The 67,223-nt window shown below is 41.9% G+C and overlaps 4 protein-coding genes across 4 annotated transcripts in view; all 4 read left to right on the top strand.

The window, feature by feature from the left end:
* LOC308095723 (chemerin-like receptor 1) overlaps positions 1 to 175 on the top strand; it is a gene marked incomplete at both ends in the record, with an annotated part of 1,056 nt that extends 881 nt beyond the window's left edge. The window contains one exon of the mRNA XM_080442762.1: positions 1 to 175. This exon is cut by the window's left edge and continues 881 nt beyond it. Within this exon, the coding sequence (XP_080298888.1) occupies positions 1 to 175 (175 nt within the window).
* A 7,210-nt stretch (positions 176 to 7,385) lies between these two features.
* Positions 7,386 to 8,513, top strand: LOC308095722 (chemerin-like receptor 1; the record flags this gene model as incomplete). The annotated part of the gene is made up of 1 exon (XM_080442761.1): positions 7,386 to 8,513. One exon carries the CDS (start codon positions 7,386 to 7,388, stop codon positions 8,511 to 8,513), a length of 1,128 nt encoding a protein of 375 aa, XP_080298887.1.
* A 3,714-nt stretch (positions 8,514 to 12,227) lies between these two features.
* Positions 12,228 to 42,729, top strand: LOC308095721 (palmitoyltransferase ZDHHC18-B-like; the record flags this gene model as incomplete). Its single annotated transcript, XM_080442760.1, has 10 exons — positions 12,228 to 12,362; positions 13,956 to 14,179; positions 17,648 to 17,808; positions 19,644 to 19,793; positions 21,432 to 21,569; positions 24,678 to 24,718; positions 26,383 to 26,496; positions 27,285 to 27,397; positions 35,073 to 35,175; positions 42,298 to 42,729. 10 exons carry the CDS (start codon positions 12,228 to 12,230, stop codon positions 42,727 to 42,729), a joined length of 1,611 nt encoding a protein of 536 aa, XP_080298886.1.
* Positions 22,982 to 23,758, top strand: LOC308094862 (copper chaperone for superoxide dismutase-like; the record flags this gene model as incomplete). The annotated part of the gene is made up of 1 exon (XM_080441685.1): positions 22,982 to 23,758. Exon 1 carries the CDS (start codon positions 22,994 to 22,996, stop codon positions 23,756 to 23,758), a length of 765 nt encoding a protein of 254 aa, XP_080297811.1. The 5' UTR covers positions 22,982 to 22,993.
* Positions 42,730 to 67,223: the final 24,494 nt, after the last annotated feature.

Here is a 67,223-nt window from a genome sequence, read left to right as displayed (position 1 = left end):
CTGCCTGAACCCGCTGTTGTACGTGTTCATGTCTCAGGATTTCAAGGAAAAAGTTTGCAAACTGTCTATCCTAAAAGTGCTGCAGAACGCTTTCACTGAAGATCCTCAGACCAACTCTTCCACAAACTCAGGGGTCACCAGTCAAGAGATTGCCTTGTCTGAGGCACAGGTATAGGGTTATCTTTGGATTTATTTTAATTAGGCTTTCTTTTTTTTCTCAGCACATTCTCAAAGATTGAAAGTTGGATTGAGAGTTTTCTTCTCTGCTTCCCTCTCCCTGTCCGAACTCCTTTTTCTTCTTCTCCCTTTCTGAAAAAACAACAAAATGATGGAGCTTACGCAAAAAATTATTCCCCCCACTTCTTTACACCTGTAAACCAGTGAAGTGACAATAAAGTTGATTATTTCTTGATTCAGCTGTGAGTTTGTAATTGAACACAGTCACAAAACACATTTGTGACCTCAGGTGGTTTTGGTGTCTAACCCTAGGTCGTAGAATGTGACTGAATCAGTGATTACCGTCAGTTAATTACTAATTGTTAAATCCAATATCGTATCTGCCCCAATGTGATGTCCCATTGTACTAAAGTACATTAAAAAAAGTGTTTGTATTGAAATTGAACACAGCAACCATTTAATTTAACCATTTGATGTAAAAACAGGTTAACATTTTTGAAAACATTTATATATACTGTACCTCATTTCACTGTATATGGAAATACAGTGACAAATACCACAAAGGTGTATGGACTATATTATTATTAATAGCCGATCTACAAGCTCACAACGCGTCACAAGAGTTATACAGACTTCAAGGTGGCGAGTCCGTCGGAACTACCCACTATCAACCAGTGGTGTAAAGTAACTAAGTACATTTACTCAAGTACGTAAGTACTCTTTTGAGGACTTTTTACTTTACTGGAGTATTTCTCCACTACTTCTCAGAGGAGTTACTAGTTACTTTGCAGATATAAATTATTACATTATAAAACATACATTAATCACTTTAGCCCTATTTTATACGTAGGCTATTTGAAAATAGCCAATCTACAAGCTCACAACGCGTCGCATCTTGACCCGTTGTGAGCTTGTAGATCTGCTATTTTCAAAATGTTAGTACTTTTAATTTTGGTACTTTAAGTACATTTTGATACCAATACTTTTGTACTTTTACTGAAGTAAATTTTGAATTCCAGTGTTGAACATCTGGAAATGTATTAGAACGTAATTTATGTTGAACAGCTCACTTTAGGATATAGGCTTTAAATTATGTTATCTTGATTTGCCTAAAGTAAGAATATGATATTGACTGGTTGAAATGACTGCTGAGGTGCACTCGAAGGCTTGCAGCAGGCAGAGGCCTGCATTTCCTTTATGTGCATTTCCTGTATATGAACTGCACTCACTGCGTATGTGACACATACAGCCTGCATCTATGGCTGATCAGTGAGGTCAAAGAGTACCCAAGATTTGATAGTTTTAACCAAATGTTACATGAACATACAGTATGCAAGTGTAAATCATCTGATGTTATTAATTATTTCATTTAATCATATATAATTGCTGATAATATGCAGTATAATTGCATTTATTGAATTATTCTCAGGTATAAGACACATTTTGGGGGAAATTAACCCCTCAGTATGCCCATATATGGCCATGCTGATAATGTTGTGCAAGGTGCAAAGTAAGCATTTTGTGTGTGTGTGGGTGGCTGTTGGCAAAGTCACACATACACACACATACAGACACACTGACTTCTGAGAATCACCTATAGCGTCTGACTTCTAAGACTAGGCATGCACGCCTATGTGCACGCAAATACACACACACTGACTTTCTTAACCTTTTTTAAGGTTCAAGTACTATATTCTGATAGTAATCATTTCTACAGAGCGTTTGTTCGGTCACAGGGGTCTCTCCAGCTCTTTAGTAAACAGAATATAGTACATTTTCAGGTAGGTGACACATTTTAAGCCAATCAGGAGAGAGCACTGAAAATGCATTTTCTGTTTAACTCATTCACTGCCAGGCTTATTTCAAGCTAGTTGATCCATATGCCAAAGGCATTTTGGGTCAAACGGAGAAAAAAAATTCTCCGTTTACATTTTAACATTGAAGTGGATGGAGAATTAACTTTTTGAAAATCGTTTTCTCCTAGTTCCTTTGAGATTCAAAAGAAAAAAAATATATATATATATATATTTTGAAAAACATTTTTTTTTTTAGGAGACGTCAAAAGACGTCATTGGCACTAATGGCACACTGAAAACGGCCGTCAAAAGACGTCATTAAGAGCTGGAGAGATATTGGAGACTCCTTATATGGACAGGACACTCTATAGTAACGAGCACTATCAGAACATAGACCCATTTTGCAATTATTTGAATAATTGCAAATCACTTACCCTACCTTTAAACAATTAATTAAATCAAAAAGGGCACATTTCTCTATTATGAGATTAAAACTATTTAGTGCTACTTTAAGGACATTTTTGGAATTACCAAATTTAGGCTAGCCTGTATTTCAGGCTGAATGAGATCTAAATGGAACCTCCTCTTTTTAATCTAAATTCTAAATTAGTTTAGGACAAGCCTAAATTAAGGCATTTGTAATCTGCCCCCAACCACTGTTACAATTGCCCCCGGTAACTCTCTGACTTATTGCATTAAAAGCAATATGTGAGTCTTGTCCTTACTAGTGAAAGCTTATAAATGGTATTAGTAATTAGGGCACTATGTTTCTTAAAACAAAAGATGACTAGTATATTTCAAGTATTCTGTGAATTGTGAAGGAAATGTAAAAAGTGTTACTTTTGTTCCCAATCTCCCCTACTTCTACATTGCAGCATTGATACTTTTACTTGAGTAAAACATTTAAGTACTTTTTCCACCACTGCTATCAACTAAATCAACTCACCCCTTCTCCCCATCATCTTCATTTCCTTGCCCCTTCACCTTATCTTCATCACATCACCCTTCCTTCATCGTAGGATTTAACATCAGCGCTTCTCTCAACCGCTCTGATCACTGTAAATCCACCTCTTTCCTAGGGAGCTGAAGGAAATATCTAGTCATTACCTAATGTAGGCTACTGTCTGTTTCCCAAACATCTCCTGGAATCCCTGTTACCGCTTACCCTGGTGTTTCAGATCTAGCCATGCTCCAACACAACTGATTTGTATTTTTACCAGCAGCGACACGTCGTGCGTAAATCTCATGGAGATATGGAAAGTGCACGCAGTGCCTCAGTTGGCATAGCGTCTCTCTCTCTTGCACAGTAAAATCCTGAGTTTATAAATTTGCAACTGTGAGAGCATTCAAATTTGACCACGGTTCCATTTGTAGACTCTCATTGTAAAATGTTACATCAGCTTGGCGTTGTGGCTTATATGTTGTTGTTTATCTTAAGCCTCAATTTTATTTTTATTTCAGTTAACAATTTTATTTTGTCAATTCTAGTTTTTGTTATTATGTTAGTTTTGGTGAACTACAATAACCCTGGTAATGCAGCACGGCTGTGAGAAGTCTGATGGGAACAGAAGACAGAAGTGTCTTACGAGGCACCGAATTCACACCTCCCACCAAACAACAACCTGACGTGCTCCTGACGCACCAGGATTGGTGCGTTACTTTCATGAGTCTGTGATGTGTTGTCTAGCCTATTTGAGTAATTTAAGCCAAGTTTATTGGGTTTGGCGAGTTTGTGTCACTGTCTGAGGTAAAGGATGGTGTGTTTGAGAGAATGGTCCTCAAACGATAGTGCTCAATAGTGGATTAAGTGTGTCATCTGTATGTGCTAAATTATTAGCCCAGGGCCCCGTGGGGATTTCCCCCGACCCTGTACACAGTGATCGACATGGTTTCCACTCATTCAAACCAACATCCCCAACATCCATTGTGTTGAAAGGTGCAGTCACTAGGTGTGATACATTAATTGTCGCCCATAGGTGCATCTATGAACATCAATGGAAATGTGGTGTAATTAACTAACTAACTAATGATTCATGAATGATTAGGTGGTTTGAAAATACTGTATGGTCATAGTTCCCAATAAGACTTACAACGGGCAGCTGAAAATGTCCACAATTGGTTCGATCGCTATTAACTGTGTTGTCATGGATACCGTACATTAGAGGTTAATATCTGACACCCTTTGTGTGTCAGATTGTTTGGTTAACTTAAACACCAGTATTTTAAGGACAAAATTGTTTCAGCATTGTCTATCTCAGGAGTTAACCTACTATAACTATGCAGTTACTTTGGGCTAAAGCAGGTTCTCACGAAAATGTATTTATTCAGAAAAATCAATTAATCGATGATCGATTGATAAGGTGAACCAACTATTTCCATCCCTACCATTGACAGATTTATTATTTACGACATTGACTGATTTTGCAGATATCATCATCATTACAAAGTATAGCTGTCCCACTTTCATGTCCCAATATACAGTGGAATCACCCTATAGGGTGTAAAAGGCTACAGCCCTTGTTGTGGTCAGGTCCCATCGCATCGTTGTGGCCAGGTTGTTTTTTCTCATCGCTAAACAGGACGTACGGCCTACTCTGTGACCACATCCTCTGCTCTAGTGCTGTTCTCTACACCCCTGCAGTTTCATATCTACCACCAACATGCACAACACTCAGCATTTTAGTCGACTGTCATTTCTGGAGTGGAAAGAATAATAAATAATTAAATGAACGTGATTCAAGAACTTAGCGGCTCAACAACACACTCACTCCCCGGAGTCTCTCCCGGGTAGCCTCGGAAACCCATGCTTTTTTTTTTGTTACAAAAGAAAAAAAGCCTGGGAGAGCCATGCAGGAACGATGGTCTTAGGACCTTGTTATATCCTAACCAATCAGAGTGCAGAGGGGCGTCACTCTAAATTTGGTGACGTCAGCGTGCTCCGTGCACAGGCCGGGGGGGGGGGGAGGGGGGGATGGGAGGGGAGGCGGGGACATAGATTGGTGAAGCAATAGAGCATCGCAGTTCCCGCCCACTTCCTGGTTTTTCCTGGTGCCGGAAGGAAAAACTTCCCATTGACATTTCCAAAAATATTTATATCAATTAATTTAAGCCCAGAATCAAGCCATCCAGGGTCCTGGTGAATCATGACCATAAAACGTTTTTTTTCTGTGATTTTTTTTATTTTATATTATATGATATACTATATTTAATAAATACCCTTTGTTTTGCCGTTTAAAAAAAATAAAAAATCACAGAATCAAACGTTTTATGGTCATGATTCACCAGGACCCTGGATGGCTTGATTCTAGGCTTAAATTAATTGATATAAATATTTTTGGAAATGTCAATGGGAAAAATGCATTGAGTATTTTGCGGTGGAACCCGGAAACTGCGATGCTCTATAGGAAGCCCCGCACGAATCCGGGCGGCTGGGTTTGGATCCGCCCTTCAAGACCATCGATTGGGCTCGTTCTCTCAGTCTACTCCCGGGTGACTGAACTTCTCACCTTATCCCTAAGGGAGACGCCAGCCACCCGCATGTATCCACAGTCTTATTGTTTTGGTCATGACCCACACACTGCACAAACATAAGTGAGAGTAGGGCCGAAGATTGCTCTGTGAAAATCTGCCAAAGGTAGCTTAAATACACCTGTGTATTAGATAAATTACTTCAAACACTACATAGGAGTGTATCTACGGGGGATATGCTGTATATCCCCGTAGATACAGTATTACATGAAAGAAAGATGATGTCCTGGTATAAGGCACTTTACTGTTTATGAATGACAGCAGTATAGGACAAAAAAAATAAGAAATAAAAACAACTCCAATATGTCTTATTTTGGGTCTTGGCCCAAATGCCTCCCTGCTTGGCACTCAGCATCAAGGGTTGGATTGGGGGTAAGTTCCTGCAACATACTAGTGCCATGTCCAGTAAGTGTACTTGTACATCATGTGACATACTAGCATCATGTCCAGTACATATACATATACAGTACATACATACAGTACATCAAGCCATAAATACATAGTTTCACAAGCCTGTGCAGTACAATGCTCTGTGGTTTGAAAAACAGACTGTAGGGGTCTGGTACCATAGATTATCATGCTGAGGTCCTTTAGTCATTATTATTATTATTATTATTAAATATCTTTTTATCATTAATTAGTTACGTATTGAGGGCTTCTGTCATTTAATTTCCCATGCTGAGTTGTCTTTCCAGCCGTCCCCTGCATACGGCTGACGTGACGTCAGACATTACATCAGACCTTCATAGAGATGTGAACTCCTCAGCATTCACTGACCACAGTTTGAAGAAGACACTTCTCTGGCTGACACCACTTCAACACATTGAAACAGGTATATTTTCTTATATATACATTTCTTATACATACATATATACATATATACATACATATATAATATATAATATGGAGGTAGAGTATTTAACACTTATTTTAACATAAATAATCACTTACACCCCCTTTAATTAAGAGTTGTAAATGTTGAAATGTTTCATCAACTGTATTTAGGTCATTATAAATGCTTATGTCTTACTGAGGGATACTGATACATGAAACTACAGGTAGTGTTATATTTTTTGGTTAAAACTAAATGTTTTTCTTGGTGAGAAAGTTAAAGCTCTATATAGGTCGGAGCGGCTTATTGTCGATATCGGCTGGGGACGCACAAGTTTATGCCCTTTTATTTTTTTCTATACTTTCTTGTTATTATTTTTGTTTTAGAACAAGCAGGTCATCTTGGGCAGTACAGTACAATAGGAGGAGTACGTTTCAGATGATTTTTAACACTCATTATGCTACGGGCTATTCAGTCCAAAAGAGAGGGATCCCATAATAAATCAATATTAGTCATTTACAAAGTTCTCAGTCCGTTTCTCCTCGGTGGCAAAGTGATACCTGTTGGCAGTTTGCCAAAAGGTATCCCATTGATTCACTCATAATCCCAACAGCACGATGAACAGGCCTCCAAATATAGCAAAAATAAATACAAAATACAGAGAAATTAAAGAAAATAAACTAGAAAAATAGCGGTGGCGCTATAAAAGGCAGATGTGAAAAATGCAGTCCAAATGTTTTTCCTTGGCCTCTAGGGAGTGCAAATAGTTTTACACAGATCGGTGCAGTTATAGGTATATAACTTAAAATAATAGATTTTTGGAAATCTAAAAATGATTAGGCTTTGGATCGGTGGAACCACAAAATGGCCACCACTGCTATGCCCTATAATGCACATTTGTGAGGATCAATTAAGATAGGTTGAAAATGGGTGTAGTCCTGCTCCTTTCACATAGTACAATATAATCACCTACTGCACCTTTAAAACAATTAAAAATGCTGTGATAAAACAAAGCGTGATAACTTTGTTTTGTTATTTCCATTTTTAGGACAATGGGGATTATGACCACAACTGCTGTCTATCACAATACAACCGTGGATCTGTCTGGTGGAAATGGCTCTTTCTGGGAGGACTATGAGGAGGATGATGACTATGAACTTGAACTCAACAACAAATCCCTCAAGATCGTGTCCCTTGTCATTTTCAGCCTGGTCTTTGTGCTCGGCGTGTTGGGGAACGGAGTTGTCATCTGGGTGACGGGCTTCAAAATGAAGAAAACCATCAACACTATTTGGTACCTCAACCTCGCTGTGGCCGACTTTCTCGTTGCAGCGTTCCTGCCCTTGAGAATCACAGAAACGGCTTTGGACTTCCACTGGCCTTTTGGTAAATTCATGTGCAAACTGAACTTAACCGTTGTCTACACAAACATGTACGCCAGCATCTTCATTCTGATGGTCATCAGTGTTGACAGATGTGTATGTGTGGTGTGGCCAGTGTGGACCAAGAACCACCGCAGCATCAGAAAGGCGTCTTGTGTGAGTCTGGGTGTCTGGGTTCTGGCCTTGGCTCTCAGCTCCCCTTACTTCATATTTAAGGACACACGGCCCTCCTCCCGTGATAAGGACATCATCTGGTGCTTTGACAACTTTGCCCTCACCGATGACTACAGTCCACCCGCGATGCAGCTGTGGAAGTTTCGCCGTGGCGTCATGATCATCACCGACTTTCTCATGGGATTCGTGTTCCCTTTCACCGTCATCGTCTCCTGCTATTCTGTCATCATCTACCGGCTCAGAAGGAAGCGCTTGCTGGCCAGCCAATCAGGTCGCCCTTTCAGAATCATTGCAGCTGTTATCGCTGTATTTTTCCTGTGCTGGGCCCCCTTTCAAATCATGGAACAGATTGCGTTGGTGAATCTCATGGTGGCAGAGCACAGTGAAACGGTGCAAAACATGATGGTCGTCGGGTTTACCATAGCTTTCTGCCTGGCATGTCTCAACAGCTGCCTGAATCCACTGTTGTACGTGTTCATGGGTCATGATTTCAAGGATGAAGTTCACAGGTCTATGCTAAAAGTGCTGGAGAATGCCTTCACTTCAGAGCTCTCAGAGCAACACTTCCACAAACCCATCACCAGTCCGAGCAAAGATAATTATTTTTCTGAGACACGGGTGTAGGCAATGGTGGACAAAGTACTCAATCACATTACTTGAGTCAAGTATAGACACATTGTGCTTTTTTCACTATATTTGATATAGGCTATATTTGAAGTTGAGTCAAAAGCAAAATATTTGTTTTTTAAATGAAGTGGAGTGAAAGTATCCCAAAATACAAATACTCAAGAAAGGTACAGATATATGAAAACAAATAAAATAAATGTATAGTACATACTCAGTAAATGTTATTAGCTACTGTCCATCACTGGGTATAGTGTTATCTTTGGATTTATTTTAATATTTACAATTGTAACTAGCTTTCCTCTCAGTAGATTCGTCTCCAAGAGCAAAAACAGTATTGTTTGGAGGTTTTCAAGTTCAAGTTTGTAATTGTAAACAAAAACAAAACATATTTAATTTTCTTTTTTTTTTGCCATTGATTTTGTATTTGGCAGGAATATGATGAAGATTCACACTATACATTTTGCTTTGTACTTGTAACTACAAAAATGTCTGTCATCATATTTATTATGCCTATATTCTATATATGGCAAAAGTGGTCTTGCCCTTTAAATAATTTCAAAATGATAAAAAAAATCGCTAAACATTTTTATATAAAAAAACCCCAAATCTACAGGATGTGTTTTGGACGCTTGTACATTGGTTATTTTTGAATAGCTGAAGTATAAAATAGGTTTAAAGTGGTTAAACTGATTTTGATGAGATGCCTACCTTTGATGCTTTCAAGGACCTAGGGACATGTGGGCACCTGGACGAGTGGGCACTTAGGGATGGAGATAACTGGGCACCTGGACGAGTGGGCACCTGGACAGGTGGGCACCGGGACAACTGGGCACCAAAACCATCTGGGCACTAGGGACATGTGGGCGCCTGGAACAATATTTCTACTAGAAATCACGTGCTTGCAATCACAGCGAGAGACTGGACTGTAATAGCAATGATTATGGCTTTTTTTACTTTGGCCTATCCATTTATTTTCTTAATTTTTGATTAGGTGGACAGGACGCCCATTTGGGTGGAATCTGGTAGAGCTAGAGCTTGTAGATCATTTATTTTAGACAAGCGACACCGTCGTACTGCAGATTATAAAATCGGTTTGGCTAGAAAATCTAGAATAAAAAATACCACAAGGATTCGACAGTGACGTCACAGTCATGCGTAGCCGCCTTGGCTAAACGCCATTGCGCTAAATTATCACTAAAGGCTACCCACACTTCCGATTGTTCGTGACGTCATTGTACCATCCTTGGTATTAACACCGGCTGGTCGGGGGAAGCTAGCCGTTTGTGTTCGCCAACAGCAGCGTTGCCAAGTAGACTTATTATAAGCGACTTTGGGCTTGTTTTTCTGGAAAGTTGCTTGTAAATATTGGTGGTTTCAGGTTGCAGTTTTTTGGCCTTGTTTCCAAAGTGTACTTGCTTATTTAGGCTTGCTTCCAATTGTTTGTATTATAATTTAAGTGGTTCTCACATATTTTCATAAATATGTTGTGCCCAAGGAGTATTTGTGTTGTTTACAATGTTTTCCCAAATATATTCCAAATATTCCCCTTTTTATTGCAAGAGTTGAAAAAATAGTAAATGTATTTTCAAATAGATTTAGAGTACTCATTTGACCTAGTTGATTCTTTTGGGCTTGTTTTCCTAGACCTGGTTGCTTGCTTGTTTCTCTCACAAAATATGGCAACACAGACCAACGTCTTTGTTCTATGCTAAACTAAACTACTGTCACTTAAATCTCCTTTGCTCTTGTTTTTTTTTCTCCCTGAACACCACAACTTTGAGCTGTATATATGTATGTATATATAAATAGATGTAGGCTATAGGTCGGTGTATAAAATATAAATAGATGTATTAGTCTTTCAGTTTGCAGCTGGATAATGTAACGACAAGCCTGCATCAAGACAGGTTTAATTAGAATCGAGATTAGACTTCCGGTAGCGCTTCAAAATAATAGCGATTAGTATATTCACTCAGTGGTGAATAATGCTGTTCCCGTGTCTTACACTGATTCTTCTGAATAACTATTTTCATTGAAGATTATGAGAAACGTATGCATTTAAACGTATGCATGGCTAATACTAGCCCTGAACCATCACTGTCATATCATGACTGTCATGAAACATGACTGTCATATCATGACAGTCATGACGAAACTTCAACCATTTTTTTGCACTTTGCCCATTTACAGATGTACTACATCTACATAAACGTTCAGATTTCAAATATAAAGTACTGACCCCATGGTTATACATGTTACAATCACTTCGGGTGGGTATAAGTACCCGTATCTTCCATTTTGTTCAATAAAAAGCATTTTAATCCGATTGGCGGCCATTTTCTCATAGAGTTATAATGTATCAGAGTGCAATACACTTCCCAACCAATAGGGTCGCGTGGTTGAAAGCGTCATGGAGAGGGGGGGGGGGGGGTGGACCTCCCAAAATCATGTGGGTCCCCACATGATTTTTGGGGGGTCCCCAGATGACAGTGAAGAGACAATTTAAGGACTTTAAATATCTTTTTAATATCTCCCCCCAAAAAAAGAAAGAAAAGAAAAAGACCATTACTGCATGGAAAGTTATCAACAAACTATACAATAAAAACTGCTCAAACATTGGCCAAATTGACAAATAATATAAGAAAGAGGCAAACAATTAAAACAAATATTATTCACAAATCTGTGGAACTAACTGTCAAACTAACTGTAATGCCTCCTACAATTCCAAGAGCTTGTGAGGGTGCTGTGCCCCCAGTTCAAATATGATTATTTTACATATTTTGAGAAACAGTGGTGGAAAGTAACTAAGTACATTTACTTAACTACAATTTGGAGGTAGTTGTACTTTACTTGAGTATTTCCAATTTCCAATACTTTTACTTTTACTCCACTACATCTTGGATCCAAATATTGTACTTTTACTCCACTACATTTATTTGAAAACTTTAGTTATAGTTACTTTGTAGATTTGTATTAATATTACAAAACATACTGTAACCAGCCCTACATACATTTTGGCTATTTGAAAATAGCCGATCTACAAGCTCACAATGCGTCGCGATGCGACGCATTGTGAGCTTGTAGATCTGCAAAAGATGTTCATACATTTGAAAACTTGAAATGGGACATTGTGCATAATGAGTACTTTTACTTTTGGTACTTCAAGTAAATTTTGATGCCAATACTTATTTGTACTTTTACTCAAGTACATTCTGAATTCCGGACTTTAACTTGTAACAGAGTCTTTCTATATTGCAGTATTGATACTTTTACTTAAGTAAAAAATGTGAGTAGGCTACTTTTTCCACCACTTTTGAGAAACACTAAATAAGTTATGATTTCGGTAAAGCGTAAATATTTATAAAACGTTAGCTTTTATTTTGAAATCAGAATTAATCCAGCTCCGACGGAACTGTAGTCTATTTAAAGCGTCGCTCTTGACGCAACCGGACAGACAGACATGCCTCCGTTCATCTGAAACACCGCGAGCCCGTCTGTCTGTCTCTCTCTCTCTCTCTCTCTCTCTCTCTCTCTCTCTCTCTCTCTCTCTCTCTCTCTCTCTCTCTCTCTCTCTCTCTCTCTCTCTCTCTCTCTCTCTGTCTGTCTGTCTGTCTGTCTGTTCTGCTGTGATGCTGTCTGCTGCTCTGCACATGACATGGTGCTCCAAGCCAGAGGAACAGCAACGAAAACGACAACAAACGGACGCCACAAAACATGAAAAACTGCGAATATCAGCAAATAGGACCGCAGGCAGTTTCACCTACACCCCCCACCGCCGCCCCGCCCCCACCTCCAGCACAGCATCAGCACCATAAGCAGAACCCTGGAGAAGATGCTGAGGCTGAGGAGGTAGGGATGCCTTTACATGCTTTTTCTCCAGTTGTGTGTGTTTTTTTATTATGCCCTTTTTTAGATTAAGACATTTTTTTTAATATGCTTTTTAAAAAAAAATTATGGTTTGATGTTTAATGTTGCACTGCAAATGGCTGAGGGGGAAACGGTAGGCTATATTCTTTATGTATGTATGTATAGGGAAATTGAGTTAAAGTGATTCTGATTCTGTCACGATCATGAAATTAAACTTGACGATTAATTGTAGGTGCGTTACGTGATATTTGTTTGTTAAAATAAGTGTTAAATAGATCTATAGCCTTTGATCAAGGCTATCATATGTATTTTATCTAGTCTGACTTTTACTTTCGTATCTAGATAGATGCAAATGTCAAAATCGATAACTATGATAGCTCTGGTCCATAGCGTTAGAGGGAGTTATCCTAACGCAATGGACCAGAGCTACGATCTATGATAGTCTTGATCCAAGGCTAAAATAGCTACTATTGTCACTGCTATTTATTATTGCCACTGCTATGATAGCCCCGTCTCTTCAATAAACAGAAAATACATTGTTCAGTTCGGGACATCAATTTCATCCAATCAGGAGAGAGAACTCATAGAGGACACAGGATAAACAAGTTAAATTGGAAGTGATGAAACAAAGAAGTGAGAAGACACAATTGTAACTGGAACACTTTCAAATTGAAGCTGATGAATCCTACTCTCTCCTGATTCACTGTCTGAAATTGACAACCTACCGTAAAATGTATTTTCTGTTTGATAAAGAGCTGGAGAGACATGGAGACTGAACAAACACTCTATAGCAATGATTACTATCACAATATAGAGATTAAACTTTTTGAGGAGGTAGGCCTGTGAATCATGACATTTAGAGGTTTAGAGGTTTTGTACAGGGCACATATGACACAAAGACACGACTGACATATTTAATAATTTCATACTGTCATAATACTTGGAAATAGTGGAAAACAAAATCTGGTACCGATCTACAAGCTTGTAGATCTGCTATTTTCACTATTTTAGAATGTTTTCATGTTGGAAAAAGTACTCACATTTCTTTATTAAGTAAACGTATTAATACTGCAATGTGGAAATACTCTGTAAAAGTTTTTAATTAAAAATTTACTTGAGTAAAAGTACAAAAGTATTGGTATCAAAATGTTACTTTAAGTAGGCCTACCAAAAGTAGAAAGTACTCATTATGCATAATGTCCTGTTTCACAAGTTATCAAATGTATACAAATCTTTTGAAAATAGCAGATCTACAAGCTCACAATGTGCATGTTTTGTAATAATAACTATAAAGTTAATAAAAATAACTAAAGTTGTCAAATCATTATAGTGTAGTAAAAGTGCAATATTTGCCTCTGAAATGTAGTTGAGTAGAAGTAAAAGTACAGAAAATTGGAAAATGCTCAAGTAAAGTAAAAAATACCTGAACATTGTACTGAAGTACAGTACTTGAGTAAATGTACTTAGTTACTTTCCACCACTGATTTCAATACAGCAGAAATATTGATATTGCACTTTTGAATACTTGAGTATTTACTTGAGTGTATATGTTGTCCACCACTGGTTGCGGATAAGGCTCTGAACCCTGAGAGGGACGCTGAGAGGAACCACCATCACCAAGACGACAACAACGTCGACACAAAGAGCGACAACAGAAGGCCCAGGAGGAAGTGGGAGGTTTTCCCGGGAAAGAACCGCTTCTACTGCGATGGACGCATCATCGTGGCGAGACAGAGCGGCGTCCTGCCCCTCACCCTGGGCCTGATTCTGGTCACGTGTGGACTGTTCTTTATTTTTGAGTAAGTTCACGTTTTTATGTTTATTTAAAAATAAATCATACAAATAAATACATATATATGTTTATATGTGTGTCCACAGTGGTGTGAAGTAACTAAGTACATTTACTCAAGTACTGTAGGCTACCTCAATTTTGAAGTATTTTCTTTTTTTTTACCTATTTCCAATTTTCAATACTTTTACTTCTACTCCACTACATTGAAGTGTTTAATGTATGTTTTGTAATAATAATCAAAATCTACAAAGTAACTAGTAAATGTTTTTTAAATAATTGTAGTGGAGTAAAAGTTACAATATTTGCCCCTGAGATGTAGTGGAGTAGAAGTAAAAGTATAGAAGAATTGAGATACTCCAGTATAGTAACACATTCCTTAAAATTGTACTTAAGTACAGTGCTTGAATAAATGTACTTAGTTACTTTACACCACTGAATTTAGTCCATTATAAAACGTTTTCCTGTGTCGATACGTTGATATATGAAATGCATTATTTACATTACAACACAATTATAATTATTATTATTCAATGAATCGAAAAAGGAATCAATAGAATAATAGCTAACAGGGGTGGTTGCAGCCCTGTTGTTGACTCAGTGGTGGGGTACAGTAGTCCAACAGCACCCTCTGCTGGTAGAAGTGGCATTATGGACGCCCGATGTACAATGTAGGCCCAGGGGTCTTCAACAGGGGGTCCTCAGAGTTACCACAGGGGGGCCGCCAATTCTTTGTGTGATATGATATTTTTTTACATTAACCACCAGCGTCCCTTTTCTGAGGAGAATTTTAGCCAAAAATAGCAGATCTACAAGCTCACAACGCCTCGCAGCGCGAGGCGTTGTGAGCTTGTAGATCTGCTATTTTTGGCAAAGATGTTTGGTGTGGAGGGGGAAAAAAGCAGCAAGTAAAAAAAAAAAGTTGAATCTGCAACACAATTTTATACAATATAGAGGGGGTCCCTGCTTCATCTCTCTGTCTCTGCTAGGGGGTCCTTGGCCTGAAAAACGTTGAAGACCCCTGATGTAGGTATTTAGCAGACACTCTTACCCAGAGCGACTTACAAGCTAGTGTGAGATCAGAATAAGCAGAGTAAGCATGAACTACACTACTACACGTTAACAAATAGTCACATAAGTTCAGTGGTGGAAAAAGTACTCAAATGTTTTACTTAAAGGGATACTTCACTTTCGGGCCGGGGACACATTTAAAAAAAATATTAAAAATAAATGAAAAAAGTTATGGAAAATTCATGGCCCCCTCACGCATTAGTAGGACACTCTAATGCGTGAGGGGGCCATGAATTTTCCATAACTTTTTTCATTTATTTTTAATATTTTTTTTAAATGTGTCCCCGGCCCTAAAGTGAAGTATCCCTTTAAGTAAAAGTATCAATACTGCAATGTAGAAGTAGGCTACTCTGTTACAAGTAAAAGTCCGGAATTCAAAATCTACTTGAGGGAAAGTATAACAGTATTGGTATCAAAATGTACCAAAAGTAAAAGTACTAAAATGTTTGAAAATAGCCGATCTACAAGCTCGCAATGCGTTGCGATGCGACACGCGTTGTGAGCTTGTAGATCGGCTATTTTCAAATAGCCTATGTATAACATAGAGCTGATGTGGTCAATGTATGTTTTATAATGTAATAATTTATATTTGCAAAGTAACTAGGACCTAAAGTTTTCAAATAATTGTAGTGGAGTAAAAGTACAATATTTGGTTCCTAGATGTAGTGGAGTAGAAGTAAACGTACTAAACATTGGAAATACTCCAGTAAAGTAAACATACCTCAAAATTGTACTTAAGTACAGTACTTAAAGGAGAATTTTGGACTAAAGTTTTCTTACCTTTTCTATGACGTTATGATATCTTAGGATGAATGGTACAGTAGAACATTTTCATAACTCCACCCCTGAGCCGCCACAGCTTAAAAGGTGCGCGGATAGGCCTTAGGTTAGATCACATATTTTAATAGCTTTTTCTTTAATTTTTTTTGGTGAGATCTGACGTTCATAGTGACAGAACACTGTCCCCAAAAAAACAAACAAAAAAAAAACAGTTTTCTCGCTAGACGAGATTGAAATCTCGAGATTTCAATCTCGTCTAGCGAGACTTCTGTTTTTTTTTTTCGTTTTTTTTTTGGTTGCATAGTGTTCTGTCACTATGAACGTCAGATCTCACCATTTTTCTTTTTTTTTTAAAGCTATCAAATTTCTACTGTACCATTCATCCTAAGATATCATAACGTCATAGAAAAGGTAAGAAAACTTTAGTCCAAAACTCTCCTTTAAGTAAAGCTACTTAGTTACTTTACACCACGGCATTAAGTAGAGTGCAGAGAGAACAGTGTAGTGCCTCAAAGAACCTAGGATACCAGGTAAACAATGAACCTACTGTATACAGTAGCATCTGTCTACACTGCATGTTATCTGAATAACATCATTTAAAACTATAGGATAGCAGGTAAACGATGAACCTAGCATCTGTCTAAACCACTGGTTCTCAAACGTTTTCATGTCAAGGACCCCTAAAATGATATGTATTTTAGCTGTGGACCCCCATCTCAAAGATATGTTGTGCCAGGGACCCCCAGAAGCAAAGATTTGAGTTCGCTTTAAAATATATACAAAGATTTGCACAGATATTTTGAAAGATTCTTCTAAAATATCTGCTATTTTTGAATAGCCAACGTATACAATATGGTTAAATCGGTTAAAATGATTGTGACACTAATTAACACATTTTGCTGGGGACCCCCTGGTACCCATAAATTATTTTTAGTTATTATATAATTATTCTGAATAATTATTATTATATAATTATAACTTTTGGTACTTTAAGTACATATTGATGCCAATACTTTTGTACTTTTAATACAAGTAAATTTAGAATTCTGGACTTTTACTTGTAACAGAGTATATTTCAATATTGCAGTATCGATACTTTTACTTAAGTAAATAATTTGAGTACTCTTTTCCACCCCTGGCTATATGAATATCATTCTGTATTGGCTCTATTCACAGCAGCCACATGATCACTTCCTTCACAGGTGTTACCAATGATACTAATGAAGGCTCTGTTCCATTTAGTGTACTCAGACTTTTTAATTTCCACGACCCTCATAACTCCCCCATAACTGAGAGTGTACAAATGGAACCAAATGGACCCTTTTGGTTCCATTTGTACACTCTCAGAGTGACACACCTGTTAAGAGGCCATTTGGAACCCCCTCAGAGTGTTTCCAGTGAGCCAACATGCACAATATCAGCACCCTGACTCTGTTTGACCAGAATGGAACAGAGCCTTCATTAGTATCATTGACAACACCTGTGAATTTCGTCACAATATGGCTTCTGTGCATAGAGCATATTGGGGTTGAGGGGAAAAAAAAGAATACAAAAAAAACATGACCAAAAGAAATGAATGGTTCTGTCTCCCTGTGGTCTCTCTGTGGTTGGACCGTCGTCGCGACAGCTGTCCCTTCCTGGTGCGTCACCTGACCAGATGCATCCCCGCCATTGGAGGAGTGCTCTGCGTGTTCGTCATCGTCACGCTGCTGCAGACCAGCCTGTCGGACCCCGGCATCCTGCCGCGCGCCACACCCGACGAGGCGGCGCACATCGAGAGGCAGATCGGTATGAAAGAGAGACCCCGGCAGATCACCAAACACACACACACTCCACAATCACACCTTCATCTTGGGGTTCCCAAACCTTTTAGCTGGAGACCCAAAAGAGAAATCTTCAAACTACTGAAAATAGCAGATGTATAACGCTGTTGTGAGCTTGTAGATCTGCTATTTTTACTACTTCTTAAAAGTGTTATTTTTCTTTCCTAATTTATAAAATTATTTTGAAAAATGTTTTAATTTGTTTTTAATTGAGAAAAAAATGTTGAATTATTTGGAGAAATATTTGAACATCTTTTGAAATATTAATAATTCAAAACAAAACATAGGATAAAATGGGTCCATGAGCCACAAATGGGTCCCGACCCACTGTTTGGGAAACGGTGCTCTAAAACATGGGTCTTCAACACCTTGGGGTACGGGACCCCTAGGTGGTCCTCAAAGTTATTACAGGGGGACCGCCACATCTTTGTGTGATAAGGAACTTTTTACGACTCGAACCCTAGAATCCCTATTCCCAGGGGAACATTAGCTGAAAATAGCAGATCTACAATCTCACAACGCCTCGCACTGCAAAGAGGTTTGGGGTATAGGGGGAAAAAAAGAGCAGACCAAGTGCAAAAAAAAAATGTAGAAGACATTTGTAGAATCCCCCAGAAGCAAAGATTTGAGTTACAAATGTTCACTTTAAAAATATATATATTCAAAGATTTGCACACATTTTTCATGATTAAAATAAATAAATAGCTGATCTACAAGCTCAAGCTCATGGGCTTGTAGATCTGCTATTTTTGAATAGCCAACGTATAAGATAATGGTTCAAATCAGATCAGATGCTTTCTTAATGGGTTAAGGATGCTTAGAAGCTTGTTGGCACTCGCGCCCAGCCACAAGTCGACTGCTACCGCTTTGATTGTGTGTCAATTACAGAGGAAGACTCCGTCACAACAGTTAGCACATGCTCTGTAATTCTCTTCTAAGTGTAATGTTCTCTCAAGTGGAAACCTTGTTTGTTCTAAATCGTTACTTTTCAGGAAATATAAAAAATAACCTGTTTTCTAATGGATGCAAAAAGTTATTATTTAGTTATAAGCTCTTGTTAGTACTTTTTATTGGATAAATGCGTATAAAACTCACAGACACACTTAATTATAAAAATAGCGACAAGAGCTCATGTACAGCTCACTATGTGTCACATCACATGTGAGCTTGTTGATCTGCTATTTTCGCTACTTTTGCGTGACACATTTGTATATGACGAAATAGGGCATTAATTTACGAAAATAAAAGTACGAAAAAAATACGGAGATACAAGGTTTCTGCCTGACAGTGATGAATTGTCAGTCAGCGTGTTACAGCTTCCTTCCAGAGAGGCTTGTGTTGGTTATTATTGGATTCCCTGACATCCTGGGAAATAGAAACAAAGTTCTCAAATATCCGACAGTGATACGCGTGTTTGCTGTGTGTTCTACACTGATGTGCGCAGTGGTTGAGTTTGTTTAATGAATGTGTGTTGGGGTGTTTAACACATCAAAGACTTTAAGCAGAGTCACTTAAGCCCTATTTTATACTTCGGCTATTCGGAAATAGTTAGACCACTACTACTCACGCACGCACTTCCTCTCTCTCTCTCTCTCTCTCTCTCTCTCTCTCTCTCTCTCTCTCTCCATGAGAAAACATAACGTTTACATTGTCAAAGCTAATCTAAAAAAACAACAACAAAATGTCAGAAATTGTGTACAATTAAAAGGTAATAAAGAATTGTGTAAACAGGTCTGTCTGTCTGTCTGTCTGTCTGTCTGTGTGTCTCTCTCTCTCTCTCTCTCTCTCTCTGTCACGCAGACAGCGTAGGTAACTCGTCGTACCGCCCCCCGCCGCGCACCAAGGAGGTTCTCATCAACCAGCAGGTGATCAAACTGAAGTACTGCTTCACCTGCAAGATGTTCCGTCCTCCACGCACCTCCCACTGCAGCCTGTGTGACAACTGTGTGGGTGAGTCACCACCTCTCACCAGGGCTGTGTATCTAGGCTCTATGCACAGCAGCCATATCGTTAGGAAACTGGGCCTCTTCCTTACTTCCTTCACAGGTGTTACCAATCATACTAATGAAGGCTCTGTTCCATTCTGGTCAAACAGAGTCACAGTGCTGGTATTGCGTGCATGTTGGCTCACTGGAAACGCTCTGCTACACCAGTGGGTCCAGGTACCCTCATGGTGCCTTGAGGGGGTTCAAAATGGCCACTTACAACTCGGAGAGTGTATAAATGGAACCATTTGGTCCATTTGTACATTCTCAGAGTTATGGGGGTGCTTGAAATTAAGACGTTTGAGAACCACTGTGCTACACTAAATGGAACAGAGCCTTCTGTTCCAATTAAAACAATTGGTAAGTCCTGTGAAGGAAGTAAAGATCAGGCCCATATTTCCAATATGGCTGCTCTGCATAGAGCCTATTGGCAAGAAGATACAATACACAGAGGCATCAAATCGTCACCCCTATAGCGTTCACATTTAACCTCAAATTCAGTTATTTAACGCATAATTGTGACTGGTCAAAGCGGTGGTGAGAAACCTTCTCTGCCCTACTGGGGCGAGGTGGAACACTGGCTATGTGGGTGAAAACAGTCTGTTAACAGAGGTTTTATTGTACTCTATTGGAACTGTTCACAGATGTCAGATGTCTGTATTCATAAATACTGCTGACAGAGCCTTGGACTGCATTTAAAGAGGACCTGTTAAGCTGCGTGGATTGGAGTGCATTGTGGACTGTTGTTACTGTTGTTAAAACTGTTACATCTTAGGTGTCAGGCTATGCTTCTCAACCTCGTTCAACTAAGGTTGAAAGAGGTTGTATGAACGGGTGATCATGTAGGTAGGCTAGTTAGTAACGTAAATAATGAGCTTTCTAATACTGTCATGTTCACTGTTACATCATGCCAGCATAATTAGTCACTTGCCTGCCGTTCTTCCATCACTTTCCAAAACGCTCTCTCCATGTCATTGACAGTGTCACTGTGCTTGTACTAGGTAAATTATATCCACCTCGGTTCCAAAGTCGGAGGCTTTTACTGATTGTAGCAACTCACTCATTGCAATGAATTGATGAACACTGTCATTTTGTGACAACTACAACTTACTGTACAATATACTGTATATTGCTCAGCTCTAGCTGTGAGTCCTGGTTCATTTGCCATAGGACACGTGTTTTTGTGTCTCCTTGCAGAGTGTTTTTTGACCATCACTGTCCCTGAGTGTAATGTGTGTTTTTGTGTGTCCTCTCAGAGTGTTTCGACCATCACTGTCCTTGGGTGTTACAGTATGTGTGTATTTATGTCTCATTGCAGAGCGTTTCGACCATCACTGTCCGTGGGTGTTATGTGTGTATTTGTGTCTCATTGCAGAGCGTTTCGACCATCACTGTCCGTGGGTGTTATGTGTGTTTTTGTGTCTCATTGCAGAGCGTTTCGACCATCACTGTCCGTGGGTGTTATGTGTGTTTTTGTGTCTCATTGCAGAGCGTTTCGACCATCACTGTCCGTGGGTGTTATGAGTGTTTTTGTGTCTCATTTCAGAGCGTTTCGACCATCACTGTCCGTGGGTGTTATGAGTGTTTTTGTGTCTCATTTCAGAGCGTTTCGACCATCACTGTCCGTGGGTGGGGAACTGCGTTGGGAAGCGTAACTATCGCTTCTTCTACACCTTCATCGTGTCGCTGTCCTTCCTCACCGCCTTCATCTTCGGCTGTGTGACGGCTCATATAGCGCTGAGTAAGTATACACACAACTATACTACCTATATTCACATGCTATGTGCATTTCACTCGCTTGAGTACTGTACTTTAGTACAGTTCTGGAGTATTTGGTCTATTTATTTTTTGCAAGCACATGACTTTATCTCAGCTACATTTCAAAAATAAATATTGTACTTTTAACACTACATTACTAGGAAGGGAGTCTTGGAACCCAAACATATAAAAGCATTATGCAAGGGATAATGCAGGTGATTATGCACCTCGGCTCCGCCTCGGTGCATAATCACCCTGTCGGGCTTCAAATATCAATAATGACCGCCTCCCCATGCATTATCCCGCTTATTACACGGCTACTTAATAAATACATAAATAAATTTACCCAAAAGTAACAACAAAACAGAGTATTTCCTTGCTTACGGCAATGAAAGTATTCCATAAGTATTGGGCTGGGCGGACAAGTTTGCCTCGGAAAACAAATGACAAAATAAAAAAAAACTCGCCCCAAAACACAGTCGCCCCCCATTCTATATACTGCCGATTTGCCTGTAATACCGCCGGATTTGCCCCGGGGCGACTGTGTTTTGGGGCGAGCGTTTTGTTTTGGGGCGAGCGTTTTGTTATTCCTCCGTTGTTGTGCCACGATAAACAAGGAAGTGCAGTGGATCAAATAGAATCAATTTTCGGTTATTGCATCGTCTATTTCTCACTTCAAATGTTTTCAAAAACATTCTTGAGAGCAATGTTTAGTTGTAAATGACATTGGTTGTTTGTTTACATGGCTGTCATGTTGGATAAAGCATAAAAACAAGCAGCGCAGGTTGACATGAGCAGGTGCTCTGAGTCTCTGATTACACAGCGGTCCGTTATTGAGCTCATCGGTCATTATCGAGAAATAATGACCGATGACTGACCAATCAGAATCGAGCATTCAACCAAGCCGTGTAATAATATGAATTAACCACTTAAGTCCTGTTTCAAATATAGTGAAGATAGCTGCGACGCAGCTTGTACTCTACTACTAATTTTGTCCCTATATGAAATCTGTGAAACATTTTAACAACAAAAATCTTGTATGGTGGTCTCTGGCACAAAATATCTTCAGATGGGGTCCGTGCCAAATACTGGGTCCATGGCATGTACATGTCACCACTGTCATAGACGACTGATGTCACAGGCTGCTCACATGAAGTCTGAGATCCACATGAAGCTACAGTATGCCGTTATGAAACCCTGCCTTATTCATTATAGTTTGTATGTATATTGTGTGTATGCAACTGTTTTCAAAAACAGTGAAAATAACGGATCTACAAGCTCACAGCCTATATTGCTACTTTTACGTAAGCCATATATGGACTTCTCAAACATGGCGTCACCACGTGGGGGACTTATCCAATAAATTGTGTCATCGTTGCACGAGCGGAGGGGACGAGCGTTTTGAACATGGAGACGAGCAGACCGGCCAAGCTGGAGTTCGGCGTGCAGATGACAGGTGAAAGCTGCGGAGACGGCGTGAGAGCCGCTCTGGAGGGAAAGCCGGGTGTGGAGTCGGTCAGCGTGGATGTCGGTAGGCAGGAGGTTCTGGTGGAGTCTTCTCTGAGCACGGCGGACGTCCTGGCTCTGATCGAAAGCACCGGGCGCAGGGCGGTGCTCAAAGGCATCGGAGGAGGAGGCGGCATCGAACTGGGCGCGGCCGCGGCCGTTGCCGTGATGTCCGGCCCGGCCGGTCGGGGGGTCCGGGGAGCGGTGCGCTTCGTCCAGCTGTCCCCGGACCGCTGCCTGGTGGACGGGACCATCGACGGCCTGGAGCCCGGGGCGCACGGCCTCCACGTGCACGCGCTGGGAGACCTGACGCGGGACGACTGCCTCGGCTGCGGAGAGCACTACAACCCGTTCGGGAGGCGTCACGGGGGTCCCAGGGACTCCGAGAGGCACGTGGGGGATCTGGGGAACATCGTCGCCGGGCCGGACGGCAGAGCTGCGTTCAGGCTGGAGGACGGTCAGATAAAGGTGTGGGACGTGGTCGGGCGTTCGCTGGTGGTGGACACCGGGGAGGACGACCTGGGTCGAGGAGGTCACGCCCTCTCCGAACAGACGGGTAACTCCGGGGCCAGACTGGCCTGTGGGATCATCGCTCGCTCGGCGGGGCTCTTCCAGAACCCCAAGCAGGTGTGTGCCTGCGACGGACGGACTCTGTGGGAGAGATGAAAAATAACCCATGAAGACCTGCGGCCAATTCTACAAAATGCCTTCTAAATCAGTAGTTCTCAAATGCTTTTTGTGCCAAGGATCCCCAAAATTATATGTATTTAGCCGCGAACCCCCCCCCCCCCCCCCCCGCATCTGAAAATGTTTTTTGCCAGGCAACCACCAGAAGAGATGATTTGTGTTACATTATTCCAAAAAATAATAAAATTTTTTCAAAAGAAATTCAAAAATAGCAGATGAGAAGCTCGCAGCGCGGCACAAAATGACGCGCTGTGAGCTTGTAGATCTGCTATTTTTGAGAACCACTGTTCTAAACCAGTTGTTCTAAATCCTGAGAGTTTCCTGAAAAAACTGTTATATATATATATATATATATATATATATGTCACAGGGAAATTGGCATTCCAGGGAAATTGACAGGGGAGCGCTAGTTTTATAGGCGCGGGGCGGTGCTGCGAGGCGGGGCTTTGATGCGAGGACGACGACCACAACAACAATATAGCAACCAGGAAGCTACGCTAGGGGAACGCTGAAAATAAAATGGATAATATGAGAGAAATACTCAAGTAAAGTACGAATACCTCAAAATTGTACTTGAGTAAATCCAATTTGTTACTTTACTCCACTAGTACAAGCCTCAGTGGCGCACTTCGATAATCATTGGACTCCCCACCCACTACCACTGGGAGCCGGGGTTTGATTCCCGCTTGGGACATTACTTTTTCAAACAACCGCGGACTACTTTTTTTTCGCTGATAAAGTATAGTTTTGGACCATGACGGAGGCGCGCCGACTTAGCAGACCTTGAGGCCGAGGAGTCAACCTCTTTGACCCTGTTTGTACCTTAACCTTGACTTTCATCTGTCATTTGTATGGAGAACTAATTAACTTGCTTTGTCTGTCTTCCTTCTTCCTTCAGGGGCTCAAGATGGAAAGGGTTTGGTGTTTGCGCTTCAGCAGAGTCCTGGCAGATATCCTTTTCGTGTGTGTGTGTGTGTGTGTGTGTGTGTGTGTGTGTGTGTGTGTGTGTGTGTGTGTGTGTGTGTGTGTGTGTGTGTGTGTGTGTGTGTGTGTGTGTGTGTGTGTGTGTGTGTGTGTGTGTGTGTGTGTGTGTGTGTGTCGGCCATTTTCTGCTAAATTTGAATACTTGGGAAAATATGGGACATTCCGCATAACAAGTACTTTTACTTTTGGTACTTTAAGTACATTTTGATGCCAATACTTTTGTAATTTAACTCAAGTAAATTGTGAATATCGTCAGTGTCCAGCCGGGACCAGCTAACTCCATTTTCATTATTTTATTTTATTTTCATAAATCAACGCTATTGAACCCCCTCTACATCTGTGTATTTTTTTTTTTTAAATAATAACATATGAAAAGTATTAAAAAGCGCCTCTGACGAAAACTCCTAACTCCATTGGACCCTCAAACTGTCCGTCAAAAACAAACAACTCCCCCCTCCTCTCAGGCTCTCAGAGAAGCTCTGCTCTGTATGAGGCAGACAGGGAGAAGATTTTTCAATGCTTTTGGGAGAACATAAACTGGGAAGAGAAGAGAATGTATGTGCAAGGTTTGATAGATTTCACCCCAGTAAAGAGGAGAAGGGTGTCTTCACAAAGGTCATCTGCTCGTGTTTTCTTTTTAAATGTTAATGGACAGAGAATGAGTGTGTGCAGGAGTTTGTTTCAAACATATCCAAGAGCTCAAGGAGATCATGCCAAAAGACTTTCACAGCTTTTATGACAATCTAAAGCACTAAGAAACATCCACCACACACACGCAACACAACACAACACACAACAGTGTGATAATAAAATGTTGATAGGTATATGATAGGTAAATTCAACTGTGGTTGTTATTGTTAGTGCAGTAGGCTACAGATTTGATAGGCTACAGATTCTATTTTTCATGAAATATTTTGTATTTATATGCCATTTATTTATTGTTGGTGTGCCATGATTACTTTTGTTAAATACATGATTGAGTATTGAGGCAGAATTGTTTGTTGCACTCAACTGTAGAAGAACAACAGTGGTAACAGTTAGATCCATGGTTGTTTACAATGCATGTTAAAATAAAAGTTGTTTAAGTACAGAATTCAGCTTGATCTATACTTAGTATATGAGGATGGCGCTCACCATAAATAGCTGATCTCCAAGCTCACAATGCGTTGTGATGTGTTGTGAGCTTTGAGATCCATTGCCAGCTGTTCTTATCAATGATGGACAAAACCTCCTAACTCCACTTGCGCTGGATTTGTGTTTGGACAAAACTCCTAACTCCACTTGAGCTTGATTTGGGTAAAGTGGTGATAATATAATGACACATGCAAGTATCTGATAATATATAAAGTCACTATACCAAGTTTGATGAGACAGTATTGCTTTGTTTTAAAAATATAAGGTTTTCTTCATTTTCTGAAAATTTTATATTTTGTTTTTCATTTCCTGAACAATTACCATTTTGGATTTAGCTGGTTCCGGCCGAATAGCAGAGATATACTAGTGTGGGCCAGATGTCCCCACAAGTATTTGCACAGATCATGTTGTTGTGGGGGTGATTTGTTTGTCGAGGGTTTTTCTTACACTCGTTCCCGTAATGCCGTCCGTTGTCCTTGACGTAGCACTGGTGCACTGCGGTGGAGCTGGCTATCTGTTTCTTCTCGGTGTGGTCCATCTTGGGTCTGTCGGGTTTCCATACGTACCTGGTGGCTGCCAATCTCACCACCAACGAAGATGTGAGTATATCGACCGTCCAAAGAGCTATTGTTTTTTGAGCTCGAACACATTTATAACCCATGAAGACCGGGAAAGCGTCTGAGTCATTTTACATTTGTTAAGCTAATTCAAAAATAGCAGATACACAAGCTCATAGCGCGGCGCTATGAGCTATGGCTCATAGCGCGTGCCGCGCTATGAGCTATGATCTGCTATTTTGGAAAAATCGTGAACATTTGTGCAAATCTTTGAATATAATCATTTTTAAAGGGAACATTTTTTACTCAAATCTTTGCTCCGGGGAGGGGGGGCGGTCCTTGACATGAAAAAGGTTTGGTTCCAGGGACCCCCAGAAGCAAAGATTTGAGTTAAAATGTAGTTTAAAAATATATATATATATTCAAAGATTTGCACACATTTTCACGATAAAAAGAAGTAGCAGATCTACAAGCTAGATCTGCTATTTTTTAATAGCCAAAGTATAAAATAATGGATAATGTCTACAGCTAAAAATCTAAAATGACACAGATGTGTTCCAGGATTGAATGGGTTAAGGGATGTGAATCACTGGTTTCTTTCAAAACTGTCCTGAAAAAGCATCTGGAATCAGGAAACTACAAGCGGAGTTCCCATTGAAATGAGGGGTCATACACTGTATTTCCCTTTTCTCCTCCTGTAAATATAGCTATTAGTAAAAAGCATAAAAATAGGAAATGTTTAGATATGTTTTTGATATGATCAACGTTCATCCGTGTAGCTGTCAGCTTGTCACTGTGACTTACTGTTGTGTTGTGTTGTGTGTTGACAGATCAAAGGCTCCTGGTCGGGGAAGAGTGGTTCTGAAGACACCACCAACCCTTACAGTCACAGAAACATCTTCTACAACTGTGGATCTATACTGTGCTCACCCATGCCCCCCAGGTCAGTGTTCCTACATGCCCCCCATGTCTTATGAGTGTATATATCCCTTATCAGATGACGTCACACAGCCAGTATACGCGTGCAGGCTGGCTTCTAAAGAACCCGACCGAGGCTCATAAGACGTGTGAAATCGCATTCCATCAAACTTTCAGCAACTCTTTTCCTCCGAGTGCGGAGGAAGAAGGCTTAATAGGATGTTTACTGTGACCTCTCCCTCTTGATGCATAAATGTATACTCCTTGGTTTCTGTTGTGTGTATGCGATAGTAGCGATTCTCAAAGCAGTTGTCGTCAAAACCCCTCCTCCAGTCACTGCGCTCCTCATAACAATAGCACTGCGCCCCCTGCGGACACTCAAGCCCAACTTATGCTCCGTCGTGCAATGGTGATGCGTGCAGAGAATGGTAGAGTATAGCAGACCTAGGGCCCTATTCCGGACCGAAGTTGCTGATGCCACGAATATCGGATTTGGGACTAGGCAAGGGGCGTTCCCCCGCAAATGTTGCTATTCTGGGACACCTGTCTTACCCGCAAAACACCTGCACTACCCGTTACATTATGCATGGGTGTGGTTTGGGCGTTACAATGATAAAACCAATCACCGTGCCAGATGCCATCACCACTAAGAGAAGACTGCGCTAGCCATTATCCCCAAATTCAAATCCAATCTTACGCTGTCCTTTATCCCTGTCTGCTGTGTTGCCTGATAAGCCACATTGGGCTTGTTTTTCTGTTGCTTCTAAATAATGGTAGAACGGTTGTGAGCTTGTAGATCGGCTATTTTCAAATAGCCAACATAATATGTTGGCTATTAAAGTTGTACAATGCAGAATCACAAATAACGATTTTTAGCAACCTCTGCTGGTCACTACCGTCACTGCATACAATTTCCGTAGTCCTCGATTACCCAGAATTCCATTCGTTTTCACTGGAAGCCGGAAGCGTTTCAAAAAGCGATCTTTTAATTGTTTTATACTATCTACGGATCGTTTCTCTTAGCCAGTGGAGCATTAGTTACCATGAGCTGTGCTTTCTTTTTCTGTTCTTTTTCGATCTTCCAATCCTACATTCTCTTAAAATCAGCGTGAGGTTCCTTTTTGTTATTAGCGCGGTAGTTCCTGGCCAAACAGGAAACCGTCATGACGTCGGCCAGGACGTCGGCCACGACGTCATGACGTTGGCCAGGAACGTCATTTTCCCGGGAAAGTCCCCCCCGTCCACGTTCAATAGAAAATATATAAATAAAAAGCTTCCGGGGGTGAAATTCATGGAGTGGGTGTTGTGAAACTTTTGCCACTCACAAAAGATATACAATTTAACTTGTGTTTTGTTGAAAACGTTACCTAGTATTACTTTAAACAATGTTCATATTTACATATTATATAAATATGAACATTGTTTAATAGCCGACATATAGGTTTGAAGTGCTCATGTGGCCTATTATAGTCGCTTTTTTGGGCTTGTTTTCATAGACCTGGTTGATTATTTCTCTCTCTCGCAAATACTGGCAACGCCGCTCCTGTGTGCAGTAACACTAGGGTTGCCAACCGTCCCGTATTAGCCGGGACGCCCCGTATTTTGACCAAAAGAGGCGCGTCCCGTACGGGACTTCACTTGTCCCGGTAAAGGGAAGATGCATATAATAATAAAAAAAATCTGTGCGTCTGCCTGCCTATGGGTTTGTGTGCTGTATGAGAAGGGCGCTAAGACCCTGGGGGTGCCGCTCTGTTGACAGGGCAGGCTCAGTGTGCGTGCTCTGGTGTCTGCCTGTGTGAGACTTTCCTCATTGTGTTTGTGGAAAAATGTGCGCTGGTTCTGTGGTTCAAGCGAGCGAAACAAAATAAAGGTGCACGTGCATCTAACATTGGCATTACTCTACCGAAAATAAGTTGCTGCATGTGAGGTTACAGTATATCATACTAACTAGCTTATAGTTAGTTAGACACGGACTGAGCTACAACAGCAACAACAGCCAACGTGCCTGGCCCCAAAACTGTGTGGCTATTCTGAAAGAAGTCTGAAAGAAAGAGCTCTACTCTCCTCTCCTCCTCCTCCTCCCCCTGCGGCTTCAGCAGCAGGTTAGAAACTGTTATAGTAACTGTTCCAAAATGCATAGATTTCTATGTATTTTAGGGGTTTGGGGGGGCTGGCTTTTTTAATATAAATTTCATAGATTTCTATGCATTTCAGGAGTTTGGGGGGCTGGCTTTTTTAATACAAATTTCATAGATTTCTATGCATTTCAGGAGTTTGGGGGGCTGGCTCCCCCAAAATAATTAAATAACAACCCTAACCTAACCCTAAAACCGAAATAAAGTACCCAAAAAAAAAAAAACCAAATCCGCCCAAAACCGTGCCCATGCACGCGCGCTGCGCGCTTGTGCATGTGTCCCGTTTTTCCATTTCTGAATGTTGGCAACCCTAAGCAACACATTGTGAGGATTTTACATGGAAACATACACCCGATGTTGGGTTTCTAAGCTCCGGCCTTTGATTGCCTTTCAATAAAACCACATCTGATAGACATATGTATCACCTACATGTTACTGATTAGAGAGAATTTTATATTTTTGTAATCGGTTCATTATTTCCAATTCCTGCATAATCGATGAATAAAACTGACGTGTGTAATTTGGAGAGCATTGACACACAAATTGTCTTCTTTAAATAGACTATCATCTTATATAGACACAATTGACACAAGGAATTGACACTCTGCTGATTATAGGTGAATTAGAATCACAGATTTGTTGACAATAATAGCCTAGTAGAGAGAGGTGCCGCGCTGTGCGTCCTGGCCGTCTCGAGGAATCCATTGCAGCCTGTGCGCTCTACAAACCAAGTTGGCATTGCGGGTGGTTTTAGAGTCCGCTGTGCGCTTTCCCAGGGCAGAATAGCAATTTTGGGGATGGGCACGCCTCCACCCGCAAATAACGTAATCGGCATAAAGCAGAACGGGTATAGCAGGTGCAGAATAGTGTTTAGGGACAGTGCCTGCTCCATTACCCATATTTCACGGGTAATGGGTTGAAAATCACAGGTAATGGTTAATGGGTGCGGCTTTCGACTGGTCTGGAATAGAGCGGCTACAGTACAATCTCACAATATGTCACGTCCTTGACACATTGTGAGCTTGTAGGTCTGCTATTCTCTGTGCCTGACACCGCGATACTGCAACAACATATGACTCACATGCACATCCCTTCACATCTCTCAGGATCGCCTCGCCAGCCTACACGCAGGACGTTGAATGAACCAAAACCAGCGCACCTGAAAAAAAAAGAGGCTTGGGGATCTGTTGGGATTTGATTACATAGAGACACACGGCCGGAAGCGGAAGGCCTACAAATCCACGCCCACTTTTGACACTCGGGGTCCGTTAGAACGATGAACTGCAGCTCTCAATGCAATCTCTATGAGAGGCATTGTAAAATACCGTCATTTCACTGGTTAACTACTGAGGCTGTAGCGATTATTTTTGTGTTCTAATAATCTGTCCCATTTGTTTAATTTGTCCTTTTTAATGTCCCATATCTTTCATCTCGATATACTACCCACAATATACTATAATATACTCCATCAGTATGTCAAAACCGCTAGCATCGGAGATCCAGGGTTTAAGTGGTCGCATGGTATATACGTCACGGACGCATCCCTTGAGGTTTTCAATACCCAGAAAACTGGCGAAAGTGGCCGTTTTCAATAGGTTTTAGTCATTATCTCTGGAACAGAATGTCCAATCTGCTCAGTTCAAAGCTTGTTGGATGCGTGACTTTGAGGACATTAAGCACGCAATGACACATTTTCGGGCTATTCTTTTTTTTTTAGGGGAGGCGAGATCTTAGTTGGGCAGGCGACCGTCTCTCCTGCCTCTACATTGGGTACGCCACTGGTCGGCGCTCGTAAAGACAGTGATGTCACTGAAATGCCCGTCTGCTGTCTACCCTCTGCTGTGTTAGCATTATGGGTAACTCGTTAAAGTGGCAAATTAAATGTGAAACACATCAACTATTAAGAAAACAAGAAGATATGTTGACAAAGACACTCCATACATTTGGAAACATATTTTTATTTAAATCAATATCGTCTTCAGTTAATGCAGGATAATTTTAAAAGTAGGCTAACTTTCATATCCTCTCATAGGAATGCATTGGCAGCTGCAGTTCAACGGACCGGCAGTAGCGGCGCTGTCTCAAAAGTGGGCGTGAAATTTGTAGTCCCCGTGTGTCTCTATGCAACCGGCACCTCCACTTGCAGTCTCAATGTTTTTAAAGAAATAATGTATCTCTATACAAGTGATATAGTCATTGACTATCTAATATTGGAATGCATGTAGGTGTACAAAATAGCGAGGCAAAGTACCAGTTGAGAGGTGAGAGGAGTAATCATACCTGTTAAAAGCTCCGTTTTCCATGTAGGAGTACTTTCAAGTTGTGCAGAAAATAGATTTTCTCCTTGCATAACTAACCACAACAGCCACCTCTAAGTCAATTTTACGACATATAACTCAGACAACATGTCATGATACGTTTGTCAAATCAAAACCCACAAGGTTTCAATAACATTCAGGTGTCAAGAAAATGGAAAAGAAAATATCAATCCTAAGCTCATTCTTGCAGTCTAATAAATGCAAAACGTTAACACATTCTTTGTTCACAATATGCATTTTATGTTTTCAGAGTGGCACTTTTAAATATTTCTACAAGCTAGTTTTGATTAGCTTTTTTATTTATTTTATATATATATATAATTTTTCTTATCCCACAATTTTGTAACCCTTATTTTTCACCCGGTGCCAATTTTCTAAGTGATCCTGGGCACTACACTCCCCTCACCAGCCTAGGGAGCCCAGGGCCGGCTCATGCCTCCTTCAATGCATGAGAGCCAACTGACCTTCTTTTCACCTGACAGGGGGGAGTTTACCCTGTTTTCCCTGATGTTCTCTTTCTGATGACATACAGTAACCACACCTGCAAGGTTACAAAACGCTCCAAGAGAAAATTAAAGGACAGACCGTACAAGCAGTTCCTTCTATTAGGCTATGTTGGTCTGCTGACATCAGTAGCCGTTGTCAGAGGACATGGAGGCCGGTCTATGACATCAGTCATCTCCATGTTTGGGCATGTCAAGAAGCAGACAAGAGAAAAGATAAAGAGACATTCCTGAAATGCATTATATACTGTACTAGACCGGTGCCCTTCACCGGGCTACTCGGGACCACGCAAATCTATTGTACGTGTTGTCAGAGTACTCGCTGTACCTGTTGTTAGAACATGAGTACCCAGTGCGGTAATGTTAGATATTGTAATCAATGGGTTATTTATAAACACAAGTGCAAGTTGGGAATGCATGCCCCACCCGTTTATGCAATATCTGTTGTACTTGTCAGAGTATCTGGGTACCCAGTGTGTGGTACCCACTACTACCATTAGACTGATCGACCAAATATGGAGATACGGGGATCCCTGATGTCATCAAAAACTGCTGATGCATTGATGATGTACGTGGACATAAATGGGAAACAGACGGCAGACACAGATTTCCATTGTATACCACTTATACTGGTGAAGCGCCACGAACATGACGCAAAGCTCAGCCGATCCCTGAGGCCGAAGGGCTGGGTTGGCCATTGGCCAATCAGGGGAGCTGATGCCTACACCCCCGACGACAGACACAGAGATTAGGTGCGTCCTCCAGACAGATTTTGTGGCCAGTCATTTGTGGTTTCTCGGTTCTCGACAACCGGTGGTCCCATTGATTTCCCACTCTGCACTGTACACCCCGCGGTCATCTGCGTCAGAAACGCCAGGTTTGAAGTCAGACGGTCGGACACACACACACACACGCACGCACGCACGCACGCGCACACACACACACACACACACACACACACACGTACATACTGTACTCTATTCACCACTGTGGCCAGTTCCCTCCTGATGTCGACCATACTGAACAAGTGTTAGCTTGCATAATGTTTTCAGACCTAGACTGAAAGGACCACTTTGCCCATTTTCAACCTTATATATTAAAATTGCCTACTAGAGGTGGATGGACCATGGACCGCTCCCATGACTGCCATGACAATAGTCCCTCCAGGGGCCACGTGTTGCCCCCAGGGGCCATGTCAGAAAGTATTCACACCCAGAAAACTAAATTGCACTATAGCAGTAAATTGCACTATAACACTTCAAATGGCCATAACTCGGTGACCATTGCTCTGATCAGTGCAATTTAGGGCTGGATTTTCAGGCCTGAAAATCTAGTCTTTATATAATTGCTCCTCACTAATTCACATTAATAGGTCATTAAGATGGCACCATTTCTGTCTACTTACTCTGTCTCAGAGGAGGGCTGTGGACAGTTCAGAAACCTGCATGTGACATCATCGGTAGGCAGGTTTCATTTCAAACAAGATTTCAAACTTAAATTTGTATTAACAAGAACAATGGCTTCTATTTCAGCATGCTAACTTTTCAGGAAGATAAAAGCTATAGTTTATATTAGCTTGGAATCCCCTTCAATGTCATTGATAGGCAGGTTTCTGAACTGTTTATAGCCCACCAGTGATATGCAGAGTGTGGATGGAAATGGCAGTGGCGGCCAGTTTGTGATTCCACAGATATAAAACCCATTCATGTTTTCCCATCGAGATTTCCAAAAATATTTATTCTCATTATTTTAAGCCTGGAACCAAGCCATCCAAGCTCCTGGTGAATCATGACCATAAAACATTTGATTCTGTGTCAAAAAATATTTGAAAACGGCAAAGAAAAGCGTATCTATTAAATATAGTAGTCTATGTTTGGAATCACAGTTCTATTTCATGACTAAATTATATTGATCGTTTACAATCAAGCTCAAAAACACGCACTGACTGATGTGTTTTTCTCCATCCCGGCCCGCAACTGTAGCTTACTGCCCGGGGCGACAGAGCAGGACCTCCTGCTCGGCAAGAGTAAATAGAATGCAGTTCAAATACTCCAATACCTATTTGGGGGCTTGTTTTGTCAGCAGCCACATTCAACAGATAGAAAATGTACACAGGGACCCCTCCAGCTTTAATTCACCGGTGTTAATTTAACCATGAGATCGCACAAAAACACCCAAAATGGCTCTTTTAAGACAACTCTTTCAACTATTGAACTTAATTTGTGCTATATTACAATATTGTTTAAGATTGATTGATTGATTGATTGAATACTTTATTTAGAAGATTGCAGAAAAAAAGCACACAAAAGTACAGTTCAAATACAAGGTCAACTAAATAGGATAAAAACTAATAAAAAAAGCCTATGGCTTGTTTCTATTGGGGTCCTTTGTACTCAATTAATAGTGACATTAAATGACAGACACATACTTCTATAAGAGCTGTGTTTTTAGTCTGCCTGTGTCTCTGAAAGGGCTTGTGTGCGTTGTCTTTCCCGTGTCGCTGGTTCTCAGTCGGTTGGAGCTGGATGAATCAAGGAGTCAACCTTCCATCGTCAGGGTGGCATACAGTAACATAACAAGGGTGAAGGGCGAAGAGGGGGTGAAGCGAACGCCGCTTCAGTAGGGATTTTCCATCTGGAGCGAAGATACAAAATACAAAATAGACGCGATAAAACGTTTTGTTCGCCTCACTCTGCTCGATGCAACGTTGCGGCAAGTCACTGTTGTTGTTGTTTGTGTTGCAGTTTGATCGACAGGCGAGGCCTCCTGCCCACAGACGTGGCCGTCCAGACCAGCGCCACAGAGATCCAGCCGCCCGATCCGGACGCCAAAAACCAGATCAACGTGGTAGGAGGGCCCCCCATACTCCTCCCCCCTCACCCATTTCGGATGCTGTCAATGCACTGAATGGGACATTATCAAGTTTAATCAGACTATTGATTGGTCTAAGTAGGTGAGATACTGACCTACCCACGTTTTATCAGACTATTGATTGGTCTAATGAAGATATGCTGACCTACCGACGACGGGGCTCAGTTGGTGTTTTGTATAAAGTGTCGTTTTGGACCGCGTCGGAAGCGTAACGTCTCAAGCAAACTTGAGCCACGAGAGGCACCAGTGAGCTAAAGCGAGCGAGTTGCGGTGCCGAACGTTGCGAAGTTCGCTTGAGCCGACTCAGCGCCGTCCGTGTTATGTACCGATAGGCACAGAATCGTAAATCATGTTTTGGGGTGAACGTTTGCCTCAATTTTCATCAACCCACCACTACTTAGACCAATCAATAGTCTGATTAAACGTGATAATGTCCTGTGCATTGACAGCATCCGAAGCCGGTGCCCCCTTCATTCCATGTTCTTAATCTTTGTGTGTGTGTGTGTGTGTGTGTGTGTGTGCGTGTGCGTGTGCGTGCGTGCGTGCGTGCGTGCGTGCGTGTGTGCGTGTGTGCGTGTGTGCGTGTGTGTGTGTGTGTGTGTGCGTGCGTGCGTGTGACGTGTGCACACACACTGTTGAGAAATAGACAGTGGCCCTCATTTATCAACCTTGCACCGACCTTGCAACGGTCATCTCAACGCAACTGTCGCCATTTATTAAAGAGGTGGTGCCATGTTTTTGCACTTTTTCTGTTTTTCATGTGTCTATGAGGTTGATAGAACTTCATTAAGCCCCCCGGTGGTGTTTTTATGGTGTTTTATGTCTTCTCTGACTATTTGGAGTTTCTTCCTGGAGGCTGAAACCTTGAGGGTCAAACGTGCCAATAGAGAAACAGCGCTTTAGTGACATCACAAAGCCCTACCCTCCCCCTCATTATCATAACACAACAGGTGTGGGCATGAGGAGGAGGAGGGACTAGGACAGGTGGGTGGTGCTAAGGTGGTGGAGGAGGTGCTAAGGTGAGAAGCAGGTATACTTAATGAACTGGTGGGTGTGTCTACATAAAAACAACATTTTAACACTTACTGTACACTTTTTTTTTGTTGAAAAAAATCCTTACATAATAATAATACCTTATGATCAGGTTTTAGGGTTGAAAAATATCATGGCACTCCATCTTTAAGCCTTCGTCAATTTGATGTGAGCGTACCCAATGCTCAAATCTCAAATCTGTAATGCATGTTTCAGGTTTTCATTCAGTCAGTGATGGCTAAAAGCCAGTGATTTACTACTGTATCTCTGTTACAACTGTAGTCATATATGTTTCATATTTGTGTTATATTTTCTTATTGGGTGTGTCTATGTCAGGTACCGTCTGTGCCCTGTGTATGTTAATAGCCTGTGCCATTCTGTGCATATTGGCTGTGCTGTGGATGTAAATAGCCGTGTGTGAACTAGGGGTGTGCCGACACTAATTACACACTAATTTCATGAAACGACATGATACGATATTGGGCTCACAACATCTATACGATATCGATACGATACGATATATGACACTTTTTATTATGAAAATATATGGGGGGGAAAAAAGCAAATGCAAACAAATACTTCTGTTTTTGCATTATTTCTATTGCCAAAAATATATATATATATATATATATATATATATATATATTTTTTTCCAAAACGATTCCCCCCCCCCCCCCCCCAAAACGATACATATCGTCACGAAAACGTACCCCTAGTGTGAACCATTGTGGGGATGGGGTAACTGTACACATCGGAGAAGTTTCTCTTCTTGGCCGTCATCCGCTTCTTCATGTCGAAGCGCTCGTGGGGCGAGGCCTCTGAAACATGGGCGGTATATTTAAATTGGCAGGAAAAGACCCTTGTATAAATCACACGTGAGCCCCTTTGTGAGCCCCTTCGCTCGGATCTCCGCTGGTTTCTACTATACGTTCCATTGATAAATGAGGGCCAGTGTAAGGAAATTGGTCGTGGTCCCCACAAGATAAATTGTTTTTGTTAGGCTTAGAATTAGGAAATGATTAAGATTGTGGTTTAGGATTAGACATTTAGAGGTTAGGTTTAGGTTAGTTAAAACATTATCACAAGTATAGTAATACGTGTGTATGTGTGTGTGTTTGTGTGTGTGTGTGCATGCTATTCTGCCATCGGCCACCAGGAGGAGACATGTCTGGACTTTGCTGTGTCCTTTGCTGGCTGATGTTCTTGGTTTTAGTCAGAGATCCTTAATATACCAAGATATCGTAATCCCACACCTCGCCACTAGGTAGGACATGGTCGTTGGAAGTGGGCGTGGTCACTCCACTTTAAAGAGACTCGCAAAGTCTCCTAAACCCATGTGACATACACACATACAGGAAATCAAAGACGGCTAGTCTTGGTTTCCTATCATTTGTCTTTTTATTGCAGTGGTTCTCAAAGTGATGTCCAGGGACCCTTAGGGTTCCTTGGGGGTGTTCTAAATGGACCATTACGGTGGACCCGTAACTCTGAGAGTGTTACGGGTCCATTTGGTTCCATTTTGCCACCACTGTGGCTGTCTGTCTGTCTGTCTGTCTGTCTGTCTGTCTGTCTGTCTGTCTGTCTGTCTGTCTGTCTGCGACACTGTCACCGTGCTCTGTCTGTCTGTCTGTCTGTCTGTCTGTCTGTCTGTCTGTCTGTCTGTCTGTCTGTCTGTCTGTCTGTCTGTCTGTCTGTCTGTGTCTGCATGTGACGTGGCTCTTCGTCTTTTATAGTCACATCATGTCACATAATAGCAGTGGTTCTCAAGTTGGGGTCCGGGGACCGCCAGGGATCCTTGAGGGGATTCCAGGGGGTCCCCAGCTAAAAGTATGAAATGAAGATTCAATATCAGCCAAAATCTGCTGAAAATAGCCGATCCTGTGAGCTCCAAATACATATTCATTTGAGGGGCCTTGACATGAAAAGATTTCTGAACCACTGCTCTAAGCTGATGTGTGAAACATAAATACAGTCGTTTACACAGTGAATGCCTGAGTGCTCTTCACTGAACCTTGGACAATAACCCTTACAATCTAATCTCCCATAAGAGGATAAAACCTTTTTCATCACATAGTGCCTTGGACTGCTCCGCACAGCTGTTCACTGATCTCCTCTCCTCTCCTCTCCTCTCCTCTCCTCTCCTCTCCTCTCCTCTCCTCTCCTCTCCTCTCCTCTCCTCTCCTCTCCTCTCCTCTCCTCTCCTCCGTCCTCCCATGTCTCCTCTCTCTTCTCCAATCCTCTCCTCAACTCTGACGTCTGGTGGTCTAGTGCTGCAACCTTTTTGATTAATCGAGTAATACCAGTTTATACTTACATTTCATTTACAAGCTCACAATGTACTGTAGATCTGCTATTTTCAGTATATTTTTCTACCATGTTTTAAAATACAAAAAATACATATTAAATGGGACAGTTAATCGTTGGACCTCCTTGGTTGGTTGTATTTCTCTCACTGTATGTTGTTTGTTATATTGTATTTATTTGTATTAAAAGGGGGCCAAGCACGTAGTGCGGTGGTCCCCTTTTGTTATTGTAGGTTTTATTATTATTATTCCGCCGTTTTTCGCAGTTCTGGCATCTAAATCAGTTTAATCACTGATTACGATGTTAAAGACTATTTCTACATAGCCAATCTACAAGCTTGCATTGCAACGCTATTTTCAAAAACACTTCAAAAATCTTGGTGGGGGGCTCCGTCACAGAATATGATAGATTTTATATACATATTTATATTTTTTTATATAAATATATTTATAATATTATACATTTACTACAAATGTGGGGGTCCTTGACATGAAAAAGATTGAGAACCACTGAGAACCACAGTATCTACACGCTCTGTGATGAGCTTATCAGGAGCTGGTCTTTCACACACACAGACTGCTGGCTTTGCATGTGAGGCAACTGCTGACTGAGGGATATGATGGAGCAATCAGGGACACAAAGGCATTGTCAGTATACTGTAATTGAGTGACTCTTCATCATGCAACATTGTGTTCAGTAAACTAGCCAGTATTGGGTATTAAATATTCCACTGGTACACAAAAACAACTGAGGAAGACCTGTTCCGTTACGCGTCCGTATTTTCTGTCTGTGGAGAAAAGTGTGAAAGGGACATTTATTGTGTGCTATTTCCTCTATTTCCCAAAAACAACTGGCCAACATGAAACATAAGCTCAAGGTCCACTTACACTGTACATGTAAAGAAAAGCTTTAGAGTATGTGAAATGGCCATTTAAAATGTATGATTTTTCAAGTACAGTAGTACTGTAGTACAGTAGCTATTAGCTTCCACACAAAACGTTGACACCAGTTAGGCATGTTACAATGTAATTAATCGCATGAACATAATTATTTGAGGTAATAATAGTTTTTTATAATCTCTGAATTTCTAACATTGACTGTTGAAATGGCATTCTCGAAAATTGTGTAAATAGCTGATCTACTACAAGCTCACAGTTTTTTAAAATATAATATGTTCCAATGTTCCATGCCAAAAACACAATTAAATCGTTTGTTGCAATTGTTTGTATGATCATTAATCGTCAAGTAAAATGTCATGATCGTCGTGATAGCCCTAGACACGTGCATGTCAAAGAATGCATGATGGTCTCATTCATGGTTTAATATTTAGAAGTGTCAAAACAGGTTGGTGCTAACAAACTGCTTAAAGGAATATTTCACTTTCAAAAAAAAATGTGGGTCATTTTATCATCTACTCAGGCTTTTATGAGCCCCCCAGACATTTTTTAAGTTGCTTGATTCAGTATTTAGATATTTGATATTCATTTTATCAGACACGCCCCCTTCCTTTACAAACCCATTGTAACTTCAAAAACTCCATTTTTAACATGTTAGATTCATCAAAAACACCAGTCCTTGGTCCTGGTGACTGATATTGTCCTTCTAATATGTGAAGAGACCGTGTTTTTTCAATTACTTTTTTAATTCATTTTTTATATATTTTTTGGAAAAAAAAAGAAATACAATAAAAAGATTAAATAAAATAAATAAAAAAACACAGCCCCTCACGTATTAGGAGGGCAGGATGAGTCTCCAGAACCAAGGACGGGTGTTTTTGATGAATCTAACTGTTAAAAATGCAGTTTGAAATTATAATGGGTTTGTATAGGAAGGGGTCTGATAAAATGAATATCATATATCTAATTACTGAATCAAACAACTTAAAAACTGTCTGGGGAGCTCACAAAAGCCTGAGTAGACAATAAAATGACCCACATTTGTTTTGAAAGTGAAATATCCCTTTAACTACATGTAAACCTAACTTAACTATATACTTAGTTAACCAGGGTCCCCCAGGGTTCTATACTAGGCACGCTCAGTTTTTTTCCCATCAACATCAAAACCCTTCAACAGAAATAGCCAATCTACAAGCTCACAATGCATTGCATTGTGGCGCCTTGTGAGCTTGCAGGTCAGCGATCTTAGCTGACCTAACGTTCACCCCAGGCCTGAATAAGTATGAGCTTTTAAATGACAAAGGGTTTTTCTTCCACATGTGTCGTAAACTGAGAAGAGTGTAAAGGACATTAAAATGGTCAGCTTGAAGCCTTAATGGAAAGAAATTAAGAGTTAGAAATTAGTTATTTGAGGACCACGGTGGATTCTGGGGTCAGTCAAGTCCCTCTCTACTAGTCTCGCGTATCATGCCCCACAATCTCCAAATGCTATATAGAGTCTGAGGTCACGTTTACACGGCAACGATCAGAACAGAAAACGTCAAAGTGCTGTTGCGTTGTCACTTCTTATTATGCATTTACACGAAGACGCTCCAGTGATTTAAAACGCTGTAGTGTGCATGCCAGGTGGCTAGGTGGCGGTGACGTGTCTTCTTCCTTCTTCCTATGTTTGTTTGCCATGTCCACTTATTCTAAGCGACTTTGGGCTTGTTTCTAAAGTGTAGTTGCTTATTTGGACTTGTTTCCTAATGTTGTTTAAACCAGTGGTTCAGATGTGCCGGCACAAGTATCAGATGTGCCGGCACATCTGATACTTTATTTTGCCGTTTTCTGTAGAGACTGTTGTCGTGTAAACAGCACCTGAAACTACACCGCCTGATATCCGAGAGAGGAAACTGGCACTTCCGTTAACAAAAATATATTTTGAAATATCTTTACATTTTATTTTTTTTATTTCCATTTCCGCTAAGCAGCAAGCTAAATATACTTAGATGACTTTGATTTATATTAGGATAAATTTGCGCGACTGTAAAGATGAAACAGAAGTGGGGAGGAGGCTTCACATCCGGTTTATATTCTAATCATGATCAAGAGCTTCCGAGTCCCAGAGTATCTACAGTATCTCAGCAACCGTCATCTATGTAGACAGTATATCACCAGGCATTACTGCATAGTAATGGTCAGTGGTGGAAGAAGTACTCACATTTATTACTTAAGTAAAAGTATCAATACTATGAGGATCACATTTGTCACTTTGACATGTGACCTCTGACCCTTAGATCTCCCACCATTTTGAAATAATATGAAAAACATCTGCTCCTGGGATTTTTGATCAAAATGCACGAAACTTTCTTCACACAAACTTTGGACCAATATCTAAAGACAATGTTGGGTTTTTGTTTTTAAGTGAAAATATAAGCTTTTATGAAAAATATTCTTCTGCCCCAATACGTAAGTGCAGAGTCACATTTTTATGAAACTTTGCAGTATGATAGAGGGTCATTCCAAATATCACTAAAACCAATCTTACTCCAATTGGCCAAAGGGGGGGCGCTATAGCAGTCGTTTGAAAATGCAAACTTTAAACATGCATATATCATGCCTCATTTGAACACCAGCCATGCTCACACATGTGCCTTGAATCATGAGCAACACATCTGTCACTTTGACCAGACTTTTGACTTCCGCCCTTAGATTTTCCGCCACTTTAAGCAGTTTGAGCTTAAAGCAATGTGTTTATTGTGTTTATCTCAGTGAACACAGTGTGTTTACATTGTGTGTTTATCTCAGTGTTCACAGTGTGTTTACATATTGTGTGTTTATCTCAGTGTTCACAGTGTGATTACATATTGTGTGTTTATCTCAGTGTACACAGGGAACTAAAGGCTTGTTGGAGTCGGCCGCTCGCTCGCCTCTCCTCGTCTCCACTTCCTGTCCTCAGGGGAAGCCCCGCCCTGTAGCGCCAGCGGCCGCAGAGGCCCCACCCCCCGCCCCGCGGGCCGACAGTCTGGCCGTGAACTCTGACCCCCCAGCCGGTGAGGCGAGCCACACCACCACCAGCTCCTCCCCGGACGACGCCCCGCCTTCTCCTCGACGCACCAATAGGAAGAGCCGGCCACCCAGGCGGAGCAGGCGGGCGGCGGCGCTCCGCGTCCCGGGCCCCGCCTACCTCCCCACGTCCCCGCCCACCTCTCCGACCTCTCCGACCTCCCCCACCTCCCCACGCCCCCCACACACGCCCCACCCGGGTAGCGGGTACAAGGCCAGGGGACACAAAACTGCCCGCTTTGTCCCGTAATGCACCTCTTCCGACTGGTTTGAACTGCGCTGGTTGTCGAAGTGGGATCCGGGGACCTCCAGGGGGTCACTGAGGGGCTTCCGGGGGACTTAAATGAGGAACAGTTTAAACACCCACTTTTCAACCTTATCTTCATATAATTGGTCCTCGCTAAAGCTCATCAGTGGTGGAAGAAGTACTCAGATGTTTTACTTAAGTAAAAGTAGCAATGCCGCAATATAAAGATACTCTGTTACAAGTAAAAGGCCTGTGTTCAAAATGTTACTTGAGTAAAAGCTACAAAAGTATTTGCATCAAAATGTACTTTAACTCTTTGACTGCGGACGACGCGATAACGCGTCAAGTGCTACTTTGTCCAGTTGGCCGTCGACGCGCTCGACGCGCTGGACGCGCGTTCATTGTTTAATCTCTGATTGCGCTATGCTGCTTAATATTCAATGTTATTCTCGAGTTCCACTTACTTCACGGACATCTGCATCCGGTTTCATGACCTGGATTCCGTTTCCGGTTTTTGATTCTTTTCCCCAGTCATTTTCGTCCAAAATAGGTAAATAAACGGTCTTTCACACGGTATGACGGACAAACGGACAGTTTCTCTTCTATAATCTATGGTCTGGGTGACGATCAGTCATCGCCGTCGTATATCACAACGTAATTTTCGCCGATCAAAACAATGGGGGGGACGTCACATCCGTTTTCATGTTTTTCCTTGTCTAATCTATGAAGAAGGGTGAGAGAGACCCAACGACATGATCAAAGCTGTCATGTGCTGCGCTCTAGTGGCGGATTTGTGCTGGGTCTTTACATTATGTGTCCTTAAATTATTTTCATGAGAAAAATTCAAAATATAAAAATAAAAAAACACGAAAATTGCTGGCACTGGGGGAGTACTTTATGAAAATACTCTGGCAGTCAAAGAGTTAAGTAACAAAAGTAAAAGTAATAAAATATTTGAAAATAGCAGATCTACAAGCTCACAACGCTGAGTGTGTAGATCGGCTATTTTCAAATAGCTTGTATAAAATAGGGTTGAAGTGGTTCATGTATATATTTTTATATAATCATTTATATCTGCAAAGCAACTAGTAACTAAAGTTTTCAAATAATTGTAGTGGAATAAAAGTACAATATTTGCCTCTGAGATGTAGTGGAGTAGAAGTAAAAGTATTGAAAATTGGAAATACTCCAGTAAATACCTAAAAATTGTACTTAAGTTGGCTACTTAAGTACTTAGTTACTTTACAAAACTGATGCTCACTATAAGATGGCACCATTTCTGTCTACTCACTCTGTGTCTCATAGAAGGGCTGTGGACAGTTCAGAAACCTGCCTACCAGTGACATCATCAATATAGGCAGGTTAGGTCCTATCTCAAACAAGATTTCAAACTTATTGTGTTATTAATGCAATGCAATGGCTTCTATTTCAGCATGCTACCTGTCCAAGAAGAGAAAGGCATTTCTTTTGGCATGGCATCCTCATCGATGATCTCATTAGACAGGTTTCTGAACTGTCCACAGCCCACAGGTGATATTCAGAGTAGACGGAAATGGTGCGAGGACCAATGATATGAAGAGAATTGGTGAAAGTGCTCCTTTAGCCCAATAATTTTTCAAATGGGGTTCTGCTGCAAAATTACAATTACAATTTGTAGGTCCTTGACACAAAACCGTTTGGAGTGAAGGACCGTTTCCGTGAGTGAACATTGGACAGTTTGATGCGTGCATGCTGCGACGCAGTACAACTCACTTCTGTATTCAATACAAGTGATGACGCACCTGTATGGATTGTTCGTTAGTCCAACGGAAGCGCCGGGCCCAGTTGCAGTGGTGTGACCATAATGAGCGGGTCGCTTTTGAAGCGCTGAACGCAGCATTTGCGTTGTGGGCTTGTAGGTCTGCTATTTACGACGAAGTGTGAATCGGGCTTGATTCATCTGCGGTGAAAACAGACTTTCAATATCAACACGCAAAACATCAACTCTTTTTTAGGAGCCGACCGGATTTGATCTTCCTCTGATGAATAAAATCTCATGTAAAACACGATTTACCAGCATGCCAGAATCACCAAAAAGTAGCAAAAACAGTAGCTTTGTCATATTAGTAGATGGGACAAACTCTGGGATTATGCAACCGTCAGTATCGCACTTCAAATGTCTTCACTGAAGGGCCAAAAGGCCAACACTTGTACTGTATTCACCTGCAAAGCAGGGAACTGGTTGACTTTGCGTAAAGCAGGACATTTTGTAGTGAGAGTAGAGTATTTTCAGTGTTACACTTCCTTCAGTTTTTCCCCGCACTTTTTGTGTTTGTTTTTGTTTTGTTTTAATATCTTTTTATCAGGGAATGCATACAAAAGTAAATGTTTACAATTGTATCCCTCTTTAGTTTTTTGTTTTGTTTTGTTTTTCCTCCACATTCTCTGTATAAAAGAAAGTTTGTTTTCCTGCACTTTGAGGAGTAGCTCTACATCGAGGAGGATGAAAATGGTACATTCGCAAACTGCATGCCGTATTGACTAGAAGTTGTGTTTTATGGTTCAAAACCATGCATTTGTTTTGATCTCTGCCAGACCGGATCTTTTTTCACCAAACTAGGCACAGATGCTCTTGTGCGCTACCGTATAACCGTCAAACAGAGTTTTGATACCATTTGCCTGTAATTATATTTAAATAAGTAAGCCTTGACGAGCCATGTGGTCCATAGGACTGGAGCCTATCTATCTCCTGTTTCTGTAGCGTCTTCTGGGGGCGCCACAAACGCATAAACTCTCATTTCCCCCTACAGCTTCCTCATGTCTTGGCAGCTGCACCCCCACCAATGACACAGCGCTTGGGTAGACAACCCGGCCTGGCGGAGATCTACACTCAGAGGAGCGCACTTTTTCTAGTTTAATTAGCATTCATTCATGACACCTGATATACCTCAGAGCTCCTCTCGCCCCCTTTTAATCCGGGAGGAATGTTATTTATTTTGGAGAGCGGTGTTTTGGATTGATTTGATCCCACCTCTTATTTGTGGTTGTACAGTGGTGAAAGAAGTACTCAGATTTGTTTTACTTACAGTAAGTAAAAATAGCAATACCACAACAACAACAAAAAAGACTCTGTGATAAGTAAAATGCCCGTATTTAAAATTTGACTTGAGTAAAAGTACAAAAGTATTGGCATCAAAATATACTTGCAGTACCAAAGTAAAAGTACTCACATGTTTCAAAATGTGCAGATCTACACGCTTGTAGAGCTGCTATTTTTGTAGATCTGTATAGAAGTATAAAATAAGGCTTAAAGGTAGGGTAAGTGATTTTCTTTGGTTGAAATAATTGTTAAATAGCTCTATATTCTGATAGTATCCATGTCTCTCCACCTCTTTATTAAACAGTTTAATAAATCAGTTTCAGTTTCATTTCCAATTTTATCCAATAAGGATAGAGAACTCAGTCAGGATACAGATTAAACAAGTGAAATTGGAAGTGATGACACAAAGAAATGAGCAGACAACATTGGAACTGGAACACTGTAAAATGAAGCTGATATATGGGTATATTATAGTATGTATATAGTATGGGTAGTACTTTTTGGCTGAGATTTTGTCACCTACCTGAACATGTATTTTCTGTTTATTAAAGAGCTGGAGAGACATGGAGACCTCTGTTACTGAACACTCACTCTATAGCAATGATTACTATTAGAATATAGAGCTTTAACCTTTTAACAGAAACCTTTTTGTTTTAACCAAAACATATCACTTCTTACCCTACCTTTAATTTGTCAATATATGTTTTGTAATCTAAATCTGCAAAGTAACTTGTAACTAAAGCTTGTCAAGTGATTGTAGTGGAGTAAAACGTACAACAAACACTTGTTACAAGCTCAGTTTTGTTACAAGCTCACGACGAACTTGCGGTGCGTTGTGAGCTTGTAGATCTGCTATTTCTGGCGAATGTTTCCCCTAGGCATGCTGGGGCTCAAGTGGTTAAGTGCTGTACTTGAGTATATCGTCTCTGTCGGGTGGAAACCTCATATGTCCAAATTCAATTTCTTAAACGGCAAAAGTAGCAGTTCGAGCTTGTAGATCTGATACTTTTGACACTTTTGTGTGACGCTGTGGGTATGATCAAGTAGGGCGTTAATTTACGAAAAAACACAAACGGTTAGAATATGGAGATGAGAGCTTTCTGCCCGACAAGCAACGATATGTACTACTTATACATTCCACCACATGTGGTTGTACACTGGCTATGTAATAACTCACTCCTGGCTGCTATCAGCACACACTTGGCAAGCTTGTGGCTTTTCCCTGAAGAAAATAATAAATTGGTGTAGTTTTTTTTTTACTATCAAGTTTGTCTCAACACAGCGGTCTTCAAAGTGTGGTCCGAGGACCCCCAGGGGGGCCATCGAGGGTGTTCCCATGGGTCCATAGCCAGTCCAAGTGTCAGTGTTAATTAAATCAACATTCAAATCATTGCAATACAAAGATATATGAGTGAGTATATTCAAAATTTCAATAACGACTATGGATGAAAACTGATCCAAGTTTGACAATTTATCCACTTAAACCCAATGTTTAGTCGACCCGATTCCCAAGGACTACACTAAATGTCTTTGCCCAAAATAGCCGATCTACAAGCTCGCAGCGCGTCGCATTGTGAGCTTGTAGATCGGCTTTTTTCGCTGAATGCCACCCCCCCCCCCCCCAAAATAGAGATGCTATAGGGCTCAAGTGGTTACAAAAAAAACATATCTATAGGGTTTTAAAATGGGGGTCTATGGCCTAATGAAAGTCAGTTCGGGGGGTCTGTGACATAAAAACGTTTGTCTACTCACTGTGTGTCTCAGGGGAGGGCTGTGGACAGTTCAGAAACCTGCCTACCATTGTGATCTTTGGCAGGCAGGTTTGGTCATTTCAAACACAATGTCAAGCTTGTTTCTTTTTGTTTTATTAATGCAAGAACAGTGTCTTCTATTTCTATTATTAGCTTGGATTCCCCATCGATGACGTCACTGGTAGGCAGGTTTCAGAACTGTCCACAGTCCACTAATGAGACACAGAGTATGGATATTGTACCATCTCATAAATGAGCAGTAGTGAGGACCAATTATAATAGATAAGGTTGAATTTTATTTATGCTCCGTCCTACAACGGTGCCGCACGGCAAAAATAGCCGATCTGCAAGTGCGTTGTGAGCTTGTAGATCAGCTAAATCGGGCTCTAGGCTTAAAGGGGTGATTCACTTTAAAACACGTCTGGGGTCATTTTAACGTCTACGTTTAAAAAAAAAAGTTGCTTCATTCAATATTTAGATATTTGATATGTATTAGATCAGACACGACACCTTCCTATATAAACCCATTGTAACTCCATTGTAATCACAGTTGGTTCACTGAAAACTCATCCTTTGGTTCTGGTGATTGATATCCAGTGGTGGAAAAAGTACTCAAATTCTTTACTTAAGTAAAAGTACCAATACTGCAAAATAAAAATACTCTGTCCAAAATGTACTTGAGTAAAAGTACAAAAGTATTGGCATCAAAATGTACTTAAAGTACCAAAAGTAAAAGTACTAAAATGTTTGAAAATAGCCTATGTATAAAACAGGGCTAAAGTGGTTAATGTATGTTTCATAATATCATAATTTATATCTGAAAAGTAACTAGTAACTAAAGTTCTCAAATAATTGTAGTGGAGTCAAAGTACAATATTTGCCTCTGAGATGTAGTGGAGTAGAAGTAAAAGTATTGGAAATTGGAAATACTCAAGTAAAGTACAAATACCTAAAAATGTTACTTAAGTACAGTACTTAAGTAAATGTACTTAGTTACTTTCCACCACTGTTGACATCCTTCTAATGTGTGAAGGGGCCATGTGTTTTGAACTACTTTGTTTCAACAATAGGCCAAGTAGATGTTAAAATCACCCCAGGAGTGTTTTAAATTAAAGCACCCCTCTTTAACTTCATATTACAATGGCAAAATGAGCAGTCCCGTTCAGAGGATAATTCTAGTTATTTGTGTCAGGTGTATAAGGTTATATTCCAGCCAATACCATGCTCATGTGACAATAAAGAAAGGGGACAAAAAAGAAGAAAGAGTGAAATGCAAATATAAATGTTATATGCTCTGCCGTGAAATTAATCATTCCCTCTTGGAATCAATAAGGGTGCGTGTGCGTCTGTCTGTCTGTCTGTCTGTCTGTCTGTCTGTCTGTCTGTCTGTGTCTCTCTCTCTCTCTCTCTCGCTCTCTGTTACTCTTATTCCTGTTATATGACATGACCACTAGATGGCACTAATGTTTTATAAATAATTTGAATGATTTCGTCCAAGTAGAAATTCTCTGAATTCAAATATTTTCTGGGTTCATTTGTTGGAAAGTTGACTAGATTAAAGATAGTAGAGGCTATGGAAAATGTGGTGGATAAAACAAAGTTTATTAACAAAGTTTATTTTTAATGTTGTTATCCAAATTTAGTTTTAGAGCCAGACAATTTAATTTGAGTGAGTGAGAAGGGCTTTTTATTTTTGTTTTAATTCAGTAATGAGCAGTGGTGGAAAAAGTACTAAAATGTTTTACTTAAGTACAAGTATCAATACTGCAATGTAGAAATACTACAAGTAAAACGTCTGGAATTAAACATTTACTTGAGTAAAAGTACATAAGTATTGGCATCAAAATGTATTTAAAGTACCAAAACTAAAAGTACTCATTATGCGGAATGGCCCATTTCAAGTTTTCAAATGTATTCAAATCTTTTGAAAATAGCGGATCTACAAGCTCACAATGCGTCGTGAGCATGCAGATCTGCTATTTTCAATAGCCAAAGTCCTATATAGGGAAGTGGTTAATGTATGTTTAATAATAATTAAAATCTACAAAGTAACTAGTAACTAAAGTTTTCAAATGATTGTAGTGGAGTAAAAGTACAATATTTGCCTCTGAGATGTAGTGGAGTAGAAGTAAAAGTAAAAGTACTGGAAATTGGAAATACTCCAGTAAAGTAAAAAAATACCTCAAAATTGTACTGAAGTACAGTACTTGAATAAATGCACTTAGTTACTTTGCTCCACTGGTAATGAGGCCATTGTTTACACTTTACTAAGACAATGGAATGGGGGGGGAGAGATAGCAAAGACCGAATGGAAGGATTCAGCAAACAAAAAAGATTGCAGTTGACTGAATGGAAGAATTTTGTGAAGGAAAAGTAGTATTGTTTTACCCCCTTTTCTCCCCAATTTAGTCGTTATGGCAATTGATTCTTCCCCACACACATTTCTGTGCTGTCACTACAGTGTAGCCTCGCGTGGCCAGACAATATCACACGACACACTGCGTGGATATTAGTCTGGTCCTTATCAACGATAGATTTTTTTCCAAGGGGCGGTTACAAAAAGATCCAAACGGACTCTATTGGTTAGACCTAGCCTGGCGTAGACAGACTATATCACTGCGTGGATATGAGTCTGGTGCTTCTATGAGGAAGTTTTTTTTCCAAGGGGGCGGGATCAAAACAATGACTCTCGACGCAATTGGTTAGACCTACAAACCAACTACCAATTACAGTCTCCCATATTCGAATACTGGGCCCTGATTGGTTACCCACGTCTTCTGGAGCAGGAAATGGATTCTCTATGGAGCGGTGCCAGACCCAAATCCAGAGTGCAATTTTTTTTTGCACTCGCAGATTCGTCTGGTCCCAGGCTAGGTTAGACCTAAACCAATCAGAGCAGTGCTTCCTTGTTCACGAACTAATCAGAGCAGTGCTTCCTTGCAATGACGTACAAGGAAGCACTGCTCTGATTAGTTCGTGAACAAGGAAGCACTGCTCTGATTGGCTCTACACCACTGCGGAGGGAGAGAAGTGGAATCTCTATGGAGGGGGGCCAGACCTAATCTGCCGAGGGCTAAAGTGCGATGCGATTTTGCAAAGGCAGATTCGGCTGGAACCAGGCTAACTACAGTGGTATCCTCCTACTCCTCGCTGACAGGTGCCACCCCAGCCCGTAGGAGTACGTGCAATGACCCTCCATCCCTGCCCGGCTTCCCTCCCCCGAACACGGACCAATTGTGTTCGAGTAGACCCTCGATAAAGCCAGATGCACCACGATAGATTCGAACCCACAACAATGACTTGGGCAATGACTTTACCACTGCGCCACCCGAGCACCTAAAAAAAAAAGTCTGCTTCTGAATTAAGTTGTTATACCCCAGCAAAAGGTTTACAAACCAGGTGGAAAATACAATCAAATGAATGTAGACCTAAAATATTCTGTTAAGTACAGCTGGTTTGCTCTCAAGGTACCGTGAGGGTCCCTGGACCACACCAGCATCAGTGAAGGCTGACTCCTCCCACAAGCAGTTGCCTAATCAGGGCCAGGATGAGGCACCTGTTGGCTGCATGCTCGCACCAGGCGGCAAGCATCAATTGTGTGACCATTTGTGTACAATTTCACATCTAGTGGCAAAACGTGGGATTGTGTATCTTCCTATAATAATTGGGCATCTTTGCTCCTGTCCTCTGTCTCTGTCATGGCTGCCTGCTGCTGTTTGGTCGTAGGGCCTGGCCACACAGTTGCGGCAGGCAGCATGTCGGAAACGCGGGGTGAGTCGGCCCATTCACGCCGGCCCTTTCATTTTCAATGGGAGTCACGTGCTGCCGCGTTGTCAGCTTGTAGTTTGGCTATTTTCACAATGTTTGCCTCTTTCTTAGGTAATATTTGACAATTTGGCCAATTTGGTGTGAAAAAAGGTCATTCAATTGTAACTTCAGAAATGTGCAGATACCTGTATACACTTATATATCTTACATCTTTATCCCACGATTTTTGTAACCCATTTTTTCCCCCCATGCCTATTGCCTAAGCCAGGGTGGGCATCTTTGATGATGGAGAGGGCCACTATATTTACACACTCACTCCAGAGGGCCACATTGGGCCACACTTTTTTCATAAATTAATGCCGTACTTCGCCATTCTATGTCACACAAAAGTTGCAAAGATAGCCGATCTACAAGCTCAAAACGCGTTGCAGTGCGACGCGTTTTGAGCTTGTAGATCGGCTATTTTTGAATTTCTTTTTATTGGAATCCTGAATTTTCTTTTGCTATTTTTGAATTGGAATCCTGAAGAGTAAAATGTGTATTTAATTCCAAATGCATTTAGTTATACTTATGTTAACTTTATGAACTTAAATACAAATACATTGGACATAAAAAAGACAATATAATTTTAATACTAGTCATTAAGCTACTATAATATAGACTGAAGTAATTAAAGCGGTTCATGTTTGCATGTTTTGAATTGTAACAGCTTAAATCAATAATATATCTGTATTCCGATATCAACCTGCGGCAGGTGGCCCCCGGGCCGCCAGTTGCCCATGTATATCCTAAGCTGTAATCCTGGGCGCTACTCTCCCTCTGCCAGCCTGGGGGAGAGCCCCGAACTGGGATCATGATTCCTTCAATTATTCCAACCAGTTCCTTTCCCCTCCATCAGGCGCCCCGGCTGACCAGGGGAGGCAGTATTATAATAGAGACCAGGATTACTGCAGGTTTTTTGTGAGGGTACCTACCCTAGGGGACACGGGGAGAACATGCAAACTCCACACAGAAAGGCCCTTTCGCCAACCCCACCTAGGGTATGGGCACTGATGACGCAGAGGAGAGAACACGCCCACAGCGTCCCCGGCGGGAATCGAACCCAGGACCTTCCAGCGGTTTGTTGGTTTGTTTAATGTTGAGTGAGAAGACAACGTTATTAAACCAATCTTATTAAGCCAATCTGCCCCAATCAGAAGATTGGGGCAACCATCGCCATAGACGATGCATGAAACCACGGCGAGAGAGAGAGGAGAGAGAGAGAGAGAGAGAGAGGAGAGAGAGAGAGGAGAGAGGAGAGAGAGAGAGAGAGAGAGGAGAAGAGAGAGAGAGAGAGAGAGAGAGAGAGAGAGAGAGAGAGAGAGAGAGAGAGAGAGAGAGAGAGAGAGAGAGAGAGAGAGAGAGAGAGACTTGCAGGCACCTCCTGAAGGCACTTAATGTTTTACGGTCTATGGAACGCTCCCATTTCAGGCAAACATCACGATTGATAAGACGACAGACTTCCTTCTGTAGTGGATAGAGCTGCTTTTACCAGTTTTCTGCTCGTAAGATCTGATAGGTTTCCTGCGGTTTCCGCCTCTGCAGCGCTCAGCGGTCAATCAAGTAAAGTGCATTTACTTGAGTACTGTACTGAACCCATTAAACCCAGCATCTGGATTGTGGGGAAACCGATCGACAACCTCACAATGCGACGCGTTGCGTCGCATTGTGAGCTTGTTTATCGGCTATGTTCAGCAAAAGCTTTCCCCACAAGAACAGAAAACAGAAAAGACACTAGTTTAGAGCCCTGAGGGGCTCCGCTCAACCATAATGGGGTTTAAGTTGTTAAGAACATTTTGTGAGTATCTGTACTTTGCTTGAGTATTTGTATTTTGGGATACTTTCACTCCACTGACAATTTCAAAGAGAAATGTTGTAAAGTCTACTTTTGACTCCACTACATTTCTAGGAAAGGGAAAAGTAGCCTACCTTATGAATGAATAACTTGCCCTGTTTAGAATATTGTGATAATAGCAGATCTACAAGCTAACAATGAGTCACAATGTGAGGCAGCTTGTACATCTGCTATTTTCATTATTATTGATATTATAGGGATGCATTGATATAAAATAAAAATTACCTTGTATTTTAACCCAATAAAACCGGGAAATCATCCGTGTCATTTTAGATTTTAACTATACGAGTGTGTGTCACGATTCTTCAAAAAAATTGCATATATACAATCTCATAACGTGTCACTTAGTGCGTGCTATGAGCTTGTAGATCTGCTATTTTTAAACAAAAAAAACATAAAAACATTTTAACTCAATTTAACTCTTTGCTTCTGGCGCAAAACATTTTCAGATGCGGTGTCCGCAGCCAAATTCATATCAATTTGGGGGTCCTTGGCATGAAAAAGTTTCAGAACTACTGATTTAGAAGGCATTCGTAAAATCGGCCTCATGTCTTAACGGGTTAAAGGAGCAATTCACCCACTTTCATCCTTATAATTGGTCCTCACTAACGGCCCGTGTCCACCAAGACTCACACCCAGCACCGTGACAAGGCGCTGAGCGTTTATTTTGCACTCGCGAGTTCACGTATGGCGTTGAAATCTTGAACAAATAGCGTGGAAGGTTTTTGAAACATTTTAACTAATTTAAATAAGCTGCTTCACTTTAGAAACAAGCCCCCAAAAAAACGCAACCGCCAATATTTAAAAGTGGCAATTCCAAAGTCGCTTATAATAAGCAGACTTGGCAACACTGGCAGAAGCCCACCTACATTGCTTCCTATTCCGTGTTTTATAGGGGAAGCACGGAATATCTATTCTATGTTTCCTATACGACTACAGTCTTGTGTCATTCACATGTGTGGAGTAAATGGGGTGCTCCCCTCTTTCTGCCAGCTCTCAGGAATGTCAGGAAACACTCTGTGGCCTCCAACTTTGTTTAATGAGCTCCTTGGTGGGAGAACAAATACATGGTGAAAGGATTATCCGCACTCTCTTGAGTGGTTTCTTATATTCTTTTTAATAGAGGTTTGCACAGCAGCAGCAGCACCAGTCTACCTCGAGAAACGGACGCGTTCCGTCACGTTTAGGCCTTCCTCAGCGTTTCAAACTAAAGCACGTCAGGCGGAAGTGACATTAATAGCTAAAGGATGGTGTACAGCTGTGTCTCATTAGTGAATATAATACAGTCATGTTTACATTCAATGCATCATAAATAATATTTGTATTTTACAACTTCCACAATCACCACAACCATATAATTTGTTTTACATGTATTATGAGAATATATGTCACTATCGCCTGACTAGTGATGAGCGGGCCGACCCGTAACCCGACCCGCGGGTCCCGCGGGTCAACCCGCAGCGCGGGTGGTCGAGTCAGGATTTCAGAGGCAATTATGCGGGCTGCGGGTGAGTGGGTCAGCCGCTCTCACACGCAAAAAAAAACAACAACCCTATTTTGAACAACATGCTTGTTTATTTAGCCCATGACAATGTTGTGCTACTGTAGTAGACATTTAAAGGGACTTTGGGTACTTAAAAGAGCACTATATAAATCTGAGCTAATATGATGATGATTATCTTTTTTTTCCCACCGCAGGTCGCGGGGCGGGTTGAGCCATAGATTTATATATGGGTTCGCGGGGCGGGTTGAGGCGGGTTGGGTTCCGTGGCGGGGCGGGGCGGGTTATGAAAAAACCGATCCGCACATCACTACGCCTGACATATTTTAGTTTGAAACGCTAAGGAAGGCCTACGTGCCAAAACGCGTCAATTTCTTGAGGTAGACTGCTGCTGCTGTGCAAACCTCTATTAAAGAGAATATAAGAAACTACTCAAGAGAGTGCGGATACTCCTTTCATTGTATATCGTCAAGAATCTGCACCCAGCTCAATTGTAAGAGACCACACCTCAAGACTCCCCTTGAGTTGAGCGGGCCTTCTCCTGACGGACCTGACCCCAGTTTCCTTGAACAGATACATGTTCATGGAACGCTACCAGTGTAGAGATGATTCCCATTCTGGTCGGAGTGTTGTGGTGTGGTGTGGTATGGTGTTATGGAGTGGTATCTTTATGGTATGGTGACCAGGAACAACACCCGAAACCCCCCTACCCCTCCCTTTCTCAATGAATGAGCGGGGTCTTTGTCTGTATGTTACGCTGGAACCTTGCATCACCACTTACTATGTATCTAACCCTATTAAAGGTATAGCACACCTTCTGCATTACACTGCACTGTATGTCTCTCTTCAAGGTCTATTTTTGCCTGGAGTGAGCGATACTTGTGCTGAAAACAAATCTAGGAAACTTACAAAAGTGTCTCTTGAAGACTATACCCTAGCTGAGTAACAATTTCTTATAGTACACATGGTGACCGTGAAATAGCTGGTGTGCCATTCTGACCGTAACCATTTCAGCATGACCCCACCCTGTCCTATTATACTGAAGCAATCCCACTTCAGTTCAGTGATGCTCTCCAAAGTGGCGCCCATCTTTTCTTCATAAGCAGTGTTGATTTCGTCGACTAAAACTGTGACGAAAAATGTTCGTCGACTACCTTTTTTCACTGATGAAAACTAAATAAAAGCTAATCAGAATCAGAATCAGAATCAGTTTTATTGTCACATCACAGGTTTACAAGGTAAAAAAGTGGGTGAAATTCTTTTTTGTACATCGTTCCCATCGCAACGTTAGTTTCCATAGAAAGAAGAGGGGGGGGGGGGAGAAGAAGAGGGTGGGGGGCAGGTGGGAAGGAGATCAAAACAAGAGAGCAACAGAAGGCCAGACAAGTTATCTACATATTTACAAATTACCTGAGATAATAAAAAACTAAAAAAACTAAACTAAGGTGCCTGAGCATAGCAGCAATGTATTGTATACTGTGCATGTTATACTTATACTGTGCATGATAGACAATGGACGTTAAGGTGCTTAGAGGAAAAGGAGCACAATAAAAAGACCCAAAAAAAGTCAGTGCGTTATACAAGGGATTAAGGTGCAAAAGGTCAGTGCGTGTCCACCTAGAGTGGACTGACCCTAGTATAATCCGCATGTAGCTCCATGAGGGAGTGCAACAAAAGTCATTTGTACCTGGTGTAGTCCACAGGTGTGTCCGAGGGGGGGCTAAAGTCCAAGTCATTGTCCCTGGTATAATCCACAGGTGTGTTCAGGAAGAGCCAGAAAAGTCTGCGCCGCCTGCTGTCAGGCTGCTGAACTCATCCAGGCTTATGCCCCATTCAGCATTCTGACAGCAGCTGGATTGAAACTACACCAAAACCTGGTGGTGGAACTCTTGATACTGCGGTAGAGCCCCTTGCCCGGTCGCGGTCGTTGTAGGGGGTTGAACAGTCTGTGACTTGGGTGGTGCTTGTCCTTGATGATGCGCTTGGCTTTGACCACGCACCGCTTTTTGTACAGTTCCTGGAGCGCTGGGAGCTCGATTTCCATTATCCGCTCTGCCGATCGCACTACTCGTTGTAGGCTGACCTTTTCTCGGGCAGTGCAGTTCCCGTACCAGGCCGTGACACAGCCTGTTAGGATGCCTTCAACAGAACTGTTGTAGTACAGCCTGAGGATGCGACGTCCTACTCCGAGCTTCTTCAGGCGGCGGAGCCAGTACAGTCGCTGCTGAGCCTTTTTCCTCACGTGTGTGGAGTGCGTCTCCCATTTGAGGTCCTCCTCGATGTGTACTCCGAGGAACTTGAACTCGCTGACCCTTTCCACTGCAGCACCGTCGATGAGGATGGGCGCATGGTCTCTCCGCGGCCTCCTGAAGTCCACGATCAGTTCTTTGGTCTTGTCGACGTTAAGAGAGAGGTTGTTCTCGCGGCACCAGTGTGCCAGTGATTTGATCTCCTCTCTGTAGTCAGACTCGTCGTTGTTGACGATTCGGCCTATCACTGTCGTGTCGTCCGCGTACTTTATGATGGTGTTGGAGACATGTGTGGCTGGAACCCGGATTCCAGCCAGGATCCGGGTTGGAGTAGACGGGGATACTACCGCAAGAGCAGGGAACACTCCATACAAGAGCCCTGAACTCTCTACGGGACCTGTATTCTGCATGAGCAGCAGTAGCTCCCTTGGGAGTGCTAGCTGTGCTAAAGCTAACCGCATGGAATAATAACAAACAATCCGTGAGTAGTCTAGCTCGGTGTGGCTCGTTTTCAGCCAGGATCCGGGGGATACTACCGCAAGAGCAGGGAACACTCCATACAAGAGCCCTGAACTCTCTACGGGACCTGTATTCTGTATGATGGCGGCAGCAGCCGGGCGTGGGGCTGCTAGCTTCTCCGGCCGTACTAAGCCTGAAGTGTACCGCACGACAGATAATAAGGTGATTGTGGAAGATGAACTATTGAACTTCCTTGTCATCAAAATGAAAACTTTGAACCATGATGACATTGTCTTGCTGGCCTCAAATAACTTCAACTCGGAGTGGATCGAAGCCTCGAAGAAACTACTGTTTGAGATGTGTCCTCAAACGGTGCAGCGCTGTGTTGCTCATAAAGGAGTGCAGAAGGATGCAAACAACATAAAAACATGCTTGAAGGTGCTAAATGAATGTGGGGAGAATATACCAAGATTCGTATCCCACTACCTGGATGAGCTCCCACCAGTATCATATGACCACATTGATGTTTCGGCATTGCTGGGGCGGATGGAACAGCTGAATAAAGATATGTGCTGTGTGAAAAAAACGCTCGAAGCTCAAACAGATGCCTGTGAGGGGCTACGGGCGACAACCATGGCCATAGACGACAGAGTGTCGGCAATCGAGAGGCCCCGTGGACAGACCAGCGTGGACCCAGGGGCTGGGTACGTGCGGCCATGCAAGAGACGGAGGCCAGCAGCTGAGAACGCCGACCAGGAGGTAGCAGTGGCTGAAGGAGGCTCCAGCAGCGTAGAGGGAGTTGTGTCTACACCACAGGCACCTAAATCTCCCCTATGGTCCCGGGTCGTGAAGGCAGGACACCGACGCAACAAGGCGACACCAGAGCAAATACCAGCTGCACGTCAACGTGGAATTCAAGCACCACAGAAACGGGAGAGGAAGAAGACGCCAGGTATTGTTGGAACCGGCCCTGTGAGTTCTGACATACATGTCGTAAACACGAAGATGGTGAGTGTGTTTGCCACTAAGTTCGCCCCACAATTGGAAGCTAACATGCTAGCTGTGTATCTGAAAGAGAAACTTAACCGAACAGTTACGTGTCGGAAGATTGAGTCGCAGTATCAGAGTAGATTCAGCTCATTTCACATCACTGCTGAATGTAATGAAGTGGCTGAAATGTACGACCCAGAACTGTGGCCAGCAGGCATCTATGTGAGACGATATTTTGAGCCAAGACGGCCAGCTACCAGTGGGTCGCTTATAGGTGTAAACACTACAACGAATAATATAAATAAAGTGATCGCTCCTGTACAACACGGGGATCAGTCATCTACGGATGAAAATGCCCGTAGCACATAAACAGTATGATGCGGGTGGTGTCTTATAACACACGGGGCCTACGTGTGGGGCACAGTGCTGGTGACAAAGCGAGGCGGCTGGTTGTGGACAAACTATTGGAGGAATGTGACATTCTGTGCTTACAAGAGACATGGCTACCTAAACAAGACCTAGAAAAGCTGAATTCACTGCATGCTAACTTTCATGGAGTTGGAGAGTCTACTACTGACCTCTGTGATAGAATAGCTCATGGTAGAATACCAGGTGGAGTGGCGATTCTCTGGAACAGTAAATATGATCCTCTGGTTACAGTGATTAGACTAGAGGTAAACTGGGCCATTGGTATAGAGATCAAGTATGAAAATAGGTCATTTATTATTGTAAACATATACACACCTTATGAATCATATCAAAATGAAGACGAATATCGCAATAGATTGGCATTTATTAATGCATTCATCAAGGACAATGCCACAACCAGTGTCTATATCATTGGTGACATGAATGCTGATATATCGGATGACAAATCTCTGTTTGGAAAATGTTTACTGCAATATTGTAATGATAATAATCTCATATTGACAAGTAAATCACTATTACCTGAGAAAAGCTATACATATATTAGTGAAGCATGGCATACAGTGTCATGGCTCGACCATTGTATATGCACAGCTGATGCACATGCTTCTGTTGATAAAATAACTATCTGCTATGATCTGGCCACCACAGATCATATTCCGATTATAATGACCCTAAATGTTGAAAATATCCCAGCTATAGCTGTGGATAACAGTAAAACATACACAGGGAGGCTGGATTGGACTAAGCTAAGTGAGAAGGATATTAATCACTATACCTCACTCACAGACAAATCATTAGACTCTGTTAGACTTCCTAGAGAAGCCATGCAGTGCAGTGACATCAACTGTAAAAATGTGCATCATTGTAGAGATTTATGTTCTACCTATGATGATATCATTAGCATTTTAAATGCCTCAAGTAAGGGTCTTTACAAGGATAAGAAAAAGGAGTTCAGTATAAAACCAGGTTGGAATGAATATGTGACTGAGCTACACACTGCTGCTAGAGATGCTTTTAAAGTATGGTCAGAATCAGGTAGGCCAAGACAGGGGTCTGTGTTTGAACAGAAACAGGCCACTAATGCCAAATACAAGTATGCTGTCCGATTCATAAAAAAAAATGAGGACACAATGAGGGCTGACTCACTTGCCAAAAAGCTGCGCAACAACAGCTGTTTTGATTTCTGGCAAGAGGTCAAAACCTTAAACAGTAGTAAAACTCCCTTACCGTCATCCATTGAAGGTGTGTGTGGGTCTGGCAACATTGCAGAACTGTGGAGGCAACACTATTATGAGCTGTTCAACTGTGTTAAGAGTGACTCTTTTCTGGTGGAGAAGGTTGACCCCACTGAAAATGTGACAGTTAGAGCTGAGGAAGTGTATAACACTATAATGAAGCTAGAAAATAATAAAGCTTGTGGCCCGGATCACATCTCAGCTGAACACTTAAAAAATGCCAGTCTGAAGCTTGCTCCTATGCTTGCTCTATGTATTACTGGTTTCCTTAACCATGGTATCTTACCAGATTCCATGTTAGCGGTACTACTTGTGCCAGTTATTAAGGACAAAGCTGGGAAAATAAATAGCATTGATAATTACAGACCCATTGCTTTAGCTAGTATACTCTCTAAAGTATTGGAGAAAATCCTGTTGGACAGACTGGATAGGTATATTACCACAGCTGACAACCAGTTTGGATTTAAAAGGAAACATGGCACTGATATGTGTATTTTTGCTTTAAAGGACATTATTGCAAAATATAGAAGCCAGAATTCCACCATGTTTCTTTGTTTTATTGATGCTTCTAGGGCATTTGACCGGTTGAATCATTTCAAGTTATTTGACAAAATGTGCCAAAGAGGGGTACCCAATTACATTATAAGGATACTAGCCTTTTGGTATGCACATCAGACTATGCAGGTGAAGTGGGGAAATACTGTGTCCGAACATTTCTATGTTGGTAATGATGTTAAGCAAGGGGGGATTTTGTCTCCTCTATTATTTAATTTATACATGGATGGGTTGTCTAGGAAACTGAACCAGTGTAAAACTGGATGTGTCATAGGTGACTCTGTAGTCAATCACCTTATGTATGCAGATGATTTGATTATCTATTCCCCGTACAGTGCAGGCTTACAACAGCTTCTCAGGGTTTGCTCCCAGTATGGCATTGATTTTAATATAAAATATAATGCCAAGAAGAGTAGCATCATGATCGTGCGAAGTAAAGATGATAAAAAGGCAGTATTTCCTAATTTTATTCTCAGTAGCAACATACTACTTGTGTGCAGTGAGATTAAGTACCTAGGACACTGTATATCCGATGATCTCTCTGATGACAAAGACATCCATAGACAAAGATGCAAATTGTATGCCCAGGCAAACATACTAATGCGGAAATTTCACAAATGCTCTGTACATGTCAAGGTTTCACTCTTTAAAGCATTCTGTACACCATTGTATACGGCTCACTTATGGAGTAACTACAAAGCTAGCAGCATGCGAAAACTAAAAGTAGCATATAATGATGCTCTACGGTTACTGGTGAGGGTACCAAGATGGCACAGTGCCAGCCAGCTGTTTGTAAACCTGGGGGTACCTACATGTCAAGCCCTGTTAAGAAATTTAATGTACAAATTCATATGTCGTCTTGAAAAGTCTGACAATCATGTTATTAAGATTTTAATTAACCCTGTCAAAAGTTCTACTCGGTACTCCTCCACGATATGGAGACATTGGCGTAACAGCCTCTACGGACGTTGAAAAGCTGTAGTTGGACTGTTTTTATGTGGTTTTTCTTTTATTTCTTTTTCTTTTTCTTTTATGTTTTTATTGCTTTTACTGTGTGATTGTCATGTTTTGCTATATGGACCCTGAGTCTGAAATAAAGATTGAATTGAATATGCAGTCATACGTGTACAGGGAGTAGAGGAGAGGGCTCAGCACGCATCCCTGGGGTGCTCCGGTGTTGAGGGTCAGGGGGTCGGATGTGATGCTGCCCATTCTCACCACCTGATGTCGGTTGGACAAGAAGTCCTGTATCCAGTCGCACATGCTTGGGTGTAGCCCTAGGTGTCTGAGCTTTTTGTCAAGTATTGCTGGGACAATGGTGTTGAATGCTGAGCTGTAGTCCACGAACAGCATACGTACATATTTGTCCTTCAGCAGCTTGTTGTCCATGTGCGAGAGGACGGTGTGGAGAGCCATGGCAATAGCGTCGTCGGTGGATCTGTTTTTGCGGTATGCATACTGCCACGGATCCAGCGAGGCAGGTAGCGTGGAGCTGATGTATTCCCTCACCAGTTTCTCGAAACACTTGCTGACGATCGGGGTGAGAGCAACAGGTCTCCAGTCGTTCAGGCATGTCACTTTGGCCTTTTTGGGAATGGGCACAATGGTTGACATTTTGAACCCTGCAGGGACCACAGCCAGGGAGAGGGAGAGGTTAAAGATGTCAGCGAAGACACCCGCCAGCTGGTCTGCACATGTCTTAAGGACCCGGCCTGGAATCCCATCAGGTCCGGCTGCCTTGTGGATGTTGACCCGTGTGAAGGCTGTACGCACTTCTCTCTCCGAGATGGTTAGAGGAGGGTTCTCCTCTGCTGGTGCTGCTGATGGCCCCGCTTGGCTGCCGCGGTTGGAGCTGATCTCAAACCGGCCGTAGAAAGTGTTCAGTTCGTTGGGGAGGGAGGCAGGCGGGTTCACCTCGCTTCTGGTTCTTGTTTTGCAGTCTGTCAAGGTGTGTACTGCCTGCCATGTGCTCCTGATGTCGCCATTGCTGAGTTTGTCTTGCATCTTTTTTGTGTAGGCCTTTTTCGCCTTCCTGATGGCGCTGTTTAGGGCCGCGCGCGTCGTGTTGCGCGTTTCCACGTCGCCAGATTTGAAACCAGCGTCCCGTTCATGCAGATGTGCACGTACTCCGCTGTCCATCCATGGTTTCTGATTGGGATAGATCCGAACTGTCTTTTTTGGGACTATGTCATCTATGCACTTGCTGATAAAGCCAGTGACTGAGTCTGAGAGTTCGTTGATGTTATTCCCAGCGGCGTTCTTAAACATCCCCCAGTCAGTCTGGTAGAAGCAGGATTGTAGCATAGCGTCTGTGTCCTCAGACCAGATTCGGATTTCCTTCTCAACGACCGGCTCCCTTTTTAGCCTCTGTTTGTAGGCAGGTAGCAGCTGGATGCCTACAAACAGAGGCTGGTGGTAAATAAAAACTAAGCTATGATGACTAAAACTAAGACTAAATATATTGACAATTTCATCAACAAATAAAAACTAGACTAAAATGTTAGTGAGGGGCGAGTGGAGAAGAGATCCAGTAGAACTAAAAGACAAGTCATTTTATGTTTGGTTGCGCTCGGGTGTTGCGCTCTGAAAATAGCCGAACTACAAGCTCACAACGCGTCCCGCTGCGACGCGCTGTGAGCTTGTAGATCGTCTATTTTCAGCATGCAACCAAGTGTAAAATCAGCCATTACGACGTCATCAAGGCACCGCCAAAATACATTTTAGTCGACTAAATCAACTGTAGATTTAGTCGACAAAAATGTTATGATATTTAGTCGACTAAAACTAGACTAAAAGTAAAACTAAATATGACTAAAATTAAATGGAATTTGATTCAAAAGACCATGACTAAAACTGAATACAAATGTGCTGTCAAAATCAACACTATTCATAAGAAAGATTTCTCGAAGTTCACCTTTCGAGGGAAAAGAGGCTCTAAGCAAACTTAAATGGAATATCATTCTGATTGTGTCATAATAACAGTAGAGCTGTAGGCTACTGTGTCATTCTTTCCTTTACAAAAAAGTAGTTACTTTCCACCCCTTGTCCTTCACTGGCGGATTCTTTGCCAGCCTGTAATATTTTATATGCGTAATATCCAAACTATTTGCGGAGACGGACATAAATAAGTTTGGTATTTCTATCAACGAGAAATACTACCTTCAAAGCTAGATAATACTGCATCAGGTTTGTGTGTCTCCGCCAACCGGTTGCACTTTGCATGCATGTGCGTCCAGACTCATATGAAAAATGTATCGCAGACATGTGAGGAATCTCAGTGGACATTTCAGCCAGTCGTAATGAAAACGTCCTCTAATAGAAGCCTTATTAACTATAATTCTAGTGTTCATTTTTGTATATTTTTAAGCCAAGGTTACAGCAATACTCTGAAAGGCGTACTCAGGAATGTGAAGTTTTGTTTAGCAGTACAGCTGTAGTAAGTTGATAGAAGACAAAGTTACAACAAATAATAATAGTTCATATCCCTTATTTATCACATATGTGACTATTATGGGCTTTTTGAGTAATGGGGTACTACTGGCGAGAGTGCCGATAAACAGGGGCAGGCTGGGACCAAAATTCAGCCCTGGCATTTTGGTCCGAACCGGCCCACCGGCCCCGGACCGTTTTGCCAATGGGGGGGGGGGGCATTTTGTGCACGGGGGGGGGGGGGGGGGTTTCCCTGCCGATAAACAATGCGGCCCCCCAGAGTGAGTGTGGAAATTTAGTGGCCCACACCATCTACAAAGTTGCCCACCCCTGCTCTAGGCCAAAGTGGTATCTAAGTATGGTCCGGGGACCACCAGGGGGTCCTTGAGGGGGGGGTCCAGGGGGTCCCCAGCAAAATGAGTTAATATGGCATCAAGATACATTTTTACCACTTTAACCCATAAGACATTGGCTGTTTGAAAGGGGGGACGGACGACGGACGGACGGACGGACGGACGGATGGACGGACGGACGGACGGACGGACGGACGGACGGACGGACGGACGGACGGACGGACGGACGGAGGGACGGATGGATGGAGGGATGGAGGGACAGACGGACGGACGGACAGACCGACGGACTGACATGTATTGCAATTTAAAGTGGTCCTCACTAATGCTCATCATAAGATGTCACCATTTATGTCTACTCACCCTGTGTCTGATTGGTGGGCTGTGGACAGTTCAGAAACCTGCCTACCAGTGACATCATCGATGTGGATTCCAAAGCTAAAAGAAACTACAGCCTTTTTCTTCCTGGAAAGTTAGCATGCTCAAATAGAAGAAAAGGTTCTTGCATAATATGCACATTTTTTTTGGTTGAAATTTTTAAAATCTGAAATCTTGTTTGAAATGACCTAACCTGCCTATCGATGATGTCATTGGTAGGAAGGATTCTGAACTGTCCAAATCTCACCAATGAGACACAGAGTGAGTCGACAGAAGGGCGACATCTTATAATGAGCATTAGGGGTCGTGTCCACTATAGGCTTTTTTTTCTCCAGATGAAAACGCCTAAAAAATCTTCCAAGCGGCCATGTTGAAAATATTTCAGCTCTCAGGAAAACGCCACACGTAAACTCACGAGCGCTGGGTGTGACTGGGTGGTGGACACGGCCCGTTATACTAAGATAAGGTTCGTTGACAATGGGTGAATTGCTCTTTATATTTGCTATGGCTGTATTATTTATTTTGAACCACACGAGATGGAGCTCCTGTACGAGTTTACAGTAAATATAATTGCGTGTACTCTGTGGAAAAGCAAACACATATTTCTGTCAGGAGTCTTAATTTACTATGTTTATTTATGGGTATGTGGCTCCTAACGGGTTGAGCTACTGTAAATTCAGAGAATTCCTGCAGTCAGCCTCTTGCTGTGAGAGAGAGAGATGAGACGCTCCAGTCCACACTGCTGTTGGAAAGCAAAGCTTGTTTTCACAACATGTCAGAAAGCCTTTATCTCCAACCTCACGCTGCATTCAATTATGTTCACCGATTCCCCAAAAGACTGTCTCCTCTTTCCCTGAATTAAAACCAGATACAGTAAGTGGTTGGTTTAACTGTCACTTCCAGTGATGGAAGAAGTACCCAGATGTATTTTTTTTTACTTAAGTAAAAGTGGCAATACCACAATGAAGAAATACCTAGTTACAAGCAAATGTACTGTATACATTTTTATTGTATTTTATATTTTTTCATTACCAGCTCAGTTGTCTTGTGGTTAGAGTGTCCGCCCTGAGATCGGGAGGTCGGGGTTCAATTTCCCAGCCGGGTCGTACCGAAGACTATACAAATGGGACCCAAAGCCTCCCTGATTGGCACTCAGTATCAAGGGTTGGACTGGGGCTAAGTCCCTGCGACATATTAACTAGCATCATGTCCAGGGGGTGTACTTGTACTTGTACTTCATGTGACATGCGGCAGTGGCTCAGGGGTAGAGTGGCCGGGTAGAGCGGCCGGATATCAACCGTGAGGTTCCCAGTTCGATCCCGGGCTCCCCCAGAGTCAGTGTCGAAGTGTCCTTGAGCAAGATACTGAACCCCTAATTGCTCCGTATGAGCAGGTTGGTACCTTGAATGGTTTCCTCTGCCATCGGTGTATGAATCTGTGTGTGAATGAATGAATGTAATGCACAATCTACGGAAATCGCTTTGGATAAAGGCGCTATATAAATGCACTATTTATTTACCATTTACATACTAGCGTCATGTCCAGGGGGTGTAGGCTACTATACATCAAGCTGCCTCATGCTACAGAAACAAGACTGGCCACATGGCTCAAGAAGCAATGGAAAGCATTGGCATCCAAATATATTAAACATTAAAATAGCCTACCAAAAGTAAAATGATTCCTTATGTGTAATTGTCTCCGCCAGGCCGAAGGCGTGGCAGAGATTATGTTTTCGCCCCTGTCCGTCCGTGTGTCTGTGTGTGTGTGTGTGTATGTGTCCGTGTGTGTGTGTATCCGTACTTGAGTAAATGTTCTCGTTACCTTCCACCGCCAGTTGTCAGCACATGTCAGAGAGCCTTTATCTCCAACCTCACGCTGCATTCAATTATATTCACTGATTCCCAAATGACTGTCTCCTGTTTCCCTGAATTAAAAGCAGATAAGTGGCTGGTTTAACTGTCACTTCAGTGTATGGGGTAGATTTTGGGTGGCAGGCCGTCTGACAGGCTACACATGGGAATGATGATGCGCCTGGCGAGCACGTGTGCCTGCATGGACGCGGGTCGAAACAATGGTTTATTTCAGAACTGACGGCACTGCCGCTATAGGAGAGAGACAGCAGTTGGACCATGTGTCTTCAACAGGGGGTCCGGGACCCCAATAAAGGGGTCCTCAGAGTTACTACAGGGGGGCCACCGAATGGTTGTGTGATGGTTGTGATTTTTTTCCTTTTCTTTAACATTAAAGCAGCACTACGTAACTTTCCTCTTCTACCCCGGATTTGAACCCGGTTTCCTGCTCGAGTGCTGATTTTTTTTTTTACCGTTGAGCTAATAGAGCCTGCCTGCTTGCTCAGGGGATACGTTGAATCTTGTGTCCGCTCCTGTGTCTAGGAGTAAACGTTATATTGTATTAACATACTCTACAATA

This window comes from Gymnoscopelus braueri (genome assembly GCF_963280865.1).
Source record: "Gymnoscopelus braueri genome assembly, chromosome: 11".
Lineage (NCBI taxonomy): Eukaryota > Metazoa > Chordata > Actinopteri > Myctophiformes > Myctophidae > Gymnoscopelus > Gymnoscopelus braueri.
The sequence above is the reverse complement of the archived record's forward strand: the minus strand, read 5'-3'. Positions and strand labels throughout refer to the sequence as shown.